This window comes from Cheilinus undulatus, linkage group 20 (genome assembly GCF_018320785.1).
Source record: "Cheilinus undulatus linkage group 20, ASM1832078v1, whole genome shotgun sequence".
NCBI lineage: Eukaryota > Metazoa > Chordata > Actinopteri > Labriformes > Labridae > Cheilinus > Cheilinus undulatus.
In genome coordinates, this window is record NC_054884.1 from 18826434 (window position 1) to 18895619 (window position 69186).

Genomic DNA, 69186 nt, shown 5'->3' on the forward strand with positions numbered 1-69186 from the left:
TAACTTCAACTAAACCATGGAAACTTGTTGGTAGCATGTTGTTCTCTTTATTCGTGCATCTTTCGAATGTGAATCCAGCTTCTTGGGATTGTGCCACTCTTTAGAACCAGGTCCATTGGGGCGGTTGGACAGTGCCTGCAGATGTTGCATGATGCAGATACCATGGTATTGTTAGAGTCAGGTGTTGAAGTTAAAATAAACTTGTCAGTGGGCTTACAGATAAGCTTAACACTTAAAAGCTCTCCATGGAGTCATCACCCTGATCTGCAGAACTACACTGAGGAAAATAATGAAGGGGGAAGAGTTGTTTGACTGGCACATTAAAAGTAGCTTTGATTGTTCTCTTTAATGCTTTTCTCTCCAGTGTCACCATGTCTGATCTAGAGGAACATGGGTGAGTTCCTGTGCTAATATTAACGTACTCTTTGTTAACAGGTATTTGAGCGTCTGCTCTGACACGTCTAACCTTTTTCAATTCTCTTTTTACTCAGAGTTCATCCGGAGGGTAAGAGCAATCATCCATTTATATGATCAATCAGAACCTTCATCTTTTCTTTAAACCTCATCTCTATCACTGTAGTCTCTCCGGAGGAGGATGAGGAGCAGGGGGAAGGAGGTGAGTCTGAAACACTGAGCAGGCTCGTTTAATTAATCTCTTCTTTGAAACAGTACATTCAAAGACAATCTGAGTAAAAGTCCATCATAACCATAGGATGGTCGACCAACCTTGAATTTCTTTGTCTGTTTTGACTTTTACATCTTACCTTTAACTAACCCTTGTTCACATTTTTGTGTCTATTCTGGCTGTTGGGCTGAAGAAGAACGCCCAAAATACAAGTAAGACAACAAAGTAGTAGTAAAAATAAAAGTATTCTCAAATTTTACAAGGAAATTAAAGACATGAGGGAAATTGTATGAATTAGAAACTACAAAAACAAACTTTGCTTTTGCATCCCTGCATGTTTTCTTACAGGCCACTGGTCACGCAGCTTGCTGCCCCTAAAATCCCAGAGGGGGAGAGGGTGGATTTTGATGTATGTACCTTCAAAATGTTAGTCAGTGGAACATTTATGCACCAAAAACAGAATTAAATCATCTTGATCTGTATATCCTCTGCTTCCTGTCAGGATATCCACAGAAAGAGGATGGAGAAGGACCTTCTAGAGCTGCAGACTCTGATTGATGTCCACTTTGAGCAGAGAAAAAAGGAGGAAGAAGAGCTGATTGGACTCAAAGAAAGGATTGTAAAGTCTTTTCCTGTTTTTTTTTCTCCAGCTTTTCCATGAATTTGCATTTAAAGTTATTAAAAAGTCTTTAATTAAAGACTAGTTGGGATCTCTTTCCTTTTAGGAGAGTCGCCGAGCAGAACGAGCAGAGCAGCAGCGTGTGAGAGCTGAAAAAGAGCGGGACAGACAGACACGGATTGCTGTAATTAGTATTGCATTACATACATTGTCTAATCCAGGAAATCATAATATAGTGACCCTGCAAACCCTCAAGTAAAAGAAACTGCATTAATTAACTGAAGTTGACTTCTGTAGGAGGAGAGACAGAGAAAAGAGGACGAGGAGGCCAAAAAGAGAGCAGATGATGAGGCAAAGAAGAAAAAAGTGCTCTCCAACATGGGAGCTCACTTTGGAGGGTTCTTAGCCAAGGTCAGAGAGATACTTCTGGACACATACAGCTGGCATTGAGAGTGAATATATCCTCATATAATGTTCCATAGAAAGAAAGGGATTTGTGTTCATTTTTCCTACAGGTGGAGCAGAGACGAGGCAAAAAGCAAACTGCGAGGGAAATCAAGAAGAAGACTTTGTCAGAGAGACGCAAGCCACTAGCCATTGAGAACCTGCGGGAAGACGGCCTGAGGTCAGTTCAAGGACAGCATGCAGTGTTGCATGGTTTACCAAGATTTCAGTACTCTTTTGGTACATTTTATCCAAATTGGTACAGTCCTACATTCAGGCATTCAGTGCTATTCGTAGGTCAAATAAGTGAGCTAGGTATGCACAGTGTCACAGGGATATAAATAGCTCCAGCTATTCATTCAGTTACAGTAAAGAGAAAAGCAGGTTCCCTACCAACAATAACAACAGCAAGTCTGCTGGCAAACCAATGAACCTGATGCTAAAGGTGCAGAGAGAACTGCTGTGCTGTGGCAATTCTTCTGCTTGTTATGAGTGTCCAAGGATTTGTAGCATTGAAACTCATGTAGGTCTACGCACTCAGACTAAACACTGGATAGTTAACGATGTTTGGATACATGACTGGTGGTGGCAATTCAGTCCTGAGCTACTAACTTATATGTATTCATCCCATGCATTTAACTTCATTTTTCCTGGTAGTGTGTACAATTTTTTCTTATTTTTCCATTTCCTCTCTTTAAAATCATTAAAATTCAAACATTTTCCCCAAATAGCAAGGATGAAAAGTGCCAGGTAACTACATTAAACATCCAAGGCAATTCTTTAAATATGGTTCCCACTGGGTTGCGGCTGGCTTAGAGGTTGCGTCGCACCCCGTGTACAAAGGTGGCTGGGTTCAAGTCCAGCCTGTGCCTGCCTTCTGACATGTTTCTCCCCCACTCTCTCATCCCTGTGCCCAACTCTATCCACTCCTCTCTGAATAAAGCTATAAAAAGCTCAAAAATATCTTCAAAAAAAGGCACCAACCCTCATGTCATCTCCACATCCTTATGGACAAACCAGTGCTCTGAGTGAATACAATATCCTGGATGAATAAAAAAAAAAAAAAAAAGTGCTTTGGTTGCTGGAGCAATGTTTTCCTGAAAATGTCTGCAGAATCTATTTTATTCATAGAATAACACCTGAGCATTGGTCACTGCAGGCCTACAGAACATATTTTACATTATAAACATTTGTTTTGATAATTTGTTTTAAAAATAATATCAGTTAATAACAAATTACATTAATAAAACTAAAATTAAACTAAATTCTGTTAATCTCATAGTTTTGCATCAGCACAGTTTTTTTGACCAAATATGGAAAACCAACTATATGCATTTAGATAAAAAAAATTCCCAAGTAAAATGAAACAAACATGAAATGACTAAAACTTGATTTTAGAGTTATATTTACACTCAAGGTTGTCGATAAATTGTCATATACAAAGTGCGGCCATAATCATTTCAGTATTATGCACAGACATACTAATCTTAGTATCAGTATCTAAGTTAAAATTTTGGCATCATGACATTATTTATATGCAGCAAATACATCTGGACAATGTGCTTTAAAAGATCCAGTGCCTTCATCTTAAACTATTAATGCTGATGTGTTCAGAGAACGAGCCAAGGAGATGTGGGAGTGGATCTACCAGCTGGAGTCAGAGAAATTCGACCTGACCGAGAAGATGAGGAGGCAGAAGTATGAGGTGAGTCATTAAGCTGGGATATAAAGAATAAAAGTTTTTTTAAAAATGGCTAATTAGTGACATCAGATTGTGCTCATTTTTCAGATCAACGTCCTCCTGAACAGAATCCAACATGCTCAGAAATTGTGAGTCAGACTGCCTGTCTGAATCTAATATGACATGACTCCTACGCCAGCAGGAGAGGAAGAGCATTGTAGGGAGCCACTTTGCATTATTTTATGCAAAAATAACACATGGATAAAAAGAAATTGGAAACTAAGTGCTCCTAACTATTTAAAACGTGGGACAGGGGATGCAGCCATCTAAAATACAGAGAAGAATAGTAATAGAGCGTTTGCATTTTTTGCTAACTCAGTTTTATTTGGTGTTTGAACTGTGACAGATCATAATCTACTTTTTTTTTGTTTCGATGCAGCAAAAAGGGCCATGGGAAGGGGAAGGTTGGAGGTCGCTGGAAGTAAACACCCAAAAGAAGCACAAAAAAATTCAAAAAGATAGCTGACTAGTTTTAATACAAGATTGCAGCAATTTTTGCAGTGCTAATCCCTCAAGTTTCAACAAATAAAAATGATTTTGTGTGGCAATTTCAGTCAATAAAAGGTTTGTACTACACTCGTTCTTATCAACTGTATGTAATTTTATTTGGCAATACAATATGTTTTAAGAATTCAAACATGAAAAAATCCCTGCTAAAATTACACTGAATTAAAATCAGGCATCTTTATTTCTTCTGTGGTGTGAAAACTGCATGAATGTCATCACTCTTCCTCTCCTGCCAAGGCTCAAATTCAGCCTCCAAGGCGATGCTGGTCACTGTCTCTGCAAAGCCGACTTCTTGCTCTTTGTTTAGATCCAGAATGTACCTGAGACACAAATGCAACTCCAATTTCATTCACCACTCTTACAGCTATTATCAAGTGTGTCTCATTGAAATCATACATGGGATTTGTAGTAGACAAACAAAAAAAATCAAGCAAATGAATTGCACAGCTCAGTTACTATACTCCTAGTGACTGTACCATCACTATGGTAACAAGCCCTGTTACTATAAAAACCCTCACTTGGCCAACTCCACGACAAGCACAGCGTCTGGTGCTGCAATCTGTCTCACCGATGGGCCCAATTGGTGCACGCAGCTTTACATAGGGGGAAACAAAAACACAGAAATGAAACATGATCACATCAGCGGTCTGCAGCCAAGGTGACAGGAAACATGAGCTTTTAATTTGGTAAGATTATGTTTCAAGGGTTACCTTGCAGAGAAGTAAATGACATTGAAAAAATGTGAATATTTTTGTTTTTGGTGCAGTTTCTGAAGTGAGTCCAAAGGCAGGAACGTCACAGAGATCCCTTTTAGATGCATCAAGTCTGAAGAAGATATCAGATTATTAATCACCCTCTGACATGTTTATTAAAACACACTAAATATACAAATTATGCAATATAAACTAATGTCAATTTCATGTTCACCTGAGCCTTTTCCCTGTGACTTCAGCAGCTTTTGTCCTTACATAAGCTGCTATTTCTGGAGTCACAGGCCTGTTAAATTTAATAACCATTTACCATTAATAGTGACAGATTTTCGGTCTGTCTGAGTGGATGGCTCCTCTGCCTCGCTGTCTGACTGAGAAGAAGTGGGGCAGCCCCGTCTGCTGGACAGCGACTGGAACATTGCAGTAATGTTTGCAAAGGAGATATCCTGGGCTGTCTGTGAAGGGAGAAACATGAACATTTCTTAGTTAGCACATTTTCTGAATGATATATTGTGCATTCCAAAAGTATTCAGACAAGCTTCACTTTTTCAATTGTGCAGCCTGATGCTACAGTTGTTGAGTTGTTGCTACAGCCTTGTGTGTTTTTGAATGTCATGCAACAAGCTTTGCACACATAAATATATAAAATAAAATTAAAATAAATGAATACATAAAATTTTAAAAAGGGTAAACATATAAGTGGAAAAAAGAATGGATAATAATGATGATATTAAGAATTAAATAATTAAAATTAAATTACAAAAGGAAAGTAAAATACATAAAAAAGACATAGTCATGATGATACATAAATTAAAAGAATGTATAGCTTAAAAAAATTATAAAATTGCACTTATAAAAGGTACACCAATTCTAATGGTAAAATACAGTAGTTAAAGATAAATGTAAAAATGTAAAAATATAAATAAAATTAAATACACGAATGCATACAAGACCAATATGGGCCATCTAAAGTGATGTCTTTTGCAATCAAAGTTAAAGTTGCAGTGATCCATTTATACGAAAAAGAAAACTATCATTGCTGCATATTTTACTTTTGTGTGTTGCCCATTTTGTGTTTTCAGCAGGTCTTGGTCATCAGTTTCAATGCCAAAGGAGAGGTAAGGACTGGACACAACGTCTCCCCAGTAGCCCCTGACAGCCACTCTTTCCCCTTTCTGTCCAAAAATAAACAAATCAACAAACAAAATAAGCTTTAATCATTCATATTCTCTTACTGTGAGGAAAAAAAAAGCACATACCTGACTGAACACTCTTGAGGAAAGCAAACTCGGATTGGTTATTTGGTAGACACCTTCCCTCATTTCAAACGCCAAACCTCGTTCCCTCCATCGTACGTATTGTTGTTTGTTGATGACACCACACTACAGAGAATAAGTGTAGGAAAAAAAAGATTCCATCCATGTTAAAAAGTGGCAGATCTTTATTGACAAACAGGATGTTATATTAAATATTCACAATGTACCTTTTTCTCATGCAGTTTCATTGTCAGATCCCAATCAAAGCAGCCTTTTTTGGAGTCATAACGGGACCCAAGGTGCTGCCTGACTCGATAATCCCAGGCTCTGGACATTATGATGGGAGCAGAAGACTGAGGCTGGATCCATGACTTGAATATTCTGTCCAGCTCATCTCTCTCCTTGAACTGTAAAAACATTGAGTATGAAGTTAGTCAAGTTGAAAATCCAAAGGAAGTCAATCAAAAGAACCAATGGAAACAAAAAGAATCAGCATAGTTAAGTTTAACACATTATTTTACCTTGAGAAGAGTTATGTTCAGACATGGGTGCGCTTCTTTCTCCAAAGTCTCAGTAGCACAAAGAGTAAGCTGTGAAGCAGCACACTTTAAAGTCTCTTCTGTCTGACTGCGGATCTCACTGTTTCCAAACATGTCGAGGAAAACCTCTGTCTTCTCTGAAATCATAAAAATGTGGTACAATGACAGGATAATAGGACATATTTAGCTTTCTTAATGTGTTTGCTAAGCAAAAATGAAATGAAAATGTTCACAAAATCCCAATCACCATTATTCCCCATGCTCTCTGGAGGCATCAGTGCTAGGTAGAGGAGCAGCAGCTGTCTAGCAACCACTTCCATGCTGTTTTCTAGCACCCACACCTGCAGCAGAGCAGAGTGAAGGCAATGCTATTTAACAATATGGTGGGGAATTTTACTACAAATTGACTACAAATTTCCCAGGCTTACATGAAAGCTTTCAGTTCCCTGCAAACCAGCAATGGTCTTCAAAATATGTCGTGGATCTCCACTGCCAACCAGTAAAACATTGGCTTTACCCTCATGTCTCACAGGGCCTAAGCAGAGAAAGGAAACATACAGTCGGACATTTTAACACAACATACAAAAGCTCTAGCTCAGCTCTTAAGAAAACACAGCTCTGGATTGGTTTATGAGCATGTGTTTTGGCTGTGTGTCGGCCAGTTGTTGGGGCTCTTCATTCAGTAAAAAATGGTATAACTGATTTCAAAATGTACTCAAAAAGTACAAGTACCCCCCAAAAAACAGTAATCTGAGTAAATGTAATTAGTAACTTTCCACCCCTGAAAGTATCCCATAAAAAGTACCCCCAAAGTGTTTCAAATATTCACCAAATGTTTCAGTAAAACTTTGTCACACAGCCTAAACAAACAATAAAAAACAGCCCCAAAAAATCATGTTAACTCCTTGAAATTACAAAGCAAATTTCCCCAAAAATTTCAAATCAGATTCCCAAACACTAACAAATGCATACTCCAAAATACAATACCATAAAAATGATAGAAATTCCCCCAAACATCCAAAAAAAAAAAATCCCTTAAGTTTTCCCAAATGTCAATAAAACTACTAAAGATTCCAAAGCAAATTCCCATAAAAATCAGAATGCAAATCCCAAAATTACTTGAAAATTCCTGAAATTTTCAAAGCAAATATTCACCCTAAGCTTCCAGTGAAACTGTCCAGAATATACATACACAAAATGTATATGCTTGAAATTTCCAGGTTAAACTTTAATGGACATTCTGGACAATTATCTCAAAATTCCTAGTAGAAGATGTTTCAATATTGCAGGAAAGCCAAGATTTAATATCCCCATATATAGGTTTAAGGAGGTTAATAACTCTTTAAAATCTTGAGCACGTGAGCACACTCATGCAGCTGCAGGTTCTCACCGGTTCGGAGCAGGTCGCGCGCAGGACTGAATCCCCACCAACTGATGCAGCCCGCACCTTCGGACGCCCGTCCAGCACTCATCCTTTAAAGTGACCTAAAGAAATAAAAACCAAGCTGTGGACTTAACTGTAAGTTGTTCACATTGTGAATCAAGTAGTATTGTTGATTTTAAAGCTCGACAGAGTGTTAGTTGGCACACTGCTCGAGGAAAATAGCTTACTTTAGCTGCGTACGAACGTTAGTTAATGCTAGCACGGTTATGGGTTACAATTTATCTACAGCAAGCTTACCGAATGAAGTTGATATTCAGAGGCACAGACTTGCTACTATCCTCAGCCTGGGTTTAAAACCTAAAATTAAGTTTACCAAAACAAATGTGATGCAAAATACTCACCTTATTCCTCTATTATGCCAGCCGTTAGATCATGCAGTTAACTGTGAACAAAGTTTGAGTCCCGTTGCCAGGCAGCACTGTTCAGATGGGGAGGACAGGCGCCATCTGCTGGTGGTCTGCTGCATAACACTGCTGGGAAAATTTAAATAATACTATCTTTCTCCAGCATCCCTTCAGGGAATTTCCACATCTTGAATTATCATTTGCTCTACTTTATTTATACATCAGAGAGTAAGGGAAGCCTTTTTGTGAACCTGCCCACTTTGTATTTATTTTAACTTGACAAGAACCAGAACATTAAAGTGAACATTTTCAGGACTCTGCTGCACCACAGCACAATAAAACAGCAAAAAAGCCTGGGTTACATACTGTTAGATGTAGAGGCCTATTGTCTACAATGCAACACAGAGTAATTCTGAGATCACTCCTTTAAGCATCCACATCATACTTGGCCAGTGCATGAGAACACACAAAAGATGCACATTTATACTTTCCAAGTACACAAGCGAGGATTCGTTGAGGTTTACGGTACAAGATGAGTACAAGATGCCGAGGTTTTAATAACAAACAAGTGTCAAAAATTATTTGTACATTAAACAAGCATACACATGCGCATACTAACACACTGAAGTGAGAAAAAAACACAGAATAAGACATGCAAAACTGAAAAAAAAAACAAACATCAGGATAAGTAACACATCAGCAGTATTGTAACATTTTATCAAGGTGCTACTCTAACGTGGTTTTGCTTTGACTGCTGCATCGACCTCTTCCTCAGGCAGGAGGGTGTGCCACTGGGCCACAGGACGTCTGGGATTGGCAAGCATATCTGACCAGTGTCGTAGACCCACTCCTGTTGCTCCATAACCCATGAAGGTTTTCCCAATCGGATCATTGCTTCCAAGTTTATCATAGTCAAACACCGTGATGACGACCTGCACTTTCTAGAACAAACAAATATTACAAAATTAATTGTGTATCATATCAACTTTTAAAGTGATAGTATGTATGAAGGAGAAGCTTACTTGAATCTGCTCAAAGGGAACATCAAAGCTGAAACTCTCGTTGAAGTAAGGATTCAGTGTGTTTTTCTTGACTGTTGTCTTTTTCTTCTTGATGCGTTTCCCATTTTGCTGCAGAACAATCTTGACGTATGGATCTGATGAAAAGGAAAAAAAACAGGATGATATAGTTATGTTTTGTGAGGCATCAGGCTGCTTTTTAAAAACTTTATTAATATGCCCACCCATATAAGACATGCAATAAATATGAGAGGAAATGGTAATTTACCAGAAGCTTAATTACCTGATAATCCCCCAACGTCCATTTTCTTCAGATTCTTTGCCTCCATAATGTTCACTGTCAGTTTTCCAGCAGTGGGTACATAACGTAAAGAAATGCAAATATCGCCCAGCTTTTCTTGCTGAAAGAGAAATATTAGAACTTGCAATGATCCCTTAAATAAAGATGTCTTTAATAACATTACTGCCTTATCATTATGTTTTATATACTATACAACACATACTGCCTATTGCTAACATATACATGATACAATTTGTCAATATGGTGAGGGAAAGGTGATTAAATCCTTAATAAGGACATGTCCTATCATACCTCCTCCTTTTCTCCACTCTCCAAGTCCCTCCATTGTTGCATTGGCTGGCCCAAGTCAACACTGTTCATGGGAATCTTTATCTCACCGATCATATCATGCTTTGAGAAACGGTCAAAGTCAAAGACTTGCAACACCAAAGTCTTTCCCCCCAACTCAGCATATGGGATCTAAAAACAGAAATTTAGAGAAGTACAGCTGAAGAAGGTTGAGAGCGGATAGTTTTGTTTCAATATAACAATGCACTGATCCACACAATTACAAAGAACATTTAGTGACAGAAGACAAATCTAAACATACTGTACTGTTTTCTAGGGGGATGGATACCTTGACAGACGCCATTCAAGGAATGAAAAACAAGGGAGGTAGAAACATAGGCCAAACTTCTGCCTCTTGAGGGTAAAACATGATTGGTCATCAACACCAACACAAGCTGTGACAGAGACATATCGACAAGAAAATGAACAAACATCAAGACAAAGAACTCTCAAAATCAACCACGTGGTACCTTGAAGATGAAAGTCTCATTGAAAACAGGGCATAAATTCTTGCGTTGAACTTTAGTCTCGTATTTCTTCTTTTTGTCTGGTAACAAAAAGACTTTAACGTAGGGGTCTGAGGTCCCCCCCATGTCCATAGCAGCAAGGTCTTGAGCTTGGAGGATGCCCACTATAAGCTTTAAAAGAGAGAATAAGGATCAGCCCTAACAAGTCTACTTTTATTTCATGTTGTAACTGTGAATTAATTATAATTGTTCATATTTTGAAAAACTGTTTCCACACAGGACCTACCTGGGCATCAGTGAAGTTGTAGTCCAGTGAGAACTCCAGCTTACCCAGCTTTTCCTGTTCTTTCTCCTCTTCCTCCCCCTGCTTCTTTACTTCACCCTCCTACAAAATAAAAGCACCAATGCATCAGACATTCATCATGAAAATCTACATCAGGTAAGACTCAGAAAAAAGAAATAATTGAAAATCACACACCTTCTCTCCCGCCTCTCCTTCACCTTCCTTTTCCTTTCTGCGGCGACCCGTCTTCCTCTCCCTCACTTTCTTGGGCTTTTTCTTTTTCCCAAAGCATTTCTTGAAAACACAGAAGATGAAGCATGCCACTAGAACCAGGACCACCACAACTATAGCTGCTACTGCCCACATAGGAACTGCAACAAAAAGAGTTGATGTCATGATAAGAGAGTATATATGATGAGTTAATGTCTGATCACCTGGGCTCCCTTAGGTCCAACATTAAAAGATTTTGTGCTTACATCAGCGCTTTAAAGAGGATGTTTAGCTCTACTCTTGTAAAATTCTGTTTACAAGAGTAAATTTTCTCTTGGAAACAGAACAACATTGATACATTTTAATATCCTAACAGAAAATATGAAAATAACTGTAAATTGGGGGGTTCATTTGAGCATTTTGTCCTCCTAATTTTCAAGCTCTTCTTTATCTTGCGACAGTTTAGTGACATGCATGTGATGTTATTAGCAACACCCTTCCTCACAATCTGATAAAAACGCACTCCCAGTAAGGAAGTGTCTCTGTACAACAGCACCCAGTAGCATTAAGTGCCTTAATGAAGCACCTCAGCAGGAGTGCAGTTCTGTGGCACTTTCTCCACTCAGAATTTTCTGAAAACCAATATTAATATTTTGTCATGCTCCCCAAAAATATTATATATAATGTGCAAAAAGTGTCAGAAACTTAGTGTTGTACACAAACTCAAATTCCAAAAAGTTGGGGCACTGTTTGATATGTAAATTTAAACAGAATACAGTGATTTTCGAATCCTTTCAAAAATCTATTCCGTTGAATACAGCACAAAGATAGGATATTTTATATTCAAACCTTTGTTGTTTGCTTTTGGAAGTATCCACTCATTCTGAATTTGATGCCTGCAATATGTAGCAAAAAACTTTGGACTGAAGCATGTTTACCACTGTGTTTCGTCCTCTTTTTGTTATGTTCTGTAAGAGTCTGCACAAGGTTTTCATTGTCACTCTTTGCACGTTATAATGCACCATACATTTTCAGTGGCAGATGGTGCAGGTTGGTCTAGCACAGGGGTGAGGGCCACATGCAGGAAATTTTAAGGGTAGGGCCACTTTCATATGCTTAACCGTTATGATATCAAAGTTAGATTTCAGGGGAGCCCTGGTTGGCCCTGGCTACCACTGTCTGCACACTGGTCAGAATGAGAATTTACAGTGTTGTCTCAGTTTAAGTCACAATTAAAAAGCACATCAATGAATTGTTGTGTCAAAATGTTTGTTTACAGAATTAGCACGTTAGCACTGCCTACTGCTGACATGAAAACATACCCTGATCCAAATAAATTCATACCGTCTACACAGATTATAATTTTTTTTTCTGTGTTTTCATATTGACAGACAAGTATTGTTCTGTGTTACCTTTCCGGACAAGCCCCCAAGGTAACACAAAAATATACTCTTTTGTCAATAAGAAAACAAAGATAAAATATACAGTGAAGCACGAGCTTCATATTCTAATGTTGGCCATTTTTCATTTATGTTTTAGAATTTGCTGAGAGACAATTTAAAATGGACCAAGGGCCACATTTGGCTCATGGACCATAGTTTGGACACCCCTGGTCTTATACATTCTTTTACTCTGAAGCCATGCTGTTATAACTCGTGCAGAATGTAGCTAAGCATTGTCATGCTAAAACAAGCACGGGAACTTAAATTCCTCTAAAACCATTATGCACCTCTCAGTATTCGTGTTGCATTCACAGATGTGCTAGTTACCCATGCCATGGGCAATGATACACCCCCATACCATCACAGATGCTGACGTTTGAACGTCTCTCCCTCTTTAGCCTGGACGACTCAAAGCTAGGCTATTTCCAAAAGTTGTCTGACAACAGCAAACTTTTCAACCTTTTTGGTGAGTTTATCTCAGATGAGCTTGGCCAGAGCAGTTGGAATTCAAGGTGTTGATATAACGACTTTCACTTTGCATGGTGGAGTCCTACCTGACATTTGTAGATGCAGTGTGATAGCCAGCATTGTAACATCCATTACAGAATGACACCATTCAATATTGGTTTTTGGCCTTGCCCTTTACATGCAGAAACTTCTCGAGATTCTCTAAATCTTTTGATATTATGGCCTGCAGATGATGAAATCTCCAAGTTCCTTGTAGTTGTTGGACTGTTTGTCCATACTGTCTTTCATTACGTGGAAAATCTTGTGCCTTCATTGCTTGTGAATGACTAAACCTCTCAGGAACACTCAGTTTTTACCCAAACATTGTACTGTCACCTGTTACGAAAGAACCTAATTACCTGTGGAATGCTCTAAAGGTATTCAACAACTTTTCCGTTCTTTTTTTGGCCTGTCCGAACATCTTTGCAACATTTCACAGGCATCAAATTCAGAATTTGTCTGTTTTTTAAAATACGATGAAGTTTTGTCAGTTTGAATATAAACTATCTTGCCTTTGTGCGACATTCTATTAAGTATATGTTGAAAAAAAATATGCAAATCACTGTAAACGGTTTCTATTTCTATTTTACAAAATATCCTGAGTTTTTTGGAATTGGGGTTTGTAATTTCTGGAGATTTGTCCTCTTTGAAATCCCTAAACATAAAGTCTGTTTCCAGTATTTCCTCTTTCCCTTTACCTTTTCTACACTGTTTTAACTGTTTTTTTAAAGTTATATAATCATTTTTTGCATGTAAGCTGAATATTGAATTAGTGTGTTGACCATTCCTAGAAGATGCTTACTTGGGAGATGACCGAGTTCATTCATAAACTTCTCCTTCATGTGGTTGTAGTCATGGCCAGGGTGATGTTCTGAGTGGGTATGCTCATGGTGTTCTGAGTGGGAGTGCTCATGATGAGCAGGCTCTGTTGCCTCCTCTGACTCTGGTTCGGACGACTCTGCAGCCCTCCGAACACGGGCCCCAACGCTGGCCAGCCTCATGTCAGCTGTGAAAAACAACAGAAGGGGTCCAGTTATTTATTTGCACTGTTCTCTGTCATGTTGGCTTCACAGTGAGTGATAACACAGCTTCATATGTACTCTATGTAATCCCTATGTCCATGCGTTGCAGTACAGTTGGAGAGCATAGGACATCTCTAAGCCAGATGCTCAACATGGCTGACCCTAATCCCTCTGTTACTCTCATTCTCTCTGTCATCTCCTCCCATAACTCAGGCGTTCACTCCCTGTTTGTCCCATCCCCATTTTTCTCTCGTCACTCTCTGCATGTAACTGGATTAAACTGTGGCGCTACATTATTAATCCCAAATCCTGGATCGTCATAGCTTAAATAAATAGGGATGCATCCACCCTAAATTTTCCTCCATGTAGAGTTTTCTGGAATAACGACTGTTTGTTATTATTTTATAGGATACACAATGGCTGTGTTGTTGGAGAAACTCTTGTTACACTAATAAAAAATTCTAATAAATCTTTACCTCAAGTGCCACTAACAGGAAGAAGGAAACATGAAACATGGTTTCAAATACATGCTTTGGATTTAACCTCCACTCATATTTTGTTTTTCTGATGTGTTCAAACAGTAGATTCAAACCAAGTTACACAGAAAATTCGGACTGATCTTTTTTTAATAACTTTAAATGATATATCAGCACTAGACCACGCATGATGCCACTGAGACCCAAACAAAGTAAAACAGGACAGTCTGTGATGCACTCATTTGACATACTGTACTGAACAACTGAATCTTATCTTTGCTGAAACATGTAATTAACTGAACAATTCAACCACAATTTGTCAGGAAGTCTAATGTTAAACATTAAGCTTTTACATGACAGTGAATAAGCAAAGTCCCACAGTCATCAACAGTGGTCATAGGTGTAGACATAAATTATGAGAGTTACTGACATGTGTCTGAACTGTTTGCTGGAGCAGTGATTACCTGTTTGAAGTGTTAACTGGTGCTTTTAAAGGCTTAACAAAGGATGCTCTGTGCACTTTGGCAAATGTTGATCCAATTGCCATTTTTCTTTATATCCAGGAGTATTTATCCTCATATTCATTAACTATAAGGTTTACTTTGTGTTGGAATTTAAAGGTTCTCAAAGGGAGTTGCTGCATTTTTAAAATTAAATTTAAATATTAATTGTCTATATACTTCATTTATTTGAAACTTATCAAAAGAGAGTAACACATCTTTGAGCAGAAATATCAAAAGTTAAAAAGCAGGAAAAAAACATCGTTTTCTCACCAGCTTGCACCATTTAAAGCATGTTACCTTCTCAGTTAACCAAAACCATACATTTCTTTTTCTTACCTGTTGATATGTCCCTTTATTCCCCTCTATACCAAACAACTGTTGGATCAGCTTTAAGTTCAAAATGCTTTCTTGTTGCTTCCCTTTTCTGCCTCACACACTCATCGTTCCTTCTGTATGTTGTTGACTCCAAATGACATGCTCCTTTCAACCCTCTCCATCAAAGCTGAATTGCTGGCAAATCACTAGAGCAGCATTGAGAATTAATCCCCCTCTAGCCCTCCTCCCGATATTAGAATACTGACAACACATCTGTTGCTTTACGTCTCTTACTGCTGATGCTGAAAGAGCAACTTTCACCCTTCTTCTCTTTCTTTTTTGTAAAAAAAAACTCTCAAACTTGTTGGATGATGTTAAGGCTTTTCCTCACCGAGTTGTAAAGTTGTTTGTGAGACATAGCTGCATTGGTTGTACTTATCTATTAGACTGAAGAGACTGTGTGCATTAGGCCCTCCACTAATCCCCTCGGCATAGCTGTCCTCGCTGTCAATCACCAATCTACACACAACTTTCACTTAGAGGGGATATTCTAGCCTGCACAGGTCTTTGGCTTACCATTTTACTGTACAAAACACATATCCGTATTTAGAGCACTGTGAGGCATAATCTGCAGGCATGCTGCCATGTGTTTGCATCGCTTCATCTGAAGATCACAGGGGCTCCAATCCAACATGAAACAGCTTCTTCTAATAATTCAATTGACGTAGAGGAAGCAAGCAAACAGGAACTATCATCAAATATTATTTGCTTTTAATGAGACTGTTGTACTAATCAATAATGCAAATGTTAAAGCATTTTATGACCTTTTATGTCTTTATTTATAGAGGTAGGTCAGTCAGAAACAAAGATGATGGCCACCTACACCCTAATAATGCCATTTTATTATTATGGGCTTTCTCTACTCTACACATAATGTAAATACAGACCGACCCGTACCACCATTTAGATTTTAACCTGCTGATATCCTGTGAGCACTTCAGTGTTTCTTGTTGCAGTATTTTGAGAAAGCCAATTTACCTTGTTCTGTGGCAATTTAGAATTATTAAAAAAGATCTTGTTTTTATTTACCCAGTTGAATAATGCCTATTCAACGTAATTTAGTTATGTTGTTGCTCTACACACGTAAAAAAGGAAACATTATCTGTGATGCACGCACATGACGTACTGTACTGTTAGACTGAATCTTATCTGTGCTGAAACATGTTATTTACTGGACATTTTTAACCACCAAGTGTCTGCAGCCTAATGTTAAACATTAAACTCCCAGTGAGTAAGAAGAGTCCCACTGTCATCATTACAGGTTTCTATTGGTTCAGACATGACATTAGGGAAAAACACAAAGTTCAGGTTAGATCATATCATTTGAGCAACAATTTTACTGATAACGTAGCAGTAAAAACACAAAGACAAGATCAACATGATCTGGTTTATTAAATTTTAAATGATCCCTTTTTTTTTTTTTTTACAATTTTGACTCAAAATTAATGTCTTCTATAAATGTTTGTGAAGGTTAAAATCTCAGACGGGCTGGAATGTATGACACCAGAGACAATATTTTCAAATGAACAAATGACCCAAGTGAACAGCTTAGATAAATGGTAGCTTCAGCACCATTTCAGTGAGACTTATTTTTACATGGTTTCAATAGAAATTGAGGTATTTTCTGTTATCTTGCTGAGAACGTTACTTGCGCTTCTGCTACAAGGGAGAAGTTCGTGGTAAACTTTGTCTTAACGGAGTAAAATGCACAGATTTGTCGCCTTCTTGACTCTATATAGCTTCTGAAATATGGAGCATATGTCACTGTGCTGCTGTGACCTTTCTACAGAGTGTGTTTATCAAAGAGGTATTCTCCCATAGGACCGTGGGTCTCAGAGGAAGTGAGACGGGTGAGACTGCCGATGTAATCGCCCAGCTTCTTGATGGTTTCATGGCTATCGATGAGGAAGTGTTGCTCAAGGAAGTCACAAATCTTTGGAAAAAGGAAGACAGAGAATAGCAAGTGAGACATTAAATCATATATGAAGCTGTTTTCACAGTGCATTTCCACAGCAGCACCATCATGACACCATTACAACATTGATTTTGTGATGGCATAATATTAAGCATTACAATCTGTTAATTAGCAGTGTGGTTTAGTACTGTGGCATCACTTCATCCACCCATTATGCCTCAATGGCATCCATAATGATGGAAAAATGTCACAAAGGCATATAGTTTATGCTCTAACTATACCATAATCATGATGCAACACAAAATCAAATGACTCAATACCAATTTTGAAATCGAGACTACAAAGAACAGAAGTCCAAGGCACCCAAAATTGGGTAATGGTACACCAACTCTTACACACTGCCTAAATTGCACAAATATTTGGCAACGTTTCAGACACAGTCATCAGGTGTCACCAAGAAATGATATGAATCCATTTTGAAGCTTTTTAATACCACTGATCAAGAAAAGATCTAAACTTGTATAGCTTTTAAACACATGTGACTAAAAAAGACTGAAAATTTAGACAGCCTTGAAAGTGTGAAAGTGTGCAAACAGTTCTAAACCCCTATCAGTTGAGTCAATTAGAAAACTCTAGTACACATGTGGCCTTCAAAAAGGAAATGAATAGAATGTTTCAGTTTATGTTATTTCATTTAAAGTAAACTAAATGCCAAGAAACTAGTAGAACAGATGATCTTAACGCCAATCTATAAGCATTTCCTTTTTAAAATTCATTTAATAGGTTGATTCAGCTGAGGTATCTACTACTTTTTAGTAACAACTTTACAGGAGAGTTTTTAGGAAACTCAACTTATCCACACTTTCAGTGAAGCGTTTGTTCATACTCACTATCAGCTTGAAAACAGTGTTAGAAATAGTGGCAGTTGTGCTATCAAACAGAGCCAGACTTACATGGGGGTCAGTGTGGTTGCCAGCTCTGCGGTGCACTTCAAGGATAAAAGTGTTCAGGGACTTTTGATAGTCCAGAGAAAAGGTCATGGCATCCAGTCCACCTCTCCAGTCCTCTCTACTTGGTTTCTAGAAAAGAAAATCAATAATTAAATACAGTTGGAGTACAGGAAATGCACAAAATTGGTTTGAAAATACCTGTAAACCTCATAAATGACATAAAGAACATTGTGTACTCACAACAATGTTCTGAAGCAGAATCCGTCCTCCTCTCATGTTTTGATACTCCAGCAGCTTCTCAGCCTGCTCCCTCTCTTTCACTGAGCGCTCCAGGAAAAAACTGGAGAATTTTGGCAGGGCAACATCATCCCTGTCAAAATACATCCCCTAGAGAAAAGACAGAACCATGACATTTAAAGATTCATGAGCAGACAGTGAGAAAGAAAAATACTAACACAAACAGCACTGGCTACTAGCTCATTCTCATTACCACAGTGACTTGATCATTTTGGTAAAAGTTCATAATAAAGATTCACCAGGGAAAGGTAGGTGTAGGATGCATTCAGCTTGAGGTTGATGAGCTTGTTGATGTCTGCTTCGGTCTCCGAATGGAGGTTTTGTTTTACCACAGACTGCATTTCTAAAAGACAGAGAATACAAGTGTAAACAGAGAGATGCGACTGAGGATAGATGTCACAGTGTGAAGAAGTAAAGCAAAAAATAGGAATCAAAGTACCTTCCTCTCAGTCAGCTAGCTTTGCTAACACTTAAGTTCACTCTTCCTCTCTGAAGTAAGCCTGCCACGCTCCTGCTCTTCTTTGTTCGCCTGCTCTAATATAACCGATATTTAACAGCTTTAGTAACACATCAGCCAGACCGTCGTCATGTGTTATTATGAGATTTGAGTTCAAGTGGGTTGTACCGTTTCAGGTCAGGTGTTCGGAAGAATACGCTAACGTTAGCATATTTTGCTATACAGCAATGGCGAACTGATGCTCAAATAACGTGGGTGTCTTGTACTTTATGCGAAAAAGATATGACTAAAATTTAGCTTTAAACTCTAAGAAGACACACTTTTGTGAAAGCACCCACGGATGGCGGCTGACGCGTAAACAAGATAAAACTGACCCCTTGTCGAAGCTTCACCATGGTTGTTTTGCTAACATTAGCTGTTTTAGCATCAGCTAGTTACCCAACAGACTGGCTGTCTCTGACATTTAGTTAGCCAATGACGGGTTAATATCACATTTGCTCTATGTCTGTACTTACTTAGTCTGCAGAGGTAAATCTACTCCACTTCTCTTGTAATGTGGCAGGTTTTAGCTTCTTGTATTCACCCCACCAAAAAAACTGTGACCCTCCCCTGATAATGTCAACCCTCATCTGTGTGTTTACTTTTTCTGTGCATCTCTAGCGCCACCTTCCGTATTGGAGACGATCCTGCGGTTTCCAAACGTTTCATCTTCTTCTTCCGGATTTCCGGCAGAGTAGATGTCTTGCAGCACATTGGCGCCTCTAAGGTCAGTTATTGCATCAAACTATAGTCTTTTCAGGAGACTAGTAGAAATATAAAGTCCAGCTTTCACGATCTGACTGGTTTTTCAGTGGATTCAACGGATGTCCCAGTGTAATAGTCTGGATTTAAGTGTTTTATAACACAGTTATAAGTTTGATCCGTTTTTTATTATTAAAAAAATTTAAAAATTCACAGTAAGGATGAACAGTGTTAACCTTGCAAAGCAGATGGATTCGCCCTCTCTGTGTTTCTGTTGGGTAATATTAGAAATCACTATACAGGAGTGAGGGCTTGTCTGCATACATGTGCACCAATATCAAACAGAATAGATGGCTAGCAGTCCAAAAGAAACAGGAAGCAAAACCAAGATATGACTGTCTCTGTTCTTGATCATCACAACACAACCTGACCACAAAATACATACTGTACATAAAAAGTCAAATGAAATGCACCACATCCCACCCACACCTGCTACCCAAACACCCACCCACATGTTTAACAGTTTGCTGCACGTTCTGCAGAGTTCATCCTCGTGATTGCCTATCTTTGCCAAGTCCCATGCAGGTCTACAGTGTCCTAATTGTGGTCTGGTCATGATCACATTTTCCTTTCTCTTTTTGCCCAGGTAATTCCAAATATTTCACCCTGTGATCCCCAAAACAATCGTATCAGAGATCATCTGTTGAGTTGATTATGATAGCAGACAATGCACAGCCAAATTTACTAATCAGCATTTCCCAACATTTGTGTAAGAACAACACTAGACTTCACAACAATCACTAATAACAACCCCAATTCCAAAAAAGTCAGAGCGCTGTGTAAAATGTAAGTAAAAACAGAGTGTAATGAATTGCAAATCTGATAGACCCATATTTTATTCACAGTAGAACATAAACAGCATATCAAGTGTTGAAAGTGAGCTATTTTAACATTTGATGGAAAATAGAAGCTCATTTATAATTTTATGGCACAAACACATCTAAAACAAAGTAGGACTGGGGCAACAAAGGGCTCTAAAATTAATAGCGCTAATGACAAAAGGCTGGAGCATTTACAGCTAATCAGGTTAATTGGCAATGGCTCAGTAACAATATAAATGGAGCATTTTAGAGAGGCAGAGTGTCACAGAGGTGAAGATGGGCACAAGTTCACCAATCTATGAAAATCTACGTCTAAAAATTATGGAAAAAATGTCCTTGGTGTAAAATAGCAAATATTATGAATATCCCAACATCTACAGCAGAAAATATCATCAAAAGATTCAGGGAATCTGGAAAAATCTCTGTGGACAAGGAAAAAAGCCAAAGATCAGTATTGGATGCTTGTGATCTTCAGGGCCTTAAGCCCACACTGCATTAAAACAGTAATGTTTCTGTGCTGGAAATTACTGCAAGGCCTCAGGAACATTCACATAAATCATTGTCTGTAAAAAGTTCATTGTGCCAACCCCAAAAGCTGTATCATGCATAGATCCAGAAATGCATCAATCTTCTCTGAACCAAAGCTCATTTAAAATGGACTGAGGCAAAATGGCAAAATCCAAATTTTGTTTGGAAAAACTGAAAAAATCAAGTCTGCACACCAGATGCTGCTCTGAAGCTTATTTCACGAATATTACCAACACATATATGATGTCCAAGGCCCTAGCCCTTCATGAGACATAAGCAGACACAAGGGAGGTTATATGGAGGGGTGCTACACAATGGTTAACATAGCCATGTCCCTACTTTTTTGAGATGTGTGAGTCTTGGGCTTAAAAGTGCCAAATCAAACAATAGCAGTATTTGTTTCACTACCACAGCAAAAAAAAAAAAAAATGTCTTTGACACCTGATATCGGCTCATTTCTTGTTTTTAATGACTAAAAATCACAAAAAAGTTCCTAAATGCTGTCTAAACTGCATACAAACAGAAGGTTTTTGTGCAATTTAAACATGTACAGGAGAATTTTTGCCGTTTTGGTGGATCGTTCCTCTCCAAACATATCTGTCTAATAAAATATATGTAGTTGTTTTTCTGACCTAGCCATTATTTACACAGCAGGGATTGTATTACTTTGAAACACCTGGTATCAAAGTATTAACCATATTAATCATTTTGACAACCTCAGCAGATTATATTATTTATTGCTTTTATGGGGTTGTAGATTATCAGACTGGAGCTAAAGGTAACAGGAAACACTATAGGAATTCATAATCAATTACTCAACCAGACTGAATAAAATATGTAGATTTCTGATGAGTTTTGTTTTAGTTAAGACTAGATAGAGCTGGATTTTCACCTGTTAAAATCTCTAAATTGCAGGTCTTATCAACTTACTAAAAATATCTAGCAGACATGGGTCAGAATTAATAAAATTCAAAAGGTTTGCATAAATTTAAAGTGATGTGACATTCAAAACAAACTCCAGTATACAGAAGTTCTTTATGACAGTTCTCTTTAAAAGTCATGATTGTGTACTTTATGTAATAGAGGAGGGTAAACCTGTAATACACTATGATTTACTTCCCTATCGTGTTTCCAAATGCAGAAACAGCATATTCTTTGACAAACGCTGCTTTTTATTGACGTGTTTGCCATGATATGAAACCATAAAGGCAATCACCACTTCATGTTTTTAAGGTGTGCTAGTGATGTTTCTCATAAGCTCAGTTCCTTACAGGTTTAACCAAAAGGAAGCAATAAATATCAATGCCCCGAGAAAAGTTAAAAGAAACCAAACTCAAACCTAATCTACAGAGAAACACCACATCTGAAGAGAACAGACTGAGATTTTGATGAAGAACTCATTGAAATAAACACTTGAAGATAGGTGTTGAAACACATACATCATATAGCTGGACAATAATAAACCTGACCATGATAATGTTAAAGATACAGGCAATATAAAGCCATTACTGTTAATAGATATGTAAAGTGGAGACACTTTGACCGTTAATAAGGAAGTAGCAGGCGGGGCAAAGGTCTCTGCGGTTGTTCAAGGCCAAAAAGGAGAAGTGGCTATATACTAAGGCACTTGCTAATATGAGAAAGGAGCAGAGGTTACAGAGGGAGGACATGGTGAAGAATTAAAAGTCAACACCATTGGAATAAAGTTAATATTGGACTGCGTCAGCCCAGGCATGAAGACCTTTTTTCTAAGGCTTAAGTGTTGTTATTTGTCAACACAGCAGTGGAAGTTCTGAAAATAGACACTTGAAGTTCATCTTGGGACTAAAACAAAGTGAAAAAGTTGACGGTACTTGATCAAAATGACAAAGGCTTTATCTTTTATCTCAGACAAGTGGTTGCTGTACGTCTTCTTGTATCTGCTTTGGGTAAGTCTTTCTGTTTTTTACCTTCTGCTGTGATAGCGATCAGGTAGTGAACACTGAGTCATGAGAAGGCTGCCCTCAATAAAAGGAAACCATAGCGTCTAAACCACAGTTAAGATTCATGCACAGTATGTGTCATAACATTATCTGAAATATAAGTTTGTACAGAAAACAACAAGAGAGTAAAGGAGTTTTTAAGATTATGAAACATAGAAATGACAATTTGTTCTTTCTCGGTAGCAGTAAACTTTTCCCACTGACTTTGTTAGAGGAACAAACGTATGAATGAGGAAATAACTAAAAATAAAACATAAACCAGAGCTGCACAATCAGCATTTATTGTCCTTTTTATAGGGCGTATTTTAGAAAAGCGATGTTACTTGTTTTTTAATTATATTTCTCATTTTTGAGAAAGTAGAGATTTTTTTTAACTTTATAACAGCCTTTGGAAGACTTGATTTTTACTATTCACCACAAATATTGTTTTTGAATAAACATGACTTTCAGTCAGTCACAAAAACGTGCTTGGTGGTTGTTTTTTGTAATCTTTTTGCTAACTGTTTAGGCTTTGTCTCTGAGGTGTGGATAAAGAGGCAGAGGTAAAAATGTGAAAAAAATCCTAGAAAAGATTTGATTTCTAACCCTTGTGTTTTCTTAGTTTGGACTATATGTTTGTTTTCCTTGTGTGTCAAATTTGGTCCACCCTGGTTTCACTATTTTTAAAGTATGATAGCAAAAAGTTTTATTTCTGTTAAATCATATTCTACAACTACATTTCATATTGTAAACAAACATTTCATTTTCTTACATTTATGGCCATCACGCCTCATTCACATGAGATTAGAGAGTTTTAAAATAATAACAATGTCAATTCTTTTTCCTTTAGTTATGTCTAGAGGAATATTTAATGGTTGGGGGTTAGAAAAGAGCATGTGTTATTTTTAGTTTTTTTTTTTTTTTTTTTTTTAACCATGAATATATGTTTTCCTTTACATTTTTTGCCCCTGTGCGTCAGCATAAAGCATATGTACAACTAATCACTCATTTTTGTGTTTAGACTTTTTTTCATTCCAAGCCACTGACTCAAATTTTAAACTTCTTTTTATGATTTAAAGTCTATGTAGTTCTGTGACCCCAGTAACATGAAATTACACCCTTTCAGTGTCAAATGTAGCTGAAACAATTAAATATAGTAATTGTAGTTACACATGCATTAACATTTGATAATGGATTTTCACCAAAATGTCCATTTCAAAGTTTTATCAAAGTATTATTTTGACAGTTGATTTTTTTTCCCAGTGAAAGCACATAATCACACTTCTTGTCCTCAAAGGCCAAAACTGATCCTGTCAAGTTTGTCTTGTTTTAAAGCGTGAGATGTATCATATAATTCTATGTTACACCACTTAGCAGACTTCATTCCAAGTTTTACTCTTGTTTTTGGAAGTAGTGATCAATGATTTGGTTTATACTAAATTCTAGTCCCCTTTTTCTGTGAAAAATAAGCAGAAATTCTGGATTGATTGGCATCATAACAAACTGGCACATGAATAGTAGGTACATGCCTGACTAATCTTATCAAATCAGAAATATCAGGCAGCAAACAAAGAGCAAAAATATGTGGAAAAACTCTATTCAGGAAATAAAAAAAGAATAAAAACTTTAAGTTGTTATATGCATGTTATTATATAAAGCATTACTTGTCAGAATACTGCAACTTACAAAAACAGCAAAATGGAGGGGGAGCTGTCTGCTCTGATGTTGTCAAATTTAGATGTATGCACATTTTCTTTTTAAATCATGATTAGAAACCTAATGAACAACCGTTCATCAGGGCCAACGTAAAAGATAAGAAAAGAAAGAGAATCAGTGTATTTTTCAGCAAAAAACTCAACAGTTTTAGTATGAAAAATGAACATTATTGAGATTATAAAGTTGTATATTTACAAGAAAACAAACTCTGCAATTCAGATTTTAAGGAGTCTTGAATTTTGACATTAGAAACTAAAAAAGTTGGAGCTTTTTAAATAGTAAATTAATAAAAGTGTAAAGTGAAAGAGTTCTAAGAAAAAAACTAGAAACAGGTTTGATTCTAGACTTCATGATCTAAATAGATTCTTAGTTTGGTTCACGTAGATTTATGGTTTTTACATTTAAATATTTCTATTTTTTTCTTGTAAACTATCTTTTAAAACTTGACAATATCTAGTTAGTTTTTTTTCTAGAGTAGCCCTGATAGAGTGGCTTAATACTGGATATTTTATTTGTGTCTCTTTTGTCAAAAATATGTGTATGTAGGCCTACAATACTGGGTGGAAGGGAACCATCCATGTGAGGCAACTCTATCAAAGAAACCCATATTTATATAATAAAACCTTTTGAAAACAGGTAAAAAATGACAACATAAAGTTTCAGATCTCATATACGGTTATGACTTCAGCGTAGAATATTTTCACTAATAACAGTATTTTTTCTCAGCCTCTGTGTTAGGCTTTCTTAAATAAATGATAAACACAATATGGTACAGATATAAAATAAGTGAAATCTTTTTTGTTTTTGCAATTTTGTAGTTTGCATTGTCTGATAAACTCTTTTGACACTTTCTTGTTCTGTGGATCTCTGTTTTTAGCGTGTTGTGGATTCCAATACAACATTGACACCAGACTTAATGCCAAGATCAGAAGCAAAATCTGCAACAACAAAGCCACCAACAACACCAACAAATCGTAAGTCTGAGCTGCTGTCCTTCATCTGTGGTAACATGTCTTCAATTTAACTTTTAATAAAGCAGAGCTGGGTGAATAGACATCATTAATAAGACAGAAAGCGCAATGTGAAAACAATTATTGTTATTCAAATCTTTTATTTTGCTTACTTACTGAGCCTGACACAGACAGAGCAAACTGTGGGCCTAAATCGTCAGGAGAATATTAAACAGTGAATTATTAAAAATAATTGGTTTTGATTAAAGAGAAACCAGTCGATAATCTGTGTCTGTCAGTAAGATATACTCTCAGAGACTTCAGATTACTATAACACTGTAATGCAGAGCAGCTTGAGCATGTTGTAATGTTTTGCATTTAGTGTTATATTATTGCTCATTTCATATTCCTTCATTGCTTGATCTTATGTTTTGTAATTCTCATAGTATTATTTTTAACTCTGTACGTCAGCAACAATTGTTTTATGAATGACTTGTGTTCTATAAATAAATCCACCTTGCCTTTCCTTGTCTACTCAGTGCCTGGTAATGTCGGGAATGTTAATGTGACGGCTCGAACTGAGAGCAGTATAACTCTGACATGGAACAAAGTCAACAACATCCCAACATATTACATTCAATATGGAGACAAAGACATTCCCATCGATGTAGAAAGTGGAAATACTGTTTCGTATGAGGCCACTCCTCTAACAGCTGGGACATGGTATACTTTCACTGTCATCACTATGTTCAATGGACTCAACAGCACTGGAAAAACAGTTGAAGCTTCCACATGTGAGTAAACTTGAAAACAATGGTGTATATTTGGTGGTGTTTTATGAATGACTTGTGATCTATAAATAAACCCACCTTGCCTTTCCTTGTCTACTCAGTGCCTGGTAATGTCAGAAATATTGACGCGACGGCTCGAACTGAGAGCAGTATAACTCTGACATGGAACAAAGTCAACAACATCCCAACATATTACATTCAATATGGAGACAAAGACATTCCCATCGATGTAGAAAGTGGAAATACTGTTTCGTATGAGGCCACTCCTCTAACAGCTGGGACATGGTATACTTTCACTGTCATCACTATGTTCAATGGACTCAACAGCACTGGAAAAACAGTTGAAGCTTCCACATGTGAGTAAACTTGAAAACAATGGTGTATATTTGGTGGTGTTTTATGAATGACTTGTGATCTATAAATAAACCCACCTTGCCTTTCCTTGTCTACTCAGTGCCTGGTAATGTCAGAAATATTGACGCGACGGCTCGAACTGAGAGCAGTATAACTCTGACATGGAACAAAGTCAACAACATCCCAACATATTACATTCAATATGGAGACAAAGACATTCCCATCAGTGTAGAAAGTGGAAATACTGTTTCGTATGAGGCCACTCCTCTAACAGCTGGGACAAGGTATACTTTCACTGTCATCACTACGTACAATGAACTCAACAGCACTGGAAAAACATTTGAAGCTTCCACATGTGAGTAAACTTTAACACAATGGTGTATACTTCAACCAGATATTCTGACTGTATTGCTGTTTGAACATTTATTTCATGCTCTCACAATGGGTCTCATTCATCTTACTTAAATAATAAAACTTGGAATATTGTCAATTGCGACAAGATGAATTTATAGCTCCAAGAGGACTTCATAACTTTTGTTTGCATTCTAGGGCCTCGCAATGCAGAGAACTTGATGGCTGTTGATCAAAATAAGACAAGTATAACTCTACAGTGGAACAGAGTGGAAAACAGCCAATACATACTTAAACATCAGTATGATGCAGAAGGAATAGTCTTTGATGTACCAGAAGTGGAAACTGTAGTGAGAAGGACAGTCAATGATCTGAAAAATACAACTGAGTACAGATTCACTCTCTTCACTGTGTTTGGAAGTGACAGAAGCAGTGGAGCAAATCTCACTGCATATACAGGTAAGAGAGAAATGTCCCTTTTATTTTGCCATTAACAAGAGCTGACACAGAATACTGTACACAAATGAAAGAGTAGAGAATTGTTCATTGTTTTTTAAAACTTTTACTGGAATAAATTGCAGGGGTTTTTTTTGGTTGCTTTTGCAAAAATAAGATACTTATACAAGTATAAGTTTAATAGGAACTTTAAAAAAGCACATAGGACTATAAATACATTTATTTATGTATATGATAACAGATACAACAATTTTTTCATGTCTTTTTTCACCATAGCTCCTCCTAACCCAGTCCGCTTTGAATCAGTTGGACAAAATGAGACCAGCATCACTCTGCAGTGGACTCAAGTTAATAACATCCTCAGTTATAAACTTAGGAACGGTCCAAGCTTGATAAACATCTCTGCATCAGAGGGGAATCAAGTGACAATCTCAGGCCTCACAAACACAACTGAATACAACTTCACTCTTTACTCTGTGTTTGAAAATGTCACAAGCAGCGGAGTGGACATCACTGCAGCCACTGGTAAGACAATCATTTTATTTCACTGTAGTATAACAATATTCCATACATCGTAAGTGTCATATGTCCAACATGCTTCATAAGCCAGAAAAACAACAATTCACATACTTCTGACACATAAATCATATTGAATCATTTTGTTCTCCATGTTTTTAAACCCACAGCTCCCCCTAACACAGACAGATTTAATTCAGCTGGTCAGACTGAGACCAGCATCACTCTGCAGTGGGCAAAAGTTGGTGTCATCCTCGATTATGTACTTGTGTATAATGGAGTAGAGATGGAGGTCCGTGCATCAGAAGAAAATGACTCAGTGGTAGCACCAGTCTCTGGACTTGAGAGCGGGACTAAATACAGTTTCAGTGTCTTTGCTGTGTTTAAAACCATCAACAGCAGTGGACGGAGCCACCTTGCAGCCACTGGTAAGAGTGTATTTTCCTTAAAAAGTCTAACAAGAATCTAAATTTAGCTCTAACATTATGTTCTTATTAGATATCTACCAAGTTTTAGTTTTACTCTGGCAGGGCATCATTTTGGACTGTCCTTCAGTAGTACAAGTGTAAAGCTCCAATGGGTAGTTTTTAAATGTTTATGAAACAAACTGAAATTAGTATTGGTGACTATGCCACTGACAAAAGCAGAAAACACAATCAGCAAGAAGACTGATGAACTCTACATGGTGTCTTTTAAAGCCTGCATCCACTGCTGCAGGTCAGAGGTCAAACAAATTAAGTGACAGCACACTACCGAAAGCCTTTGCTCCCATATTACAAAGCAAAGATTTGCTGAGAGTCAGAATCAGATATTTTTATTCAGAAAACACTACTTATGCAGCAGTAAAGAGATAAGAACCTCTATTTCATGCAAAATTGATGCAGCCCAAAGGTTCCTCACAGAAAGTTTAATGAGAGGAAGGTAAGCTTCAATGCACTTGCAAATAAGACAGAAAAGCTGAGAGTGGGTTTGATATATTTTCACTCTTTCGTCTTAAAATCTAAGGAGGTGTAGGTTCATCTAAAGAGTTAATAACATAACAGTAAACCTTTTAATTATGAGATTTAAGATACTCACGTTTTACTGGTGATACCTGAAGTGTTTTCTTTCATCAGAGCCCTCAAAGGTGGCTTTGGTCAGTGTGACTGAACGCTCTGTGCACAGTCTTACCCTGATGTGGCCGAATGCAAAGGAAGACTGGGATTATATTCTTCAAATAAATGAGAAAGAGGTTCGAGTACCTGGATCTAAAGATGTGGTGACACACCCAATCTCCGGTCTCAAGGCTGGAACAAGGTATACGTTTACTGTGACCACGGAGTTCTTTGAACTCACCAGCAACGCCTATGAAGACTTCACAGTAACAAGTATGTCCACCGCTGCTATCAGGGCAGATTTTGCTGTTGTACATTAACTACGAGCACTGATTCTTGAAAAAAAGTAATTTTTGTTTTTTACATTTTAATTACATTGTGTGAATTTTTTTACCAACTAAAGTTAATGTTGGCATTTGTCCATCTTTCGTTTTAGAGATAGACTGTGAAAGTGTACCCTGGCATACTACAACCTCATCCATCACAGGAACATTCGATGGCTTGGTCTCATATGGAACAGCATCTAATGGATCACATACTCACAATGTCAGTATTGAGGGACAAGAGGTGTCAGTTTCTGGCCTTTACCCTGGAGCTACCTATGAGATTTTTCTGACATATGAGGAGGAAACCAGAAGTTTTGACCAGTGCAAGCACAATCAGACCATCAGTGAGTATTAAATTCAATGAGGCACCTGGCTGCAGACATCAGACATCCCTAAATGCATACACAGTCGACGTCTGTTGGAGCCTCTCCCTGTGTTTCCACAAATTCAAGCCTGACCATCTCTTCCCGTTTTGTTCTTGCACTCTGTATCCCTCCATCCCACCTTTTGTCTTCATTTCCCTCTTATCGCCTATCTCTACACTGTAATACACTAAAACGTTTTTGTGGGTAGTATATAATATTCTATCATTTTTTAAAAATCGTACTAATAGGAATAAAGTAAGCAAGATAATTTTATTACAGTGGGTATATTTTATATCTATATTTACTATTTTCTAACAGAAACTGATCAAACTCTGACCAAAAATATTGGGTATGCAGTGCACGGTGTACATATGTTATTGCTTGCTCACATCCTGATGCTGTTGTTGAATTAACTGCTGTGACAGCAGGCGTGGTGTGCCTTTATACTAGGATCCTTTATATTTAGCACTTTGGTGCTATTTTCTAACTTTGCAAAGCACATGCAAATCAGTCTCTATGCTTATGATCTTAATTGCTTTTGCAGCTCAAATGGAGGCTTCACTATTACTGTCAGTCTTTTTTGTAACCTGCTAAAGTTCTTTCTTGTATCTACAATATTTGATTTACACTTAGGTTGGATTTTCTTCTAATCTATTTGTTGTTTCCACAGAAATGCATCATTTGTGTTTTAAAAAATTACACGTTAAAATGATGTTGATATGTGTTATTATTTCTGTACTGTCGTTGTTTCCCCCTGATTGTTTCACACAGATCCTCTACCTTTGGATGCTCAGTGTAAATATGTAGCATCTGGATATTCAATACATATTGCCTGGGACACACCAGCTGGTATTTGGACAGCAGTGGAGGTGATCACACCGAAATCAACTCAAATTGTGGATGCTAAAGAGAGACATGTTGAAATAGCCGGATTTCAACCAGCAAAAACGTACAAAGTGTCTTTGGTGACAATATCAGAGAACAAGAAATCTCAACCATTTGTTTTTTCATGTGCTACTGATCCAAGAGGTGAGTTTATTTTGTTTTTCTATGATAATACACATTTCAGTTAGTTGTATTTTTACTTTTCCCCCATTATTTTCCTGTTCAGTATCAGACTTGCTTCTTGTTTTACTCCAATGGGGAAATGATGATGGTATCAATTTATTATTAGTAGAAGCTGCTCTTCAGTGTTGAGTATCTCGTTTCTGTGACACAGCATTATATCCAGGTTTTTCTCTTTTCTGCAGGGGTTATTGCAGGGTCAGTAATAGGAGTGCTCATTTTTGTTGTTCTGGTTGGTCTGGCTGTCTTCATTGTGCGACAAAGACCGGATATTATCAGGTTGGTTCTGCTTGTTGTCAGATTAATTTCCATGTGAACTGTACTAAATCAGACTTTATCTCTGCGGCTTGCTGCTTCTTTTAACAGGAATAATAATCCATTCATTGGTGGTTCCAAAGACAAGAAGAAAAAGTCCAAGTACGTAAACATTATGCCTTCTCCTTAGATGTTAACAACACAGTCAGACTCCTGCAGTGTGGAAAAAGAAAAACGTAGCTTGTGTATAATCTAAATTTGTGAGGGAACTGTTGGGTTACAAAACATATTAAAAATATATTGTATTAGTTGCTCATATACATTATCTTAGCTGCCTTTATTTACCGGGGTGGCATATGTTTGACTTATTTAAGAGCTATTCCTGCGGAAAGGTTTCCAGACCACTTTTACCAGTTAGGCATGGATGAGAGCAGAGGTTTCAGCCTGGAGTATGAGGTATTTAAAGGAAGTTTATCACTTCTGTTCTTCCTTTTACATTTTCCAGTAAGACTATAAACCTGCCATTTCATTGTTATGACATTAATTAACCTGTAACAACTCTCACCTAGAGCCTCATGCCTGTTGGTACAGAGCAGACACACAAGGCAGCAATTCTTCTTGAGAACAAACCAAGGAATCGTTTCAACAACGTCCTGCCATGTAAGCCTGCGCTCCAACTTCTGAATCACATAATCACAAACGATCAAGACTCATAAAAGGATTCAGATTCACTGACTCTTCCTGGTCATGGATTATTAACTTAGTTTAGATTTTTGCAGATGAGGTATCCTCTGTTTTGTAATCCTAGATGACTGGTGTCGAGTGAAACTGTCATCTTCAGATGGGGCATCTGACTACATTAATGCCAATTACATGCCTGTAAGTATCATAAAGTCATTAAAAATTGTGTAGTAAGAGTGTTTCATAGTGATTGTGCTCATTAATAAAGTGACCATACAGTATAACAATACCTCTCTTTTCTTGCTAAAGTGAACTGTAATTAGTAGAAGGAGGTTTGAAAAGCTTGCATCATTTACAGTCTAAAGTGAGGATGCAAATGATTTCTAAACATCTGCACATATTTAAATACATTTGCAATTCAAACTGACTTACTGTGACCTTTATGAGCATGGAAATATAATTTATTTTTATATTATATTGATAATTTGCTTTAACAATTTCTCCACAGGGCTACAACAGCAGTAGAGAATATATTGCCACTCAGGGTCCTCTCCCCTCCACTGTCAATGATTTCTGGAGGATGATCTGGGAGCAGAGAGTGAAAGGTATCGTAATGGTAACCAACTGCAAAGAGAGCGGAAAGGTGAGTTTCTTGGTAGAATTTAAATCTATTAATACTACATTATATGGAAGGACCCCCCTTAAAACATCCTGGTTGGTTCCCAGTCATTTGCCTGCCAGGCTGATGTGTTTTCTGAGCAGTGAAAGTTAATCTGTGTTAAGATGCACTCATGTTTTGCGGTGTTAATTTTGGAATTCTGAATTTAGTCTTGGTCTTTTAATTAAAATAATTTTAGTTTTAATCACATTTTAGACATTTTCTCTCCCAAAAGTTTAATCATATTTTAGTCAACAGATATATAAAGATGTAAAACACTTAGGATAATGTACTAATAACACTTCAATTACTTCAAAATATACTGAGAAAAGTTATGAAATACACTATATGGGCAAAAGCATTAAGCTGCCAGACCATTACACCAACGGGGACTGTAATGAGGCTTTCCACAAGGTTTTGGAGTGTTTTTGTGGGACTCTGCGCCCATTCATTCTGTAGAGTATTATGACATCAGGTAGGGCTGGGCGATATGGCCCAAAATTGATATCCCAATATTTTTTTGGTATATCCTGATACACAATATATATTGCGATATTTTGAAATGGCCTCTCTGCAGCTGTATAATGTTTAATTTAGCCCCAAATGAAACTAGTTTGATGATAAAAAATAAATGGGCTCACGTCTTTAGCGAGGTGTTGTGTTACTGCCGCCGTTATCTTGGAGTCATCTTGCGGCGTATTTTAACAAATACCGCGTGAGTTCAACCTCTTCCTTTTCAAAATTGAACGACTGCTCAACGCTGCAGATCCAGCACTGTTTCTGTCTCTAAAGTCAGCTAACTCCCCGCTAACTAGCCACGTTGCTCTGTTTACCTTCCTCTTTCCTTGCTTCTTGCCGCTGATGCGCATGTACAGAGGAGTTTTCTGGATGGGTGCAGCCGCGCAGGACAGAGAGAGAGCTCGCTGCTGTGAGAGATGCGTTCAGGGACAATGGGAGAAGCGATACTCTGGCGAGAAATGTACGCTGACAGCTCAAAACTTCCACATAATTTATACCCGGATATTTGCGATATGGTCATTTTATACATTGTGGGTGGCAAAAGCCGGCATACATCGATTATACTCGATATATCGCCCAGTCCTAATGTCAGGCACTGAGGTTGGACGAGGAGGCCTGACTTATAATCTCAGGTCATGTCTTTATAGTCCTTACTTTGTGCAGTGGGGCACAGTCATGTTGGAATAGAAAAAGGCCTTCCCCAAACTGTTGCCACAAAGTTGGAAGCATAGCATTGTCCTAAATGTCTTGGTATGCTGAAGCATTAAGGTTAGACATAAAGGGCCCAGCCCAAACCCAGAAGAACAACCACATACCATTATCCCTCCTCCATCTAACTTCACAGTCAGGCAGGTAAGGTTCTCCTGGCATCCCCCAAACCAAGACTTGCCCATCAGTCTGCCAAAGAGAGAAGCGTGATTTGTCATTTAACAGAACATATTTCAACTGCTCTACATTCCAGTTCCAAATGTTGGTGTGCTTTACACCTCTCCATCCAACATTTGGCACTGGCAGTGTGAGGCTTGCATGTAGCTGCTTGGCCAAGGAAACCCATCCCATGACGCTCCCGGACAATTTTTATACTTAGATGATTGCCACTGGAAAATCCAAACTCCTTAGTTATGGAATCAGCAGAACGTTGGCGACATAAACCCACCACGCGCCTTAGCAGTTGTTGACCTCGAACTGGTATTTTATGTGGTCTTCTGCTCTGTGTCAGAGTTTCTGTTGTTCCTAAATGCTTCAACTTAACAATATCACTTACAGTTGAATGTGGCATATCCAGCTTGGCGGAAATATCATGACCTGTCTTATTGTAAAGGTGGCATCCATCACAGTTCCACACTTTCATCCTACTTGTGTGATCTTATTCATGTGAAAAGTTCTGAAAGTTACAGTCTTTGCTCTGTGACTCAGTCACAAAACTTATTTTTGTTCTCTGTTCCCAAAGTCCATCTCGAAATGGGTAAAAGGAGTTTCAGGTACGCTGCTCCTGCAGCCTGGAATCTACTGCAGGAGACTCTTTGTTTTGGGGCGCTGGTCTCTTTAAACCTTTTTAAAAGTAGATTGAAGGCATTGGAGGATGATGCCTCAAGTTGTAGATGTTTTGACCAATGACTTTGTGCGCTGTGACTCGGGATTTGTTTGATCTGTGTTTACAACTGTTATATATCATGTCTGTAACTCTGTTCATTGTGCTGCTGCCTTTCTTGGCCAGGACACTCTTGTAAATGATATTATTAATCTCAGTGAGGTTTTCCTGGTTAAATGAAATAAAAAAAGAAAAAAAAAGAAAAAGTCACTGAGCTTTTCAACCAACCCATTTTGTATCACAAATATTTGCAAATGGAGACTGCACGGCTAGGTGCTTGATTTTATACAGTACATCTGTGGCAGCAGGTCTGATTTAAACACCTTCATTTGATAATTAATAGGTGTGGCTAAATACTTTTGTCCATACAGTGTACCTTGAATGCTCTAGTCTCTAGGTAATCTCTCCATGTATTTTCACAGAAAACATGCACAGTAGAGAAATATCATGGATTTTGAACGTCCAACAGTCCAGCACTAACATTTTAGTCTCGTTTTAGACTCCTTGACAAAAACTAAACTAACTTTTTGTTTGAGTTTTTATCATCAGAAATCTGTCTTTGGCTAGTCTTAGTCTTGTTGTCCTCATGGAAAAAGGAGGTCAACGAACATTTTTAGTCACAGTTATAGTTGACAGAATTAACACTGATGTTTTGGTCTTTTTCTCCTTTTATTCTAAACCTGTTTCATGATCTTGTATTGTTTCTTTATGTCTTTTCTTAGACAAAGTGTGAACAGTATTGGCCCGAAGACAGAAATCCTCGCATGTATGGACAGCTGTCGGTCACCATCACATCTGAACAGAAGGAGCTTAATTGGACTTTGAGGGAATTTACAGTCAGACATGTATGAACCGCAGCATTTGTAGTGACACATGATATTGATGTTTGTATCTCAAAGTAACAAAGCACAACAAAGTGACTGAAAACAGATTGTGTTAATCCTAAACTCCAAGAGTCATCCATTGTTAAAAAAGGTGACATATTTCTGTAAAAATCAAGGAGATAAGAGTTTTAACCTCTAAGAGGAGGATGTTTGACAGCAGCCATTTTCATTCTCTTATTGCTGTATCTGTTTTTATAACAGTGTTTTGATTCTTCTTCACAGAACAACAGCTCAGAGGAGCGCATGGTGAAACACTTTCACTTCACAGCCTGGCCAGATCATGGAGTCCCACAGGGCACAGAGGTCCTGATCCAGTTCAGAGGACTGGTGAGACGGCACATAGAGAGAGAAGGGACCGGAGCACCTACCGTAGTTCACTGCAGGTTCGTTATGAGTGCTTGACAAGATTATGATAATAGTTTGGGTTTCTCCTAAGTTTTTATCTTTATTTAATTTTCACTTTTTCTTTTTAATTTCAGTTTAGTTTTTAATAGTTTTTACTGCTGGTTGGTTTGAAAAATGCTTAGTTTTAGTTGAGGTTTTATTAGTTTCAGTTTTAATCTGTAATGTGAGATACTTGTACAGGGTTAGACCCAGAAGGGGTGGAAAAAGTAAAAACCATACAGATTAAAAAATAATTAAAATAGGCTACTCTTTGGAGACAGCAGAGACTTTGTGTATTTAGATGGCATGAAAAAACCTGGTAAATGCAACAGAACAGCAGGATTGGTGAACAAGGTCAGCGACACGCCATCAAAGCCCTAGCCAGAGAACAGGAGAAAATGCTACAGATGAGGTGGAGAAAAAATCCTCCTGGCCAAAGACTGCAGGTTTGTCAACGAATAATGTCACATCAGTGGGACACAAAAAAAGAGCCAGCAGAAACAAAACATGGGGTAAAGAAAATGCTAAACAGTTTAAGGGGAGACATAGAAGTATGAGGAGAGAGCTAATTTCATACAAGAGGAAGGGGGAGATAGTGAGAATGAGGAATTATTCACTATGTATCACATTAGGGCCTCGTTTTATTTACTGTTGCTTGTTTGAAAATGTTTCCAAGGCGGGTCAGTTGATGTTAGAATAGTAATGCAATTTTCCATCTGCTCCATAGTAATTTTCCATCTGCTCCAAAGCTGATCAGAACCGCCAAGAGGCTAGCACTTCTGCTACGGTTCCACTGATATCATTAAATGACATCTGGGGAGGGCATATTTACTGCCCAGGCATTTCTGTGGACAGGCCTAGTTTTGTTTATTTAAATTTAATATTTGAATACAACTAAAGACCTAAAATTACCATTGTGTGAAGCCTTTAACAGTCAGATCAGACTATTGTACACTCCCCAGACTTGAGTGGATAGGTTGGGGGATGGGTAGTCTGGACCAGCAGGTTAAATGGGATGTGATTATTGGAGATATGTTGTAGAACCTGTGAATGAATGCAGAAGTCAGTGTTTTAAAGAGAAGAACCAATTTCTAAATTCTGTAATGAACAAACTCATCCATAATGTGAATCACTGTGCCTGAGACAATGAGAAATTGTTACTAAAATTATTCTTACGTTGTTTTTTTTGTTTTTTTTTTAGTTTTGGTTTTCTACAACTCTGGTTCTTGGTCTCATGATAATAATCCATTAGCATTATAGTCACCTGAATCATTTTCTAGCCTATATTTGAAACTTTCTATCTCATACTTTATGTGAGTTTTGAATAACACAAGGTTAAAAACACTACTTTAAACCATGTGGACTATTTGATGATGAGCATCATACCTGGACTTTCTTTCAGTGCTGGTGTTGGGAGGACAGGAACCATCATTGCTCTTGATGTTCTGCTTCAGCAGCTTGAGAGAGAGCGGGCGGTGGGCATCGACGCTTTTGTGCACAAGATGAGGCTGAACCGACCACACATGGTGCAAACAGAGGTACTTTCATTATCTCAAGCTTCAAAACCACTTCCTTTGTAAGCAGCTCATGCATGCAGGGTTTTTTTTGTTTTTGACTGTTAAATAGTTATCTAATTTTGTATTTTCTACAGCCCGTTTTAAGCTCTTCACCCAAAAATGGGCAAGCATACGCATGATCCCACTGTATCTTGACCTCAGGGCTTGAGTTTGAGCTCTTCATATTTGTGATACTTACAGTAAAACATAAAGTATGCAAAGTTAAACTTAATTGTATAAACTTTAAAACCCCTTTCAGTCGATATAATGACAGCTTCACTGTATTTGTTTTTTGCACATTTAAATTCTTTGATTTCCAACATAAAGGCTTACCATTTTGACTACAGCTTTCAAAAATTATGCTGTTGATTGTGGTTAACAGGTTAGCACTGTGGTGAAACTGCACACAATGAAGTGGCAAAGGCAGAGGAGATTAAAGTAATAGCACCCTAAACACAAAGTTCTGCTTTCTTAATGACCAGCTGTTGTGGTTTCCTTTTCTCCAGTCGCAGTATGTTTTCTTGCACCAATGCATCATGGACATCCTGCAGCAAAATGAGAAGACTGAGGAGAACATTTATGAGAACGAGGACATGTTTTATGCCAACGCCACTGCACTCAGAGAGTTTCAGAAAAATGGCAGAATTTAACAATGTTGTTTTCAAATTTAACAGCATGCACTAAATTAAAATATGATGCTTGATTCTCAAAGCTAAGTTTGTTCAGATGCTGTAAATATGAAAATCATTTATGTTGTATATTTACTGTGAATGCATGAAACACTTTAGATTTTATTTAACTTAAATTTTTGTTCCAATTAGCTCTTTAATGTGTATTATTATTATTATTGCATAGACTGTTTTAATTCTGCTGAAAAATTAAAACATGTAGAATGAAAAACTATGATCTCAAGCTGTAAAATTAATTAAATATTTTTATTAACAAAAATACTGACTGCTTCTTAAAAAAAGACGACAAAGAAAATGTAAAACAAGTCTTCTATCACGCAGCATGAGCTTGCCAAAAACCGTGCACAGATCAGAAGGGTTTAGATTCCAGTGTTTGTCCTTATGTTGATGATCCTCTTCACTAAAACAGACATCACACCTGTTCTGTTTTCTCTCCTGTGATTTCTTCCCTTGGTGGGGTTTTTCTTTTGGAGACTTGGAGGAAGTGAGTCTTAATGACTTCCTGTCTGACTTTTAATGCCTCTGAGTTGATTTCCACTGAATGCTGCTTGCTGGGATGCTGGGGCTCAACTGTGCTGGTGCAAGGCGGCGGAGGCACTGAGAACTTTTTGGTGATGTTGTGCAGGATGCTGCAAGCCTTGATAGTATTTGACTTTTTGTCCAAAGAGTTTCCTTGTGTGAAATCGAGCTGATTCAAACATTTAAAACGACTCTTCATGGAACCGAGGGTTTTCCACATCACGTCATGGATCTTTGTGTGGATTACAGAATATAGGGGATGTAAATTCTGTGTTTCTGTGTGACTTCAGAATGATCAAAATTAAAAGATTTTATTGTGTTTGAATGCCTCATGCTTTTTCTGTACAGGGCAGTGCTGCTGTGTTAATTCTGTGAACAATCATTTCATTCATTTAGTCCACTGTCTGCTCCATCTCGAGGTCTGCTTTACAAAGTGTACAGCGCAAATCATTGACAAGCACAAGTATGTCTAAAAAAGGCAACCTTGCAGTCTGCTTTTGTTTTGTATTTGAATGTGGAGATGAGCCATCAGTATCATTCTCATCCTGACCAGGGACAGATCCCGTGGCAGTCAGGACTGACCAGAGCTCCACTGAAAACTGATTTACCACCAAAAAGTCCTTAACAATGATTAGCAATTTGTCTTGTCAGCCATTAGTAAGCCATTTAAACATGTTCAGTTGCTCAGCATATTTTGGCTTACATTAGACTGGTCTGATGCAAGAGGTGTACCACAGTGGCCGGGGTTTAATTGTACTGAAAGCCACCAGTAATGGCTGCAGCCACAGTGGAGGAAGCCAGGGTTGCAGGTAATGCTTAGCATATAGCGTGCACCAAATTCTTTTCTCCACACCTTAAAATACTTAATCAATTATTAGTTGTAGAGCATTAATCAGGACATACAATCTGGCTCACTCTCCTCTCCTTATAAGACTGTCCTTTCCTGAGCCTTGAGGAGGTCTTAATTTTTTCTAATAACAGCCTGAGTGAGTTTATGAGTTGGTATTTAAAGGTCTATATGTGGAGTGAGTTCATGGAAAAGATGTTGAAAAACATACCCATTAATGCATTTAGTTAAAAAAATGTGTATAATATCTAAAAATTTAAAGTTTCATAACTCCTCTTTCTTCTTTCAGGCTGTTCATGCTTTCCAAATTAGATTTATTTCGGCCTGCCACTGATATTTCTCTGTCTGAAAACAGTCTATACCAGGGGAACTCAACCTTATTCTACCAAAGAGCCATCTTGTCTTAAATTACTTTAGAGGAGCCACATTCCAACACCATCCATCCATAGATCAGCTGATCCTTAGTGGAAATAAAATGAAACAGTGAATTGTTGGATTATTCTGTAATTAAGTGGGATGCAATAGGCCACATAAAAATGTCTAGTGTTAGAGTAAAGGATGTTACTAATAATGAACATATATTCTTTTATAATTATGCAGTTTCCATCTGGTCTAATGATGTGTTAAAAAATAATTTGAGCTCTGAGATGTTTTTCGAAGAGCTGATGAATTAAGGTTAGTTATTTGGGTGTTTATATCTCACATTGGGACATTTACTGTAGTTCTGTGGCTTTATTAACATAAAAGAGATGTTTTCTATTTTTTTTCCACTCATTATTGATGCTTTTAGCTAAAGGAGGAGGGGCCTCATAGTGGTCTTTGCCCTGGGCCTCAAAATGACTAAAACCGGCCTTGCCTCACATGCAGCTTTCCCAGACACATCATTTCACATCGCCTCATTCTGTAGCTTTGGTTTCCTGTTTCTGCTCTTTTCACTGTATTTATTATCAGCAGTGCATTAAAGATCAAGTAAAACAGCCACGTTTGGACAAGTTTCACTAGAATTTACGTTATCTCAACATGTGATCGGTGTGTGTGAGGGTTGATGACCCACGACGCATATCGCAATGATCATCATAAAATACCAGTGTGGGAGAGCATGGACAGGAAGAGACTGAAGAAACTTGTTAAAACGAGGGAAGAAGAAGCTTCAGTTTTAACACCAGACAGCACTGCTGAACGAATGACCTTACTAAAGTGACACACCACCAGCAGACTTCCTCTGCTCTCTCCTGCGTGCATTCCTCCATTGCGTGCCGCCGACAATCATAATACACGGATTAAATATTAATCTCTGCTCGACATATTTTATTATGCCAGTCAATTTAGTGGCCCAATGAAAAACAATGAAAACCAGGACATTTTCATCACTTTATAAAAAAAAAAAAAAAAAAAAAAAAAGCCTGGACGGCCAGGACAGGACCTGAAAACAGCTACCGAGGAATAACACGAAACATGGCGACTAAAGACATGTAAGTACTTGACTTTTGTCATTTTTGAAAAGAAAACAACTCACTGCTGTTCTTTGTTCTTCTTCTAACGAAGAAATGTCGTCAAGTTCTGATAAAACTGGTGCTTTAGCAGCATCCACGCTAAGCTCTTCTGCCAATTGCACCGGCCTCTTGCTGCTGCCTGTTTACGTCACAACTCCGCCGCGCCTGAAGGTACTGCCCCTTGTTGCTGATTGGTCCTGTCACTTCTAACCGAGCCCAAACGGTTCAGATGGGCGCTTTGCAAGATGGATTCGCCAGTGAGAATCAAAGAAATGGGTGTATCCATCTGCTTTGCAAGGTTAGTGATCTCCGTTGTGTCTTAGGAAAAATGTATTTGTATGGCCCTAAGGTACTTCCATGCCAAAGGTGACCTTTGCATCATGTGTTGAAGTCAAAAGTCACTAAACCTCCCTACTAAAAGAACTTACTAGCAGGCGGGGCAAAGGTCTCTGCGGTTGTTCAAGGCCAAAAAGGAGAAGCAGCTATATACTAAGGCACTTGCTTGAGAAAGGAGCAGAGGTTACAGAGGGAGGACATGGTGAAGAATTAAAAGTCAACACCATTGACTTTTAATTCACCATTGGACCATTGGAATAAAGCCCAGGCATGAAGACCTTTTTTCTAAGGCTTAAGTGTTGTTCTTTGTCAACACACCAGTGGAAGCTCTGAAAATAGACACTTAAAGTTCATCTTGGGACTAAAACAAAGTGAAAAAGTTGAAGGTACTTGATCAAAATGACAAAGGCTTTATCTTTCATCTCAGACAAGTGGTTGCTGTACGTCTTCCTGTGTCTGCTTTGGGTAAGTCTTTCTGTTTTTTACCTTCTGTTGTGATAGCGATCAGGTAGTGAACACTGAGTCATGAGAAGGCTGCCCTCAATAAAAGGAAACCATAGCGTCTAAAAGGAATCCTGGAAAAGATTTGATTTCTAACCCTTGTGTTTTCTTAGTTGGACTATGTGTTTGTTGTCCTTGTGGGTCAAATCTGGCCCACGCTGGTTTCACTGTTTTTAAAGTATGATAGCATAAAGTGTTATTTCTGTTACACCATATTCTACTGCTCCATTTTATCTAGTCAACACAAGTTTTATGCCATTTTCTTACATTTATGGCCATCATGCCTAATTCACATGAAATTAGAGAGTTTTGAAATAATAATAATAATAATAACTTTTTTTATACAGCACTTTTTAAAACACACAGTTACAAAGTGCTTCACAAAACCCAAGAGGAGCAGACAGATAAGCAAACTAACATAACAAACATAACCCCAAAAGTAACACAACCAGAATACTGAATGTTCAAATGCAAAACATGTACATACACAAAAGAGTGGAGTAGAGATTACAAAAAGGCTAATCTATAAAAATGAGTTTTTAGCAGATTTTTAAAAGAGACTACAGATTCGGCAGACCTGATGTCACCTGGAAGATTGTCCCAAAGTTTAGGAGCTGCCACTGCAAATGCACGATCACCTCTAGATTTAAAATTTGAATGAGGAACTGTTAGAAGACCCTGTTTATATTTGTAGGAGCTAGTCCATGCAGGGCCTTGTATGTGATTAATAAAATTTTGAAATTGATCCTAAAAGTAACTGGAAGCCAATGAAGAGATGCAAGAACTGGAGTGATATGGGAATGACGACTAGTGTGTGTTAACAACCTAGCTGCTGCATTTTGTACAGACTGAAGATGTGAAATAGAGGACTGATTGATGCCAGAGAAGAGAGAGTTACAGTAATCTAACCAGGAAAAAATCAGGGTCTGAATTAAAATTTCAGTATGATTAGCTGTTAATATGTGTTTGATTTTTGCAATCTTTCTAAGATGAAAGAAGCAGGATTGTACTAATTTAGTAATCTGAGAGTCAAAGTTTAAATGATTGTCAAATACAACACCAAGATTCTTAGCAGAGGACTTGATATTGGTGACCAGGGGTCCCATGTAGTGGATTACTTCCTTATAAAAATGGTAAGGGTCAGTTACAAGAATTTTAGTTTATCTGGGTTGAGACTGAGAAAATTCTTGGACATCCAGTTAGCAACAGAAGAAAGGCAGTTATGGAGGACAGAAAGGTTGTTGAGGTGATTGGGTTTAAATGAAAAATATAGCTGAGTATCATCAGCGTAAGAGTGTTAAGGGGTGTTACTGGTGGACTGGAGCAAGTCACCCAAAGGTAACATATAAAGGGAAAACAGGATTGGACCTAGAATTGATTATTTTGATTCTTTTTCCTTTACTTACGTCTAGACCCTAGAGGACTATTTGATGGTTGGGGGTTAGAGACAAGTGTGCTATATTGGTTGGATTTTTTTTTTTTTTGAAACCATGAATATATTTTTACAATTTTTGCCCCTGGGGGTCAAAAATGACCCAGTCTGATTTGTGTCAGCATAAAGCATATGTACAATTTATCACCCATTTCTGTGTTTAGCCTTTTTTTCATTCCAAGCCATTGACACAAATTTTAAACTTCTTTTTATAAGTTAAAGTCTATGTAGTTCTGTGACCCCAGTAACATGAAATTACGCCCTTTCAGTGTCAAATGTAGCTGAAACAATTAAATATATTAACCGTAGTTACACATGCATTAATATTTGATCCTGAGTTTTCACCAACATGTCCATTTCAAAGTTTTGTCAGATTATTGTTTTGAAAAATAATTCTTTTTTTTCCCAGTAAAAGCACATAATCACACTTCTTGTCATCAAAGGCCAAAACTGACCCTGTCTAGTTTGTCTTGTCATAAAGCATGAGATGTATCATATAAATCTACGTTATACTTAGCAGACTTTATTCCAAGTTTTACTCTTGTTTTGTGAATTAGTGATCAATGATTTGATTTTATTGAATTCTAGTCCCCTTTTTCTGTGAAAAATAAGCAGAAATTCTAGATAAATTTTCATCATAACAAACTGGTACATGAATAGTAGCCAGCATAATCACAGGTCATGCCTGACTAATCTTATCATATCAGAAATACCAGGTAGCAAACAAAGGGCAAAAATATGGGGAAAAACTCTATTCAGGAAATAAATGAAAAAAATCTTAAGATGTTATATGCATGTTATTATATAAAGCATTACTTGTCAGAATACTGCAACTTTCAAAAACAGCAAAATGGAACAAGTAATGGTTGTCTTTGTGTATTTGTGTGGGAGTGTGTTTGTCTTCTTATGTGTTTCTATGTGTCATGGGGGTGGGGGGGCTGTCTGCTCTGATGTTATCACAAGTGCACTCATATTCTTTTAAGTCACGATTAAAACATTGTTACAGATGGAGGTAGTCTGTGACCTCCAGCACTCCTAACGAGCCTCTCACTCAGCTCACCTGTCCTCATTGCACTCAGCTGGTGCTCATCAGCCTGGGTAGTCTATAAAAGGAGGTTCTTTCCCTCAGTTTGGTGTGTGACACCAAAGAGCCAACACCTTCAGTTGGTTTCTTTTGGTTTGTGTGATGAGTGTTTTTGAGAGTGTGAGAGTGGTTATGTGTTTTGAGGGAAAGAGGGTAAATTCTAGAGTTTTTGTGAGGGTTGATCTCTAAGGAGATTTCTGCACTTAGTGTTTTCTCCCCACCAAGCAATTCTACCTCTGTTTGAGGCCTTTTTACTTTAGTTTGCCAACTTTTGGCAAAATTAGTGGGTGGCTGTGGAGAAGCATAACTCCACTCCATCTTTTAGACCCCAAAGGCCTTATTTTTGTTTTGTATAAAGGTGCAGATTTTCTTTTTGTTACTTTCCCTGTCCATGACCCCTGTCCTTCACGTCATGCGACTTGCAGAAACGTGACAACATAATGTACCAATGTTCTTCAGGGCCAGCGCAAAAGATCAACAAAAGGAAGAGAATCAGTGTGTTTTTCAGGGAAAGGCAACATTTTGATTAAAAAAAAAAAAAAGTTCTAAGATTATAAAGTTGTATATTTACAAGAAAAACAAACTCTGAAATTCAGAGTTTTGTCATTTGAAACTAAATAAAACCACGTTTTCAAAATCTTAAATTATGATGGTGTGAAGCTGTAGATTTCCAAGAAAAATATGGAAACAGTGGTTTGATTTTGGACTCTATGATCTCAAAAATTCTTAGTTTTGGTTCACATAGATTTATGACTTATACAGTAAAATATTTTTTTTTTCTTGTAAATTAACTTTTAAAAATTGAGAATTTTGAGTTTTTTTTTTTTTTTCTAGAGGGGTCCTGGTCGAAAGGCTGTTTAATGGATAGTTTATTCATATATCTTTTGTCAAAAATAAGTCCATGTAGGCTGGGATTTTGTCAATGACAACAGTTAACACTGATCTGTAATTTTTCCAACTGGTCCCTGGAGGGGCTTAGCTTAGCTGAGTCTGGGGGGCCCTTGGGAAAAGGTTGTTAACCACTGACGTAGGGTATTTGCAAATTGTGTGGAAGGGAACCATCCATGTGAGGCAACTCTATCAAAGAAACCCATATTTATATAATAAAAACTTTTGAAAACAGGTCAAAAATGACAACATAAAGTTTCAGGTCTCATATACGGTTATGACTTCAGCGTAGAATATTTTCACTAATAACAGTATTTTTTCTCAGCCTCTCTGTTAGGCTGTCTTAAATAATTGATAAACACAATATGGTACAGATATAAAATAAGTGAAATCTTTTTTTGTTTTTGCAGTTTTACAGTTTGCATCGTCTGATGAACTCTTCTGACATTTTCTTATTCTGTGGATCTCTGTTTTCAGCTTGTTGTGGATTCCTTTACAACACAGACACCAGGCAAGTCTGAGCTGCTGTCCTTCATCTGTGGTGTCTTCAATTTAACTTTTAATAAAGCAGAGCTGGGTGAATAGACATCATTAATAAGACAAAAAGCGCAATGTGAAAAAAATTATTGTTATTCAAATCTTTTATTTTGCTTACTTACTGAGCCTGACACAGACAGAGCAAACTGTGGGCCTAAATCTTCAGGAGAATATTGAACAGTGAATTATTAAAGATAATTGGTTTTGAATAAAGAGAAATCGATAAACCAGTCGATAATCTGTGTCTGTCAGTAAGGTATACTCTCAGAGACTTCAGATCACTTTAACACTGTAATGCAGAGCAGCTTGAGCATATTCTAATGTTTTGCGTTTAGTGTTATATTTTTGCTCATTTCATATTCCTTCATTGCTTGATCTTATGTTTTGTAATTCTCATAGTAATATTTTTAACTCTGTACATCACTTTGAATTGTTTTATGCATGGCTTGTGTTCTATAAATAATCCCGCCTTGCCTTTCCTTGTCTACTCAGCGCCTGATAATGTTGCAAATGTTGATGTGACGGCTCGAACTGAGAGCAGTATAACTCTGACATGGAACAAAGTCAACAACATCCCAACATATTACATTCAATATGGAGACAAAGACATTCCCATCGATGTAGAAAGTGGAAATACTGTTTCGTATGAGGCCACTACTCTAACAGCTGGGACAAGGTATACTTTCACTGTCATCCCTACGTTCAATGGACTCAACAGCTCCGGAAAAAGATTTGAAGCTTCCACATGTGAGTAAACTTTAACACAATGGTGTATGTTTGGTGGTGTTTTATGAATGACTTGTGTTCTATAAATAAACCCACCTTGCCTTTCCTTGTCTACTCAGTGCCTGGTAATGTCGCAAATGTTGATGTGACGGCTCGAACTGAGAGCAGTATAACTCTGACATGGAACAAAGTCAACAACATCCCAACATATTACATTCAATATGGAGACAAAGACATTCCCATCGATGTAGAAAGTGGAAATACTGTTTCGTATGAGGCCACTACTCTAACAGCTGGGACAAGGTATACTTTCACTGTCATCACTACGTTCAATGGACTCAACAGCTCCGGAAAAAGATTTGAAGCTTCCACATGTGAGTAAACTTTAACACAATGGTGTATGTTTGGTGGTGTTTTATGAATGACTTGTGTTCTATAAATAAACCCACCTTGCCTTTCCTTGTCTACTCAGTGCCTGGTAATGTCGCAAATGTTGATGTGACGGCTCGAACTGAGAGCAGTATAACTCTGACATGGAACAAAGTCGACACCATCTCAACATATTACATTCAATATGGAGACAAAGACATTTTCATTGATCAAGATGGTGTAGATACTGTTTCGTATGAGGCCACTCCTCTAACAGCTGGGACAAGGTATACTTTCACTGTCATCACTACGTACAATGAACTCAACAGCACTGGAAAAACATTTGAAGCTTCCACATGTGAGTAAACTTTAAAACAATGGTGTATACTTCAACCAGATATTTGTCTGTATTGCCGTTTGAACATTTATTTCATGCTCTCCTAATGGGTCTCATTCATCTTACTTAAATAATAAAACTTGGAATATTGTCAATTGCGACAAGATGAATTTATAGCTCCAAGAGGACTTCATAACTTTTGTTTGCATTCTAGGGCCTCGCAATGCAGAGAACTTGATGGCTGTTGATCAAAATAAGACAAGTATAACTCTACAGTGGAACAGAGTGGAAAACAGCCAATACATACTTAAACATCAGTATGATGCAGAAGGAATAGTCTTTGATGTACCAGAAGTGGAAACTGTAGTGAGAAGGACAGTCAATGATCTGAAAAATACAACTGAGTACAGATTCACTCTCTTCACTGTGTTTGGAAGTGACAGAAGCAGTGGAGCAAATCTCACTGCATATACAGGTAAGAGAGAAATGTCCCTTTTATTTTGCCATTAACAAGAGCTGACACAGAATACTGTACACAAATGAAAGAGTAGAGAATTGTTCATTGTTTTTTAAAAACTTTTACTGTAATAAAATGCAGTTTTTTGTTTGTTGCTTTTGCAAAAATTAGTTGCTATTAAAGCAACTTTTAAAAGCGCACACTGTGCGCCCATAGCATAACAATATTCCATACAACGTACGTGTTAAATGTCTAACATGCTTTATAAGACAAAAAACAACAATTCACATACTTCTGACACATAAATCATATTGAATCATTTTGTTCTCCATGTTTTTAAACCCACAGCTCCCCCTAACACAGACAGATTTAATTTAGCTGGTCAGACTGAGACCAGCATCACTCTGCAGTGGGCAAAAGTTGGTGTCATCCTCGATTATGTACTTGTGTATAATGGAGTAGAGATGGAGGCCCTCGCATTAGAAGAATATGACTTAGTGGGAGCATTAGTCCATGGACTTGAGAGCGGGACTAAATACAGTTTCAGTGTCTTTGCTGTGTTCAAAACCATCAAAAGCAGTGGACGAAGCCTCCTTGCAGCCACTGGTAAGAGAGTATTTTCCTAAAATAGACTATCAAGAAACGAAACTAAGCTCTAACGTTATATTCTGATTACGTATCCACCTAGTATTTGTTTTTCTCTGGCAGGGCATCATTTTGGACTGTCCTTCAAAAGTAGCTACAATGGGTAGTTACCTCTGCCAAGGAGGTTATGTGATTGGCAGGGTTAGTTAGTTTGTTAGTTAGTTAGTTAGTTAGTTAGTTAGTTAGTTAGTTAGTTAGTTAGCAACATAACTCAAAAAGTTATGGATGGATTTGGATGAAACTTTCAGGAAATGTCAGAAATGGCATAAGGAAGAACTGATTAGATTTTGGGAGTGATCCGGATCACTGTCGGGATCCCAGAATTTTTAAAATGATTTGTTACTATTGGGAGATAGGGTTAATGGCGGAGGTCTGCACTCTCCAAGTGCTTTTCTAGTTTTTAAATGTTATGAAACAAACTGAAATTAGTATTGGTGACTATGCCACTGACAAAAGCAGAGAACACAATCAGCAAGAAGACCGATGAACTCTACATGGTGTCTTTTAAAGCCTGCATCCACTGCTGCAGGTCAGGGGTCAAACAAATTAAGTGACAGAGCACTACTGAAAGCCTTTGTTCCCATATTACAAAGCAGAGGTTGGCTGAGAGTCAGAATCAGATATTTTTATTCAGAAAAAAATACTCACACAGCAGTAAAGAGATAAGAACCTCTGTTTCATGCAAATTTGATGCAGCCCAAAGGTTCCTCACAGAAGCTTTAATGAGAGGAAGGTAAGCATTAATGCGCTTGCAAATAAGACAGAAAAGCTGAGAGCTCTCAAGTGGGTTTGATGTATTTTCACTCTGTTGTTTTAAAATCTAAGGAAGCACAGGTTCATCTAGAAACCTAACATAACAGTAAACCTTGATTTAAGATATATTTATGTTTTACTGGCGATAACTGAAGTGTTTTCTTTCATCAGAGCCCTCAAAGGTGGCTTTGGTCAGTGTGACTGAACGCTCTGTGGACAGTCTTACCCTGATGTGGCCGAACGCAAAGGAAGACTGGGATTATATTCTTCAAATAAATGAGAAAGAGGTTCGAGTACCTGGATCTAAAGATGTGGTGACACACCCAGTCTCCGGTCTCAAGGCTGGAACAAAGTATATTTTTACTGTGACCACAGAGTTCTTTGAACTCACCAGCAACGCCTATGAAGACTTCACAGTAACAAGTACGTCCACCGCTGCTATCAGGGCAGATTTGCTGTTGTACATTAACTACAAGTACTGATTCTTGAAAACAGGAATTAGTGTTTTTGAATGACCGCTGAGGTCAGCCCTACACATGGCAATGTCTGTGACTGAGTATGATTATGAGTCTGATCATGGCGGTTGGCTCGTCCTGTTTACTAAGTTAGCGTTGTTAGCTGTTAGCTTGGATGTCACATTAGGACCGCTGTTGTGTAGCCTACTCCGACCTTGGCGCTGTTCTTGTTGAAATCAGGGCACAGAGCCACAGCGACAGCTTGTCTTGTGCAGAGAAGAGAGCTTTTTGCTCTTTTCCAGTGGCGTTGTTTTCCATTGACGCAGTACTAGCAAGGAATACAGAGTGTGTTTTCCCGTCTGTTCTCTACCTGCAGCTCAGAGCGTGTGTGTCTGTTTGACCAATCAAATGCGGTACAACAAAAGCAGGAGGGGAGGGGCGATGACGCTGCTCAGGTTTCGTCTCCACACACACAGAAGGAGACAGACAGAGATAGAGAGGGCAACAGTTTTTTACATTTCAGTAACCACTTACTATACCTTTGGCTATAAATGATAAACTACAAAGAAGCATGACAACATCACTCTGTCAGGACACACATTTCAGTCAGGCATTTCAACAGGCATCCCAGATAATTGCGGTCAGCCATATACTATACCTAATCTTGTTTAAATTTCAGTTGAATTGTGTGAATTCTTTATCAACTAAAGTTAATGTTGGCATTTGTCCATCTTTCGTTTTAGAGATAGACTGTGAAAGTGTACCCTGGCATACTACAACCTCATCCATCACAGGAACAGACATCGGCTTGGTCTCATATGGAACAGCATCTAATGGATCACATACTCACAATGTCAGTATTGAGGGACAAGAGGTGTCAGTTTCTGGCCTTTACCCTGGAGCTACCTATGAGATTTTTCTGACATATGAGGAGAACACCAGAAGTTTTGACCAGTGCAAGCACACTCTGACCATCAGTAAGTATTAAATTCTCTGAGGCACCTGGCTGCAGACATCAGACATCCCTATATGCATACACAGTTGACGTCTGTTGGAGCATGCACCATGCCTCTACCTGTGTTTCCATAAATTGACCATCTCTTCCCATTTTTTTCTTGCACTCTGTATCCCTCCGTCCCACTTTTTTTTTCTCCATTTCCCTCTTATTGCCTATCTCTACACTATTAAAAGGTTTTTTGTGGGTAATGTATAATATTCTATCATTTTTTCAAAATTGTACTAAAAGGAATAAAGTATGCAAGATCATTTTATTACAGTGGGCATATTTTATCTATATTTACTATTTTCTAACAGAAACTGCTCAAACTCTGACTAAAAATATTGGGTATGCAGTGCAAGGTGTACATGTGTCATTGCTTGCTCTTATCGTGATGTTGTTGAATTAACTGCTGTAACAGCAGGCGTGGTGTGCCTTTATACTAGGATCCTTTATATTTAGCACTTTGGTGCTATTTTCGAACCTTGCAAAGCACATAGATTTGCCAGTTTCTATGTTTGTTACTGACAAATCCATCTTGCAAAGCTCCCATCTGAAAGTGACAGGACCAATCAGCATCAAGGGGCAGTACTTTCAGGCATGGCAGAGTCGTGACGTATGCAAGCAGCGTGAAGAGGCCAGTGCAATCATGGCGGAAGACATTAGCGTGGATGTTAAAAGAACAAAGAACTGTAGTGAGTTGTTTTCTTTTAAAAAATGACAAAAGTAGTGTACTGACATGTCTAAAGTAGCCATGTTCCGTGTTGTGCAGCTCTCTATGGAGTTTACTCCTCAGTAGTGGTGGGCGTATTGATCCTAAAGTATCGATATATCGATATTTACAAAGTACTCATTTGGTATTGAGTACTTTTTAAAAGTAAAGATATTAAATGAGTACTTTAAAAAAAAACGTCTAACCATGCACCTCATCCGTTTGTTTGCAGTCACTCTTGTCTGTCTTTTATGCCATAAGTCCACTTCTGCACTGTTTTCCGTGTCACGTGACTTTGGCGACCAATCAGATAGAGCAAACACACACATACACACTCAAGGCATCAGCACACACACACACGGTTATTCAAAGTCCTCATGTCTGTATCAAACTGGAGAGAATGGCAGAAATGAACTGCTGCAGTTTTGTGGGATATTTTTCCACAAAAATGCAAAGGTGAGTCAGCGGTTCCAGTGTCTAACAAGTTTTTTTTTCTCAAAGTTATAAAAAACCATAGACTGTAGAAAGAATAGTAGAGAGAAACCCTATGAAAACTAGTAAAAAACTGACACATGAAGATGATATTAGAGCCATGTCTAATCTGCACCTCTCGCTTTCCGACTGAGACACTTATGGTGTTTTTCATTGAGCCAAAGCCACAGCTAGTGCTGTTAGTCATAAAAACCAGGAAAGAAATAAGTTCTGTATCTGACTCTGATGTATGTGCGATTAATTTTAATTGACTTTGAGAGTGTACTTCTAAATCTTTTCCCCTTCATTACTGTTTACTTGTTTTTCACCTATAATTTGACTGCCTTTTCCAAAAGTTTAGAAAGTTGTTTGCAGCATTTTCTCAAACCACACATTGAATAGTCCATGGATTGATTAACTAATTTAAACAGTCCAACCATTAGGTACAATGGGGCCTTCACAATTGATAAAAACAAGTCCCATATTACAAAAAATATATATTTGAAGTTAAAATCCTGCTTTGAAATGTTTTACCCTGAATACTTAGTTGATAGTTTAAGCTAACTCAGAAAAGAATAAGTTCTCTTTATTAAGACTGATAAATAAATGATTAATTATGTTTTTTGAGTTTTTATTGGCCTTATTCATATCAATTAAATAATTGTGTATACTGCTGCTTTTATAAGTAAAAAGTATTGGTATCGAGTATCGGTGATACTGGTCCTGTATTTACTTGGTATCAAATTGATATTAAATTTTGCAGTATCTCCCACCACTACTCCCCAATAGCAGCGCAAGTCAGTTTGGGACTTCAACGTCATGTTCATCCAATCACCTGTTTATTTTTCAAAGACTGCCTTTTCCGAAATGCTGTCTATGAGGGGTTTTCTGTTATTTTCACAAATCAGAATTTTTCACCAAATTTTCCCAGCATGCCTTCAGGCATAGTACTTTTGGACTTAAAGTCAGAAGACACTGTTTGAATGTGTGCTGATGAGGAGAAATCCTCCTAAGAGACCCTGACTGCAGTGTGCAGTTCGGGGCGGAGCTAAACGCCATTCCATTGGCTGAGTTGAGATTGGGTGGGCGGAGCCATACGTCATTAAATTGGCTGAGTTGGAGCCCAATGTCGTTGGCGGTATTTAGAAAGGTATTTACTGATTTGGAGTTTATTTAGATGAGTGGGAGAGAAATTTAGGCATTTTTTAGCTGATTAAGAGGTTTTTTTTTTTTTGGAAGAGTAGGGGAGAGACAGAAATGAGGTTCCAGCTGTTTGTGGACGAGAGGAGGGAGGAGGAAGACAGCTGGATATGGTCCGGAGTAGATGATTGTGGACAAGACACTTTTTATGAAAGTCAGTCGTGATAGTAACAGTCAGCCTCCTTACTTTTAAAATTCGCGCAGCTCTAAACTCTCCTTATGAATATTAGACGATGCTACTTTAAAGCATGTCAGAACTTATGTTAGATAGCGAGAGCAGGGCTAAACCACATGATGGACAAACTCTTTAACCAACCAGTATAACTCATCACATATAATGTTAACATGTTTTAAGAGAACTGATGCTCTAATAAACTCATCAGCAAGTGACACACAGCTATGTGTCTGTGTAACCTGCAGTCAGAGAGGATCTCATGCTGTGTCTTGGATCAAACCAACTACAGGGAGAGGGGTGGATGTTTTTGAGGTTTGGATATAAGGCACAAGTAGAGGACTTGCTTTGACTTAAAAGATATTAGAGATGACAGGACAATACTTAAAAATAAGGGAATAATCGGGAGAAATTACAAGTCAGGAGTAGAGCGGGAGACATGGGCAAAAAGTGGTTGCAAAATGAAGTGAAGGTGTTTGTAACAAGACTGAACGCGATGGGTTTATGGAACGTTGAGATGGGTGGAGTCAAACGCCAAACGTTGAGCGCTGCCCGAACTGCATACTGCAGTCAGGGGCTTCTCGAAATCCATGCAAAGATTCTTTTGTTTATGTCCCTTGTGTTATTGTTGCTTCTGTGGTTAGACAGTCTTCCGCACCATGAGTGAAGTTGCTCAATCAATTAGTGACCCTCTGCTTGTGTAAATGGGTATGACTGTTACGTATGTACCAAACTCAATTGAGGAGACCTTCCTAGTTTGGTGTTTATATGTCTGAATTCATACATTGAGCCTCTTACACCAACTGCATTACCAAAGGTGTGCCTCATTTTAGTAGAAAGGGTGTAAAAATATTGTTTAGAGCCAGTGAGTTAAAAATGCAGTGGATGTAATATCTCTTATGCACAACAAAGAGTGAACAGTTCTTATTTTCATCAAGTTGTATGTTGTAAAACATGATTAGAACTTCTAAGAAGAAATATATCCAGTTTTTGAGTGTATTGTGCTTGCTAAATTTAGATATCATTTTCTTAAAATATTTGGGTAAAATATACACAATCAAAATAAGTGCAAATTGTTACCTCAATTTCATTGAGCAGATTCTAATATTTGTATTTTATGGTGTTGGACCCTAAGGGTTGGTAATTCCTTAGCTTCCCCAACCATGCTCATAAACGCTTCACATTGCTGACTCAAAAGAATTTATTCGAATATCATGAACAAAAGAACAATTGTTAAATTGCATCCTGTTGGCGGTCCTTGCTAGTGCTCATGATCAAATCAGTCTCTATGCTTATGATCTTAATTGCCTTTGCAGCTCAAATGGAGGCTTCACCATTACTGTCAGTCTTTTTTGTAACCTGCTAAAAATACTCACAAGTTCTTTATTGTATCTACAATATTTGATCTACACTTAGGTTGTATTTTCTTCTAATCTATTTGTCGTTTCCACAGAAATGCATTATTTGTGTTTTAAAATGATGTTGGTATGTGTTATTATTTCTGTACTGTCGTTGTTTCCCCCTGATTGTTTCACACAGATCCTCTACCTTTGGATGCTCAGTGTAAATATGCAGCATCTGGATATTCAGTACATATTGCCTGGAACACACCAACTGGTATTTGGACAGCAGTGGAGGTGATCACACCGAAATCAACTCAAATTGTGGATGCTAAAGAGAGACATGTTGAAATAGCCGGATTTCAACCAGCAAAAACGTACAAAGTGTCTGTGGCAACAATATCAGGGAACAAGAAATCTCAACCGTTTGTTTTTTCATGTGCTACTGATCCAAGAGGTGAGTTTATTTTGTTTTTCTATGAAAATAAGAATTTCAGTTATTTGTATTGTTACTTTTTCGTCATTATTTCCCTGTTCAGTATCAGACTTGCTTCTTGTTTTACTCCAATGGGGAAATGATGATGGTATCAATTTATTATTAGTAGAAGCTGCTCTTCAGTGTTGAGTATCTCGTTTCTGTGACGCAGCATTATATCCAGGTTTTTCTCTTTTCTGCAGGGGTTATTGCAGGGTCAGTAATAGGAGTGCTCATTTTTGTTGTTCTGGTTGGTCTGGCTGTCTTCATTGTGCGAAAAAGACCGGATATTATCAGGTTGGTTCTGCTTGTTGTCAGATTAATTTCCATGTGAACTGTACTAAATCAGACTTTATCTCTGAGGCTCGCTGCTTCTTTTAACAGGAATAATAATCCATTCATTGGTGGTTCCAAAGACGAGAAAAAAAAGTCCAAGTACGTAAACATTATGCCTTCTCCTCATATGTTAACAACACAGTCAGACTCCTGCAGTGTGGAAAAAAGAAAAAAGTAGCTTTTGTATAATCTAAATTTGTGAGGGAATTGTTGGGTTACAAAACACATTAAAATTATATTGTATTAGTTGCTCATGTAAATCAACTTAACTACCTTTATTTACCGGGGTGGCATATGTTTGACTTATTTAAGAGCTATTCCTGCGGAAAGGTTTCCAGACCACTTTTACCAGTTAGGCATGGATGAGAGCAGAGGTTTCAGCCTGGAGTATGAGGTATTTAAAGGAAGTTTATCGCTTCTGTTCTTCCTTTTACATTTTCCAGTACGGCTATAAACCTGCCGTTTCATTGTTATGACATTAATTAACCTGTAACAACTCTCACCTAGAGCCTCATGCCTGTTGGTACAGAGCAGACACACAAAGCAGCAATTCTTCTTGAGAACAAACCAAGGAATCGTTTCAACAACATCCTGCCATGTAAGCCTGTGCTCCAACTTCTGAATCACATAATCACAAACGATCAAGACTCATAAAAGGATTCAGATTCACTGACTCTTCCTGGTCATGGATTATTAACTTAGTTTAGATTTTTGCAGATGAGGTATCCTCTGTTTTGTAATCCTAGATGACTGGTGTCGAGTGAAACTGTCATCTTCAGATGGGGCATCTGACTACATTAATGCCAATTACATGCCTGTAAGTATCATATAGTTGCTAAAAATCGTGTAGTTAAAGTGTTTCCTAGTGGTTGTGCTCATTAATAAAGTGACCATACAGTATAACAATACCTCTCTTTTCTTGCTAAAGTGAACTTTAATTAGTAGAAGGAGGTTTGAAAAGCTTGCATCATTTTCAGTCTAAAGTGAGGATGCCAATGATTGCTAAACATCTGCACATATTTAAATAGATTTGCAATTCAAACTGACTTACTGTGACCTTTATGAGCATGGAAATATAATTTATTTTTATATTATATTGATAATTTGCTTTAACAATTTCTCCACAGGGCTACAACAGCAGTAGAGAGTATATTGCCACTCAGGGTCCTCTCCCCTCCACTGTCAATGATTTCTGGAGGATGATCTGGGAGCAGAGAGTGAACAGTATCGTAATGGTAACCAACTGCAAAGAGAGCGGAAAGGTGAGTTTCTTGGTAGAATCTACAATCTATTAATACTACATTGCATGGAAGGACCCCCCTTAAAACATCCTGGTTGGTTGTCAGTCATTTGCCAGGCTAATGTGTTTTCTGAGCAGTGAAAGTTAATCGGTGTTATGATGCACTCATGTTTTGCAGTGTTAATTTTGGCATTTTGAGTTTAGTCTTGGTCTTTTAATTAAAATAATTTTAGTTTTAGTCACATTTTAGACATTTTCTCTCCCAAAAGTTTTAATCATATTTTAGTCAACAGATAAAGATGTAAAACACTTAGGATAATGTACTAATAACATTTCAATTACTTCAAAATATACAGAGAAAGGTTATAAAATACACTATATGGGCAAAAGCATTAAGCTGCCAGACCATTACACCAACGGGGACTGTAATGAGGCTTTCCACAAGGTTTTGGAGTGTTTTTGTGGGACTCTGTGCCCATTCATTCAAAATCCAAACTCCTTAGTTATGGAATCAGCAGAACATTGGCGACATAAACCCACCACACACCTTAGCAGTTGTTGACCTCAAACTGGTATTTTATGTGGTCTTCTGCTCTGTGTCAGAGTTTCTGTTGTTCCTAAATGCTTCAACTTAATAATATCACTTACAGTTGACTGTGGCATATCCAGCACGGAGGAAATATCATGACCTGTCTTATTGTAAAGGTGGCATCCATCACAGTTCCACATTTTCATCCTACTTGTGTGATCTTATTCATGTGAAAAGTTCTGAAAGTTACAGTCTTTGCTCTGTGACTCAGTCACAAAACTTATTTTTGTTCTCTGTTCCCAAAGTCCGTCTCGAAATGGGAAAAAGGAGTTTCAGGTGCGCTGCTCCTGCAGCCTGGAATCTACTGCAGGAGACTCTTTGTTTTGTGGTGCTGGTCTCTTTAAACCTTTTTAAAAGTACATTGAAGGCATTGGAGGATGATGCCTCAAGTTGTAGATGTTTTGACCAATGACTTTGTCTCTGTGATTTGGGATTTGTTTGATCTGTGTTTACAACTGTTATATATCATGTCTGTAACTCTGTTCATTGTGCTGCTGCCTTTCTTGGCCAGGACACTCTTGTAAATGATATTACTAATCTCAATGAGGTTTTCCTGGTTTAATAAAATTAAATAAAGTCACTGAGCTCTTCAACCAACCCACTTTGTATCACAAATATTTGCAAATGGAGACTGCACGGCTAGGTGCTTGATTTTATACAGTACATCTGTGGCAGCAGGTCTGATTTCAACACCTTCATTTGATAATTAATAGGTGTGGCTAAATACTTTTGTCCATACAGTGTACCTTGAATGCTCTAGTCTCTACGTAATCTCTCCATGTATTTTCACAGAAAACATGCACAGTAGAGAAATATCATGGATAATACATGTCCAAAAGTCCAGCACTAACATTTTAGTTTCATTTTAGACTCCTTGACAAAAACTAAACTGACGTTTTGTCAGAGTTTTTAGCATCAGAAATCTGTCTTTAGCTAGTCTTAGTCTTGTTGTCCTCATGGAAAAAGGAAGTCAACGAACATTTTTAGTCACAGTTTTAGTCGACAGAATTAACACTGATGTTTTGGTCTTTTTCTCCTTTTATTCTAAACCTGCTTCATGATCTTGTATTGTTTCTTTATGTCTTTTTCTTAGACAAAGTGTGAACAGTATTGGCCCAAAGACAGAAATCCTCGCATGTATGGACAGCTGTCGGTCACTATCACATCTGAACAGAAGGAGCTTAATTGGACTTTGAGGGAATTTACAGTCAGACATGTATGAAACACAGCATTTGTAGTGACACATGATATTGATGTTTGTATCTCAAAGTAACAAAGCACAACAAAGTGACTGAAAACTGATTGTGTTAAACTCCAAGAGTCATCCATTGTTAAAAAAGGTGACATATTTCTGTAAAAATCAAGGAGATAAGAGTTTTAACCTCTAAGAGGAGGATGTTTGACAGCAGCCATTTTCATTCTTCTTCACAGAACAACAGCTCAGAGGAGCGCATGGTGAAACACTTTCACTTCACAGCCTGGCCAGATCATGGAGTCCCGCAGGGCACAGAGGTCCTTATCCAATTCAGAGGACTGGTGAGACGGCACATAGAGAGAGAAGGGACCGGAGCACCTACCGTAGTTCACTCCAGGTTCGTTATGAGTGCTTGACAAGATTATGATAATAGTTTTGGGTTTCTCCTAAGTTTTTATCTTTATTTCATTTTCACTTCTTCTTTTCAATTTCAGCTCAGTTTTTAGTAGTTTTTACTGCTGGTTGGTTTGAAAAATGCTTAGTTTTAGTTGAGGTTTTATTAGTTTCAGTTTTAATCTGTAATGTGAGATACTTGTCAGGGTTAGACCCAGAAGGGGTGGAAAAAGTAAAAAACCATACAGATTAAAAAATAAATTAAAATAGGCTACTCTTTGGAGACAGCTGAGACTTTGTGTATTTAGATGGCATGAAAAAACCTGGTAAATGCAACAGAACAGCAGGATTGGTGAACAAGGTCAGCGACACGCCATCAAAGCCCTAGCCAGAGAACAGGAGAAAATGCTACAGATGAGGTGGAGAAAAAATCCTCCTGGCCAAAGACTGCAGGTTTGCCAATGAATAATGTTACAACTGTGAAACAGTGGGACACAAAAAAGAGCCAGCAGACACAAAACAGGGGGTAAAGAAAATGCTAAACAATTTAAGGGGAGATATAGAAGTATGAGGAGAGAGCTAATTTCATACAAGAGGAAGGGGGAGATAGTGAGAATGAGGAATTATTCACTATGTATCACATTAGGGCCTCGTTTTATTTACTGTTGCTTGTTTGAAAATGTTTTCAAGGTGGGTCAGTTGATGTTAGGATAGTAATGCCTGGGTATATTTGCCATGACAGGACCTACAACAAACCTTTTTCCATCTGCTCCAAAGCTGATCAGAACCACCAAGAAGCTGAGCACTTCTGCATTAAATGACATCTGGGGAGGGCATATTTACTGCCCAGGCATTTCTGTGGACAGGGCTAGTTTTATTTATTTAAATTTGATATTTGTATACAACTAATGACCTAAAATTACCATTGTGTGAAGCCTTGAACAGTCAGATCAGACCATTGTACACTCCCCAGACTTGGGTCGGTAGGCTGGGGGATGGGTTGTCTAGATTCACTTAAATCCAGCAGGTTAAATGGGATGTGATTATTGGAGATATGTTGTAGAACCTGTGAATGAATGCAGAAGTCAGTGTTTCAGAAACCCCCCAGATCTAATAATGTTAAAGAATACTTTTTAAGAGAAGAACCAATTTCTGAATTCTGTAATGAACAAACTCATCCATTCTGTGAATCACTGTGCCTGAGACAATGAGAAATTGTTGCTAAAATTATTCTTACATTTTTTTTTTTTTTAGTTTTGGTTTTCTACAACTCTGGTTCTTGGTCTCATGATAATAATCCATTAACATTATAATCACCTGAATCATTTTCTAGCCTATATTTGAAAGTTTCTATCTCATACTTAATGTGAGTTTTGAATAACACAAAGTTAAAAACAGTACTCTAAAACCATGTGGACTACTTGATGATGAGCATCATACCTGGACTTTCTTTCAGTGCTGGTGTTGGGAGGACAGGAACCATCATTGCTCTTGATGTTCTGCTTCAGCAGCTTGAGAGAGAGCGGGTGGTGGGCATCGACGCTTTTGTGCACAAGATGAGGCTGAACCGACCACACATGGTGCAAACAGAGGTACTTTCATTATCTCAGGCTTCAATACCACTTCCTCTGTAAGCAGCTCATGCATGCAGGGTTTTTTTTTGTTTTTGATTGTTGAATAGATATCTAATTTTGTATTTTCTACAGCCCGTTTTAAGCTCTTAACCCAAAAATTGGCAAGCATACACATGATCCCACCGTATCTTAACCTCCGGGCTTGGTTTTGAGCTCTTCATATTTGTGATACAACATTAAAACACAAAGCATGCAAAGTTAAACTTTATTGTGTAAACTTTAAAACCCCTTTCAGTCAATATAATGATGGATTCACTGTATTTAAGTGTTTTTTGCACATTTAAATTCTTTGATTTCCAACATAAAGGCTTACCATTTTGACTACAGCTTTCAAAAATTATGCTGTTGATTGTGGTTAACAGGTTAGCACTGTGGTGAAACTGCACACAAAAAAGTGGCAAAGGCAGAGGAGATTAAAGTAATAGCACCCTAAACACAAAGTTCTTCTTTCTTAATGACCAGCTGTTGTGGTTTCCTTTTCTCCAGTCGCAGTATGTTTTCTTGCACCAATGCATCATGGACATCCTACAGCAAAATGAGAAGACTGAGGAGAACATTTATGAGAACGAGGACATGTTTTATGCCAATGCCACCGCACTCAGAGAGTTTCCTGAAAATGGCAAAGTTTAACAATGTTGTTTTCAAATTTAACAGCGTGCACTAAATTAAAATATGATGCTTGATTCTCAAAGCTAAGTTTGTTCAAATGCTGTGAATATGAAAATCATTTGTTGTATATTTACTGTAAATGCATGAAACACTTTAGATTTTATTTAACTTACATTTTTGTTCCATTTAGCTCTTTAATGTGTATTATTATTATTATTGCATAGACTGTTTTAATTCTGCTGAAACATTAAAATATGTAGAATGAAAAACTATGATCTCAAGCTGTAAAATTAATAAAATATTTTTATTAACAAAAATACTGACTGCTTCTAAAAAAAGACGGCAAAGAAAATGTAAAACAAGTCTTCTATCACGCAGCATGAGCTTGTCTAAAACTGTGCACAGATCAGAAGGGTTTAGCTTCCAGTGTTTGTCCTTATGTCGATGATCCTCTTCACTAAAACAGACATCACACCTGTTCTGTTTTCTCTTCTGTGATTTCTTCACTTGGTGGGGTTTTTCTTTTGGAGACTTGGAGGAAGTGAGTCTTAATGACTTCCTGTCTGACTTTCAATGCCTCTGGGTTGATTTCCACTGAATGCTGCTTGCCGGGATGCTGGGGCTCAACTGTGCTGGTGCAAGTCGGCGGAGGCACTGAGAACTTTTTGGCGATGTTGTGCAGGACGCTGCAAGCCTTGATAATATTTGACTTTTTGTCCAAAGAGTTTCCTTGTGTGAAACCGAGCTGATTCAAACATTTAAAACGACTCTTCATGGAACCGAGGGTTTTCCACATCACGTCGTGGATCTTTGTGTGGGCCTCGTTGAAGCGAGTCTCGCCATCATTTGCAGGTTCTGACACAGGAGTCAGGACGTGTTTGCTTAATATGTAGCCTTTTCCACCTTCAAAAAAGACAAGAGAGTGGAAGAAATACAACATCAGAAAACAAAACACTTATGAAGTAAACACCTAGTATAAAGAACTTATAAAGGACTGAGGAAGGAAGCAATGACTAAATCTATACACAGAGCTGAGAAACCAGAAACCACAAATGCTGAACCAGAAGTGGGTTATTGATTTTTGAAGTGGTGAGAAAAAACATTCTCACTGAATGACTTGTTAATAATATAACTAAATAATGGTTGAGTGTGGCATGAATGTATTGTACGTTCATAACAGAATGTAGGGGATGTAAATTCTGTGTTTCTGAGTGACTTCAGAATGATCAAAAATAAAAGATTTTATTGTGTTTGAATGCCTCATGCTTTTTCTGTACAGGGCAGTGCAGCTGTGTTAATTCTGTGAACAATCATTTCATTCATTTAGTCCACTGTCTGCTCCATCTCGAGGTCTGCTTTACAAAGTGTACAGCGCAAATCATTGACAAGCACAAGTATTTCTGAAAAAAGGCAACCTTGCAGTCTGCTTTTGTTTTGTATTTGAATGTGGAGATGAGCCATCAGTGACATTCTCATCCTGAGAAGAACCCGTGGCAGTCAGGACTGACCAGAGCTCCCCTGAAATGTGATTTACCACCAAAAAGTCCTTAACAATGATTAGCAATTTGTCTTGTCAGCCATTAGTAAGCCATTTAAACATGTTCAATTGCTCAGCATATTTTGGCTTACATTAGACTGGTCTGACGCAAGAGGTGCATCACAGTGGCTGGGGTTTAACTGTACTGAAAGCCACCAGTAATGGCTGCTTCCACTGTGGTAAATCCCTCTGATAGAGCTTTAAGATTGTGTCCGCTTAAATAGAACTGAACCACCTTTGTATTGTTTTCATTGCTTGCATGTTTGTTTTTATTATTTGTATTGTATGTTTTTACATCTACCTTCCCAAAGCCTACAGATGATAACAGCCTTTAGCTAACCCTGGCTAAGCAGTGTTGCTGTACATGGCCCCTGTCAAATAAACAAATAAACTGAACATTCTTGTATGAAATAAAAAAAACAATAACAACCCTAAAAGCTTTTCATGCTGGGAAAGGTGTTTTTGCTCATCTGCCGACCTGCTTCACAGCATGAGTATGTGATTGGGGGAAAGGGTTAGGCTACTTGTGGGAATGCTTGTATACAATGGCTGCTAGTGGAGCAATTAGCTCGGACTTAGCCACAGCGGCACTTTTGTCAGAAATGGGCAACATTTCTGTATTAAAAAGGTGCAGTGGGCAAAACTGAAAGCTTTCTGTGACAGAAAAAATGTTTTAGCTCTTCTGTCGACCTGCTTTGGAAACTTTATTCTACTTATGGGGAAAGGGTTAGTTTCTGCGAAAGGTTGTATACGAGGCCTGCTAGTGGATTGATTAGCTTGGAGTTAGCCACAGCGGCAGTTCCGTTAGAGCTGGAGTTTCTGCTCTTCTCCCCCTCTGTTTCGGCATGGGTTTCCAATCATGTCGGTGGGGTTGCCCAGTGTATTAAGGGACTGCTGCCGCAGCAGTTATTAACTTGGATGTAGCTGTAGGAACGCTGCAGTTTTATCAGGACTGGCCTATAAAAACAAGCACAAAGACTCACGTAGAAAGCTCGTCTTGGCACAGAAGTTGTTTTTGCAGCTTTGGCATCAATTTTACATGAAGAGCCACCTTTAAGCCAGGTGACCTGCACAACACGAGCACATGCGCACTACGTCATTTGCCGCTATGACAGCTCGTCATGAATGTGACGGACTGAACGGTCTTCCATTTTCCATCATTTTGAAGATATGTTGTGGGTACTTAGAAAAGTCTTGTTCTTGCACAATAACTTACTAAAAAATATAAATTAAACATACACTGGTTATGTTTGAGCTGACTCTGCTCGTGACAGAGGTAGTTGTATTGACTTTATGGCTTTGATTAAAGGGACTCTCCCATAAATGACCTTTGTATCTTAATAGCTTACCGATAACCCAGTACGGTCCGTGTATCTCCTCCTCCATTTCCCGCCCTTTGAAGGAGGACTCCCACAGCTCCTGGTCAAACGTGCTGCCTATACAGCACTTCTCAACACTCAGGATGTTTCCGTCCGAGTCACAGATGATCTGACTGACCACCGACGTGTACCCCAAGGTGTTCACAAACCCCCTGAATGTCTCCTCCTCATAGGGAGACGCTCTGATCTTAAAGTGAGTAGCACCCAGGACTCCCAACACATTAGGGATCCCACAAAACTTCTGAGTCTTTGAGGCGACCTTATTTTTGGCCTCGTAGGTCAGTGGGAAAGAGATGAACTGGTCGGACATGCCCGCGATGACTCCGGATACGGTGCTCATGATGCCGAGGCACTCCGACTGGCACTGGCCGACCTTCTGCATCACGGAGGGGGAAGAGACCCCGTGAGCTAAATAGTTCAGTGCCACCATGACCATCGCGTCCACGGACAGCACGGAGTTTTTTGGAGCCACTGTTTTCATGCGGATGCGAGCGGCGTCCAGGATGAAAGTGATGCAGGCTCTGTTGAGGTGGAACAAGTCGAACAAAGCTTCATCGTCATACTCGTCAAAACAACTCGGAGCTCCGTAATCTGACCCGCCATTACCGAGAAGCTCCTCCTGAACGGCGAGCCACACTGGCAGGGCAAAGGACATTTTCACTACTTAAGTTTGTTTGCATATACTAAGCCAGAAACGTCTGAATGAGTGAAAATAATAAAGCGTGGACGCCGTCTTCTTCTGTGGTGTAAAGGAAGTAAGATATGAAACAGTATCGCCTCCCAGTGGACAGGAATGCTACTTACAACGTTATAGAAAACATGCTCTTAAATAGGAAACCTCCTACAGCACATAACTATGTAAGGCAATTTAACAGGAGGGAATTTGGACAAATATAATTCACTCATACAGGCACATAAAAATGGCATAACTGTTTACATGCTGAGATTAGCAACACACTTGTGTAGCACAGGTTATTATTTTTCTCTGCTTTTTTTCAATTGCTTTGTTGAGCTTGCCTCATATCATACAACTTATGCTGCCTCATATTCCCCATAAATGGTGTACCAGCATTTGGTTATTTGACCCAAGATGTAGAGAAAATCAAGGCTGATACCGCTACTTCCTGTTTCATGGCGAAAAAAGTGTTTTAACTCCTGAGGCCCTGCAGGTAGGAGTACATACATAGGACCTTCAGGAGACTTGCAGACATCATTTATGTCCTGTGCAAAGACTAGGCTGAGGTTTTACACCCATCCAAAATAAGCGTGAGAATATAAAAATGCATTCCGAACAAAAGCTCAAATCTCAGGAGGTTAAATTAACAATTTAGCTGATGGCTGATACTGATAGGGTTTTCTTTTGTATTAAAACTCCCACTATGCCAAAAATTTCTCTCATGTATGACCACAAAAACAGATGATACTACCATACTGCAGCTTCTCAAGGAGGACATATGCAAAAATCACGTTTTCAGGCTTTTCTAACAAAAATATGTGCCCCTGGCCTGTCCACATCCCCTCAAGTACCAGAAAAATCCATCTATCAGAAAATATGTGCTGAAGCAAGCCTTTCTCAGATTTCCCTTCATGATGTCATGTGGGGAGTTAGCCCCACCCCTAGGTTTGGTCAGCCCTCAACTTAAAAGTCTCATTCTCCTCTCAGCTTTATCAGGAGAGGCACACCCATTAAGCCACATCCATTTCCTGAGGGCGGCGGAGTCTAGCAGCTTGGTAACATTTAAAGCCACAGACAGAAACAGCTTGTTTTGGGCAGGCCTGAAACAGAGGAGCTTTTAGACATGAAAAAAAAATCCAATACTGGAGTGTTATGTCAGCAACAAACTTCACAGACATGTTTTTGGGACTTCTAAAACCAATATAAACTTGACTTAAAGGGGTAAAATATGTCCCCTTTAAAAAAAGCAGAAGCTCATTTTTTTATTGGAGACATGTATGTTACAGAGAGAAGACATTCAAATAAATACATTACAAATTAATTTCAAACTTGGATGGTTCAAAATTGGATGCACATCTTGGGCAGTCTTTTGAAATGGGTTACTGTCCTTGGCGGCGTTTAAAATAAGAGGGACAAAAAAGGGAAGGTGTGAAAAAGGTCAGACTGTTCCCCAGTTGATTCAAAAGCAAAGTTATAACACTGGAATTGATAGGTTGAATAGCTTATGTGTGACCAGTGCTACCACAAAGACAGGAAAAGCTGCACCACTTGAAAAACACTACTGTTAAAATGCATAGAAAGCAGCCTTGTTTGGAGGGGAAAACAGGTTATTATTTGAGTATTTATGGCAGATCCAGCTGCAGGGAGAAAATAAACAAGTAGCTCTGTCTCCATGGACTATGAGCAACCTCTGCAGCCATGATCATTTTCAACACTGCTAATATCTAGTCCTTTAATAACAGACGTGTCACCACTAGTTAAACAAATCACATAAATCTATAGTGCTACATCTTTCCAAATGCACAGGATATGAAAACAGAAATAAACATCAGACCACTTAAAAAATATATGTACCTTGTTTATTTCATAAAAAGGTATGACACCCAAAGAGTTAAAAGAGAACCAAAGTCAAAAAAATATTTGTAATTTGTTGAATATATTCATAAGCCATCTTTTTAGTGTCATAGCAGGATGCAAATCTGTCAAGCACAGAAAAAGCCAGTTCATCCAGTGCGTCTTTGCCCCATGATACACTGGTCTAGAATAAATAAATACTACACAAATATAAACAAAAAGTAAAAGTGAAGTACTTTAAATCTCCAGCAACTTAACCTGTAGTCAGTGTCAGTTTGTTATAGCTTGGGTGATAAATAAAATATTTGGTTGACTTCACTAATGGAAACATCTTTCAGTCTGGGTATTCCTTCTTTGCGGCAGTCTTCTGCCCTCTGTCCTTGAGCGTACACATCTGTAAATAATAAATACATTTAGGGTGTTAGCTTCTGGAAGTTGTGAGAACCAAGGAGAAGTCCAAAAACAGCTGTAGTTTTTAAAGGTGATGCACATTTTGTGTTTAAACTTAGACAATGCAATATAAAAAAGTACATTTGTTCATACAATTTGCCACACGTGCATGATCACTTCACCATTAGGTAAAAGCCTATTTCAGGGTCTAAGAACTACTTTAAACAAGGAGAGAGCTACCTACATAGCTTTAAAAGAACCTTGCATGATCAGACAAGTTCAATCTTTTTGGATAATAATAATATCTTGAATTTATCTTGAAACCCAATGACGCTTTACAAGAATACATAAGACATGGACAAACTATGTAAGGGATAGGATGGGTGTAAGGGGTGGTTTAGTGAAGACTGTAGGCTGTGGTGAACAGGAGGTGCTTGAGACGTTTTTTTGAAAATGTCCAGAAATGGAGCGCTAGGGATATCTGCAGGAAGAGTGTTCCAGAGGGTGGGAGCTGCAGCACTGACGGCTCTGTCTCCATAGGTTCGGAGTTTGGTTGTGGAAATGGAAAGTAGGCCAGTGTCTATAGACTGAAGGTTGCGGGATGGTGTGTATGGATGGTGGAGATCAGAAAGGTACTGAGAAGCCAGGGCATGGAGAGATTTGTATGAGGAGGAAGACTTTGTAGTTGATGCGGGACCTGATGGGGAGCCAGTGAAGGTGGATGAGGGTCGGAGTGATGTGTTGCTAGGGTCTAGTGCGGATGAGAGGATAGATATTTGTTTCTCTCATATGCACATTGAACTAAAAAACTTACTAGATATCCTAGATATCTGCATTTTGAGTAAATTCGAGCTTATAAACTCACCAGGAGGCTGCCATGTTTTGGTCTGCACTAGTACTGTGATGTCACTTATCCACAGAGCTCCTCGCCGTTGCTATGCAGTAACCACTGTTTCAGTCGTTTGTTTTTACTTTACTTGCTGCCATAACAGCTTTCATACCAGGCACGAGTTTGCTGTGTGTTGGCTTTGTCTCCTTACTGCCAAAGCTCTGCCATTCCTCCTAAGTTTTACCTCAATAAACCTCCCTACAAGTGACTGGATTCGGTGTATAGTGGAAGTGCGACAGTAGTTTTTCAAAATAAAAGCATTATGTACAAACAAAGGGAGTTTCTCCAAAGAAATGCTAAAGTAGGCTTTTACTTTGACAAGCCCAAACCGGAAGTCTTTTCGTACTGTGTTTACCTTTAACTGCAATCCTTTTAAGTGTATGGAAACAGAAAGCTTCACAAATAGTGGAAGTTTGGGGAACAACTTTATTAAACAGACACATTTTAGCTCGTGGCCTTCATCTGGTTTAACCAAGAAACAGATTTCAAGCATATTCTGCCAATGTGGATGTAAATATTTGCTAAAACAAGGTAAATATGGCTCTGTATTTATAATTTTCCTGTCTGCTTTGACCAATAACCCCTCGTGGTGTCTGGAAAATTTTTTGAATGAAAGGGACCTCAAATCTTAAAATTCTCCGTGCATAAGACGTGCAGCATCTCTGTGATGCAGCCCTAACAATGGCTGCCAGTCTGAAACGGTGGTAGCTGCATAGAACCGATAAGGAGCACTGTGTCACTGTGATGTCACAGTGCCAGTGCGGACCAAAAGATGGCAGCCTCCTTGTGAGTTTATAAACTCAAATTACTCAAAACCCAGATATCTAATGAGTCTTTTTAGTTCAATAAACATATGAGAGATACAACTGTCTATCCAACAAGATGAACTTCTCTGATCATGCAGGGTTCCTTTAAAAGTAAGGAATAAAACAAATGATCCAGCAAAACCTTTAAATTAAATTTTTTTTAAAAGAGGAGGACAGTGGATAGAGTCAGAAGCAGGGATGAGCAAGTGGAAAATGAACCCATGCCCCCCATGCTCATGACGTCCAGCTAAACAGCTAGGCCATCTGTGCCCCACTGCATTGACAACTTACAGGTCTGTCCTATTATTTTGTCTTTGAGAGGGTGGGTGGAACTGAAGTGGGAAGAAGTCTTCAATGTGACTTTTGGTCAGTTTTTAGAAATACCATCTGTAAGCTTCTTGGTGAGCTACTAAACCAACCCAAACCCAAGTTACCAGCAGCTCATGGGTAAAGTGTTGAAGACCCCGGCATATGACGACATCTTTACCTGTGACATTGTCCACAGAGTCGAGTGGAGCTGTGTTGTACATATTTATTCCAAAGAGCAAAACCTGAGAGATCATCAATGCAACCAGCAGATAGATCGGAACAGCAAGAGCCCAATATCTACACAAACAAGAGATCAGTGGGAAGGTTATACATTTTTACAGCAGGATATCGTACACCATTTAATTTTACAATCCAAGAAAGTAACATCTTGTTGGATAACTGCCTGTAACTAGTTTTGCTTACTTCTGAGGCCAGTAAGTGAGTCCTACTGAATGAAGCCACTCCTCAGGTATAAAAGCCCACAGGCAGTACAGAACTGTGGGGAATAAAAT

The 69186-nt window shown here is 38.2% G+C and overlaps 7 protein-coding genes across 9 annotated transcripts in view; 2 read left to right on the forward strand and 5 right to left on the reverse strand.

Moving 5' to 3' along the window:
* Positions 1-1034: 1034 nt before the first annotated feature.
* LOC121528138 (troponin T, slow skeletal muscle-like) lies at positions 1035-3854 on the forward strand. Its single transcript, XM_041815370.1, has 8 exons — positions 1035-1055; positions 1128-1244; positions 1351-1428; positions 1542-1655; positions 1760-1869; positions 3303-3393; positions 3478-3518; positions 3809-3854. Exons 1-8 carry the CDS (start codon positions 1050-1052, stop codon positions 3852-3854), a joined length of 603 nt encoding a protein of 200 aa, XP_041671304.1. The 5' UTR covers positions 1035-1049.
* A 79-nt stretch (positions 3855-3933) lies between these two features.
* Positions 3934-8299, reverse strand: LOC121528136 (dynein assembly factor 3, axonemal-like). The gene is made up of 12 exons (XM_041815367.1): positions 8227-8299; positions 7832-7926; positions 6870-6976; positions 6689-6782; positions 6424-6578; positions 6130-6309; positions 5906-6028; positions 5699-5821; positions 4957-5101; positions 4647-4761; positions 4455-4529; positions 3934-4256 (listed from the first exon to the last, which is right to left on the reverse strand). Exons 2-12 carry the CDS (start codon positions 7911-7913, stop codon positions 4115-4117), a joined length of 1341 nt encoding a protein of 446 aa, XP_041671301.1. The 5' UTR covers positions 7914-7926; positions 8227-8299; the 3' UTR covers positions 3934-4114.
* Positions 8300-8592: 293 nt separating this feature from the next.
* Positions 8593-16397, reverse strand: syt5b (synaptotagmin Vb). The gene is made up of 8 exons (XM_041815371.1): positions 13588-16397; positions 10822-10997; positions 10630-10728; positions 10347-10514; positions 9841-10008; positions 9532-9649; positions 9252-9385; positions 8593-9170 (listed from the first exon to the last, which is right to left on the reverse strand). Exons 1-8 carry the CDS (start codon positions 13784-13786, stop codon positions 8961-8963), a joined length of 1272 nt encoding a protein of 423 aa, XP_041671305.1. The 5' UTR covers positions 13787-16397; the 3' UTR covers positions 8593-8960.
* Positions 16398-16534: 137 nt separating this feature from the next.
* Positions 16535-19440, reverse strand: zgc:56095 (uncharacterized protein LOC406286 homolog). Of its 2 annotated transcripts, none has more exons than XM_041815368.1 (5): positions 19296-19440; positions 18563-18666; positions 18267-18413; positions 18030-18155; positions 16535-17094 (listed from the first exon to the last, which is right to left on the reverse strand). In XM_041815368.1, exons 2-5 carry the CDS (start codon positions 18662-18664, stop codon positions 16945-16947), a joined length of 525 nt encoding a protein of 174 aa, XP_041671302.1. In that variant the 5' UTR covers positions 18665-18666; positions 19296-19440; the 3' UTR covers positions 16535-16944. The 2 variants fall into 2 exon arrangements, with proteins under 2 accessions (XP_041671302.1, XP_041671303.1); XM_041815369.1 differs by lacking the exon at positions 19296-19440 and adding an exon at positions 18763-18890.
* A 3103-nt stretch (positions 19441-22543) lies between these two features.
* Positions 22544-38828, forward strand: LOC121528249 (receptor-type tyrosine-protein phosphatase H-like). Its single transcript, XM_041815579.1, has 21 exons — positions 22544-22858; positions 25485-25581; positions 26097-26351; positions 26450-26704; positions 26803-27057; positions 27252-27512; positions 27786-28034; positions 28196-28453; positions 29141-29392; positions 29556-29789; positions 30582-30839; positions 31061-31154; positions 31242-31292; positions 31505-31586; positions 31700-31790; positions 31939-32009; positions 32320-32454; positions 35302-35424; positions 35686-35846; positions 37250-37385; positions 37910-38828. The coding sequence occupies exons 1-21, from the start codon at positions 22793-22795 to the stop codon at positions 38051-38053; spliced, it is 3528 nt and encodes a 1175-aa protein (XP_041671513.1). The 5' UTR covers positions 22544-22792; the 3' UTR covers positions 38054-38828.
* Positions 38829-61119: 22291 nt separating this feature from the next.
* Positions 61120-64486, reverse strand: si:dkey-197c15.6 (putative nuclease HARBI1). Its single transcript, XM_041815580.1, has 2 exons — positions 63721-64486; positions 61120-61737 (listed from the first exon to the last, which is right to left on the reverse strand). The coding sequence occupies exons 1-2, from the start codon at positions 64403-64405 to the stop codon at positions 61304-61306; spliced, it is 1119 nt and encodes a 372-aa protein (XP_041671514.1). The 5' UTR covers positions 64406-64486; the 3' UTR covers positions 61120-61303.
* A 1777-nt stretch (positions 64487-66263) lies between these two features.
* LOC121528442 (phosphatidylinositol glycan anchor biosynthesis, class P) overlaps positions 66264-69186 on the reverse strand; it is a 4163-nt gene continuing 1240 nt past the window's right edge. For both annotated transcript variants that reach the window (XM_041815916.1, XM_041815917.1), the window contains exons 3-5: positions 69098-69170; positions 68853-68971; positions 66264-66674 (exon numbers count right to left, since the gene is read on the reverse strand). In XM_041815916.1, the coding sequence (XP_041671850.1) occupies positions 66559-66674; positions 68853-68971; positions 69098-69170 (308 nt within the window). In that variant the 3' untranslated portion in view covers positions 66264-66558. The remainder of the gene's footprint in view (positions 66675-68852; positions 68972-69097; positions 69171-69186) is intronic.

What these genes read in the sequence shown, in the direction of transcription:
- LOC121528136 (XM_041815367.1), bottom strand. Translation starts at nt 7,913, where the DNA reads ATGAGTGCTGGACGGGCGTCCGAAGGTGCGGGCTGCATCAGTTGGTGG. An exon ending in GTCATTTACTTCTCTGCAAG is followed by an intron (nt 4,530 to 4,646) that starts GTAACCCTTGAA and finishes CCCTATGTAAAG; the next exon opens with CTGCGTGCACCAATTGGGCC. An exon ending in CTTGTCGTGGAGTTGGCCAA is followed by an intron (nt 4,257 to 4,454) that starts GTGAGGGTTTTT and finishes TTTGTGTCTCAG; the next exon opens with GTACATTCTGGATCTAAACA.
- LOC121528138 (XM_041815370.1), top strand. An exon ending in TTGGACTCAAAGAAAGGATT is followed by an intron (nt 1,245 to 1,350) that starts GTAAAGTCTTTT and finishes CTTTCCTTTTAG; the next exon opens with GAGAGTCGCCGAGCAGAACG. An exon ending in ACAGACAGACACGGATTGCT is followed by an intron (nt 1,429 to 1,541) that starts GTAATTAGTATT and finishes TGACTTCTGTAG; the next exon opens with GAGGAGAGACAGAGAAAAGA.
- syt5b (XM_041815371.1), bottom strand. Translation starts at nt 13,786, where the DNA reads ATGAGGCTGGCCAGCGTTGGGGCCCGTGTTCGGAGGGCTGCAGAGTCG. An exon ending in TGAACTCGGTCATCTCCCAA is followed by an intron (nt 10,998 to 13,587) that starts GTAAGCATCTTC and finishes TTTTTGTTGCAG; the next exon opens with TTCCTATGTGGGCAGTAGCA. An exon ending in ATGAGACTTTCATCTTCAAG is followed by an intron (nt 10,009 to 10,346) that starts GTACCACGTGGT and finishes TTCTGTTTTTAG; the next exon opens with ATCCCATATGCTGAGTTGGG.
- zgc:56095 (XM_041815368.1), bottom strand. Translation starts at nt 18,664, where the DNA reads ATGCAGTCTGTGGTAAAACAAAACCTCCATTCGGAGACCGAAGCAGAC. An exon ending in CCTACACCTACCTTTCCCTG is followed by an intron (nt 18,414 to 18,562) that starts GTGAATCTTTAT and finishes TCTTTTCTCTAG; the next exon opens with GGGATGTATTTTGACAGGGA. An exon ending in GCAACCACACTGACCCCCAT is followed by an intron (nt 17,095 to 18,029) that starts GTAAGTCTGGCT and finishes CTTTTTCCAAAG; the next exon opens with ATTTGTGACTTCCTTGAGCA.
- LOC121528249 (XM_041815579.1), top strand. Translation starts at nt 22,793, where the DNA reads ATGACAAAGGCTTTATCTTTTATCTCAGACAAGTGGTTGCTGTACGTC. An exon ending in GAGCCACCTTGCAGCCACTG is followed by an intron (nt 28,454 to 29,140) that starts GTAAGAGTGTAT and finishes TTCTTTCATCAG; the next exon opens with AGCCCTCAAAGGTGGCTTTG. An exon ending in GTTTCAGCCTGGAGTATGAG is followed by an intron (nt 31,587 to 31,699) that starts GTATTTAAAGGA and finishes ACTCTCACCTAG; the next exon opens with AGCCTCATGCCTGTTGGTAC.
- si:dkey-197c15.6 (XM_041815580.1), bottom strand. Translation starts at nt 64,405, where the DNA reads ATGTCCTTTGCCCTGCCAGTGTGGCTCGCCGTTCAGGAGGAGCTTCTC. An exon ending in CGGACCGTACTGGGTTATCG is followed by an intron (nt 61,738 to 63,720) that starts GTAAGCTATTAA and finishes TCTTTTTTGAAG; the next exon opens with GTGGAAAAGGCTACATATTA.